The 72,089-nt window shown below is 40.8% G+C and overlaps 2 protein-coding genes, 1 pseudogene and 1 gene segment (V, D, J or C); 2 read left to right on the top strand and 2 right to left on the bottom strand.

Annotated features, from left to right (window-relative positions):
• The window catches only part of ppip5k1a (diphosphoinositol pentakisphosphate kinase 1a), a 46,856-nt gene extending 34,689 nt beyond the window's left edge, over nucleotides 1–12,167 (bottom strand). For 3 of the 7 annotated variants that reach the window (XM_029768027.1, XM_029768028.1, XM_029768030.1), the window contains exons 1-6: nucleotides 12,041–12,166; nucleotides 6,747–7,376; nucleotides 6,019–6,214; nucleotides 5,489–5,579; nucleotides 4,909–4,994; nucleotides 1–140 (exon numbers count right to left, since the gene is read on the bottom strand). The exon at nucleotides 1–140 is cut by the window's left edge and continues 15 nt beyond it. In XM_029768027.1, coding sequence (XP_029623887.1) covers nucleotides 1–140; nucleotides 4,909–4,994; nucleotides 5,489–5,579; nucleotides 6,019–6,214; nucleotides 6,747–6,902 — 669 coding nt within the window. In that variant the 5' untranslated portion in view covers nucleotides 6,903–7,376; nucleotides 12,041–12,166. Of the gene's footprint in view, nucleotides 141–4,908; nucleotides 4,995–5,488; nucleotides 5,580–6,018; nucleotides 6,215–6,746; nucleotides 7,377–10,211; nucleotides 10,262–12,040 lie in introns of all 7 variants that reach the window. The other 4 variants (XM_029768026.1, XM_029768025.1, XM_029768031.1 and 1 more) reach the window with 4 other exon arrangements.
• A 29,025-nt stretch (nucleotides 12,168–41,192) lies between these two features.
• LOC115203377 (Ig kappa chain V-II region 7S34.1-like) lies at nucleotides 41,193–66,678 on the bottom strand. The segment is given in 4 exon segments: nucleotides 41,193–41,490; nucleotides 41,989–42,336; nucleotides 42,487–42,536; nucleotides 66,514–66,678. Coding segments are annotated over 3 exon segments (528 nt in total).
• On the top strand, nucleotides 52,906–65,406 carry LOC115203376 (uncharacterized). 2 transcript variants are annotated; one of them, XR_003880156.1, is made up of 6 exons: nucleotides 52,906–52,964; nucleotides 55,290–55,339; nucleotides 56,736–57,035; nucleotides 58,824–58,883; nucleotides 59,190–59,246; nucleotides 63,734–65,406. XR_003880156.1 is itself a non-coding variant. In XM_029768024.1 (6 exons), the coding sequence occupies exons 1-6, from the start codon at nucleotides 54,546–54,548 to the stop codon at nucleotides 63,919–63,921; spliced, it is 669 nt and encodes a 222-aa protein (XP_029623884.1). In that variant the 5' UTR covers nucleotides 54,314–54,545; the 3' UTR covers nucleotides 63,922–65,406. The 2 variants fall into 2 exon arrangements, 1 of the variants encoding a protein (XP_029623884.1); XM_029768024.1 differs by lacking the exon at nucleotides 52,906–52,964 and adding an exon at nucleotides 54,314–54,559.
• On the top strand, nucleotides 59,716–59,895 carry LOC115204786 (uncharacterized; annotated as a pseudogene).
• Nucleotides 66,679–72,089: the final 5,411 nt, after the last annotated feature.

Below are 72,089 nucleotides of genomic sequence, written 5' to 3'. Positions count from 1 at the left end.
CTGGCTTCCCCCTCCCGCTGAGGTGGGGTAGTAGATGTAGACGTTGTGGTCTTCAGCACAGACGGGTTTCTCCACAAAGGGTTTAGGGAACACCTCCCCATTCACCTCCACATGGTCTTCTCCTTCGACCAGGTTACACTCTGGGGAAGACACACAAATACAAAGTTGTATTCATTAATGCACACCGCAGCTAAATGGTTTGCAACAGAAAACATTATACAAAGAAAATGTGTTTTATTGGACAAGTTCAGGTAGCCCCTCCTAGTTTCGGTCCATTTCTTCCATTCAGTTTGTAGTGAATACGAACCAGGTGCATATTGTCAGTTCATCGTCATATTCAGATGATGGTCAGCCCTTTCAACTGTAAATAGTATGATTCAACCAGTTGAACCTGTACATTACATAGTCCCCGTTTCAAAAACAGACAATTACATGTCTTAGTATACCATTGACAGTCCGTACAACCATGCCCTCATACACTGAAGTGTTGTTTTATCAAAATTCTCAAAGTATCATGGCAAGCAAACAAAACATTAAGCAAACTGAATTCCCTGAGGAAATCTGACTGCTAATGTTAGAAACGTGTTTACTCTTCAAGCTACAGCACACAGTACTTGACATAAAGCAGGTTTTTAAAAGGACCAATGAGTGGAGTCTGCTTCATGTTCTTTTTTTGACATTGAAAATCAACTATCATGATAACACTAACTGACAGCTCTACCTTAACTGAGAAAGGGTTGTAACATTTTAGAAGCATTAGACCAGAACCTTGATAGACTAAGTTTGAACATTAGTCATGAAGATCAGGCTCGTTGTTACATCTACTGGCGTGACATCTAAACTGTAAATTGAGGACGCTATTCTACCGCCATCACACCCATCAGGGATGAGGAAGACATAACCCATCTAGTGAACTCTACCTTGCGGGACTGTGTTCAATCAGAGTATTAAAAGGGAAAATAAATGGCCTCCAAGTCACGTCACCACACTCAGATATAATCACAGTATGCTCACAACCTAAGACACACTCATAACTGCAATATTTACCACAGGAACCAAAGTAAACCAAGTCAGTGTCCCAAATGGCACCCTATTCCCTATATAGTGCACTACCTTTGACCAGGGCCCATAGGGATGAAGGGAATAGGGTGCCATTTGGGACATTGTCCGACATCCCCCCAAGGCAGTGTTGGTCTAAGGCTGGAGAAGTCTGTCTGGTGTTTATACCCAGAAGAGAGAAAAACCGAGACCTCACTGGAAAGTGGTTTTATTCTTTCTCTAACTATAACCAGGTTTCCATCCAACCTTTTTATGCGAGTAAAGTACATTTCGGATAAAAGGTCACGACAGGCCTGAAGGAAACTGCTAATTTGTTGGTACATTTTTCAAATGTCGACAAAACAAGATTCGCTAGACAAAGTGAGATATTTGTACGTCTGTAAAATGTATTATGCGAGAAATGGTGAAGGAAAAACCTTGATGCGCAAACATATAACCATCATATAAAGTCACACAATGTTATGTTGTGTGGTCCTCCCACTACGACATGAGAAAGCATGCAGTGTATTAGGCTACAGATAAAATAAGTTGATGAATTTCACAGGGGGGTGAAAGTGCAGTGATGAGCTTGATGCTCCTTTCCAATAAATATTGAGGGTCTTATTCTGGTGCCATGATGACCGGCTGCTGTTTTCAAAATAAAAAGATGTATCTTGCTCTTTTGTTTATAATAGGAATCTCATCATATAGGTAGCCTACCCGCACTGTATCTGTAAGTTGTTGGCTAGAGCGTACATGTAAAGACCAGTGGGGACATTCGCTATATGAAACAACATTTTTGGTGGCAAAACGATCAGTAGAGTTGTAAATGCAATGGAAACCCATTTACTTGTATTTATATATATATTTTTTAATGGGAATTTAAACAGTTGTTTTATGTGCACTACGTCATAAGGCACAGGTTTATATCCGTAACAAGTAAATTGGTGGGAAAACACGCATATTGTTTTCATGCTGATTTTTTAATTATTCACATGAAAATCTGTCAATTGGATGGAAACCTCGCTTATAATCACGTCTGGCTACGTTGAAAAGGATATTTGGTATTTTATTTGGATGCCCATTAGCTGTTGCAAAAGCAGCAGCTACTCTTCCTGGGGTCCACACAAAACATAATGATATAATAATACAGATCATCAATACACAAGAACAGCTCAAGAACAGAGCTACATACCTTTTTTTTTTTTAAACGCACATGTAGCCTACATATCAATGCATACACACAAACTATCTAGGTCAAATAGGGGAAAGGCGTTCCTTTATCGGTTTTTTAAACCAGGTTTGCTGTTTACTTGAGTAATATGAGATGGAACGGAGTTCCATGCAATAATGGCTCTACATAATACTGTACACTTTCTTGAAAATTTTTTCTCGATTTGGGGACTGTGAAAAGAACCTTGGTGGTATGCCTGGTGGGTAAAGTGTGTGTGTGTGTGTCAGCTGTGTGTAAGTCGACTATGCAAACAATTTGGAATTTAACACAATGTTTCACATAAAAATAAGTAATGCAGTCAGTCTATCCTTAACTCTTAGCCAAGAGAGACTGGCATGCATAGTATTTATATCAGCACTCTGATTACAATGAAGAGCAAGATGTGCCGCTCTGTTCTGGGCCAGCTGCAGCTTAACTAGGTCTTTCCTTGCAGCACTGGACAATAATCAAGATTAGACAAAACTAGAGTCTGCAGAACTGGCTTTTTAGAGTGTGGTGTCAAAAAAGTACAGCATCTCTTTATTACAGACAGACCTCTCCCCATCTTTACAACCATTGAATCTATAGGTTTTGACTATGACAAGTTTACAATCTAAGGTAGCACCAAGTAATTTAGTTTCCTCAACTTGTTCAACAACCACACCATTAATTACCAGATTCAGCTGAGGTCTAGACCTTAGGGAATGAGTTGTACCAAATACAATGCTCTTAGTTTTAGAGATGATCAGGACCAGTTTATTACTGGCCACCCATTCCAAAACAGACCGCAACTCTTTGTTAAGGGTTTCAGTGACTTCATTAGCTGTGGTTGCTGAGGTGTATATGGTTGAATCATCAGCATACATGGACACACATGCTTTGTTTAATGTCAGTGGCAGGTCATTGGAAAAAATAGAAAAGAGGGCCTAGAGAGCTGCCCTGTGGTACACCACACTTTACATGTTTGACGCTGCCATTAAATAAAACCTTTTGAGTTTTATTAGATAGATTGCCATATTGTGGATTCAGAGCTAAGGTTGAAAAGCCATAACACATACGTTTTTTCAACAACAGGTTAGGGTCAATCATATCAAAGGCTGCACTGAAATCTAACAGTATAGCTCCCACAATCTTCTTATTATCAACTTATTTCAACCAATCAGTCATTTGGGGAACGTTGAAGAAATGTGTCAAAAATGGAGCTTACATGATTCCTTATTCCACATGTCAGAGATGTGATGTTTGTTCTATGTGATATACTGTATAAGTTCCTAGGGAGAATACAACACTATGTAAGTAGTGAGAAATACATCCTGCCTAAGACACACAGGGGTAAGTATGGGAGCATCTGAACTGTGAGACAACGAGCCAGCCTCCCTGTGGAACGCTTTAGACACCTTGTAGAGTCCATGGCTCAATGAATTGGGAGGTGTGTGTGTGTGGGGGGGGACTCCGGGATGCTGGCATTCTAGGCAGAGTTCCTCTGTCCAGTGTCTGTTCTTTTGCCCGTCTTAATCTTTTATTTTTATTGGCCAGTCTGAGATATGGCTTTTTCTTTGCAACGCTGCCTAGAAGGCCAGCATCCCAGAGTCACCTCGTCACTGTTGCCATTGACACTGGTGTTTTGTGGGTACTATTTAATGAGGCTGCCAGTTGAGGACTTGTGAGGCGTCTGTTTCTCAAACTAGACACTAATGTACTTGTCCTCTTGCTCAGCTGTGCACCGGGGCCTCCAATCCTCTTTCTATTCTGGTTAGAGCCAGTTTGCGCTGTTCTGTAAAGGGAGTAGTACACAGTATTGTACGAGATCTTCAGTTTCTTGGCAAATTTTCGCATGGAATAGCCTTCATTTCTCAGAACAAAAATAGACTGACGAGTTTCAGAAGAAAGGTCTTTGTTTCTGGCTATTTTGAGCCTGTAATCGAACCCACAAATGCTGATGCTCTAGATACTCTACTAGTCTAAAGAAGGCCAGTTCTCTTGCTTCTTTAAACAGCACAACAGTTTTCAGCTGTGCTAACAATTGCAAAAGGGATTTCTAATGATCAATTAGCCTTTTAAAATGCTAAATTTTGATTAGCTAACACAACGTGCCATTGGAACACAGGAGTGATGGTTGCTGATAATGGGTCTCTGTACGCCCATGTAGATACTCCATAATTTTTTTCTTTTTTACATCTCCAGCTACAATAGTCATTTACAACATTAACAATGTCTACACTGTATTTCTGATCAATTTGGTGTTATTTTGCTTTCCTTTCACAAAACAAGGACATTTCTAAGTGACCCCAAACTTTTGAACGGTAGTGTATGTATTTCTATCAAAACGTTCTACAACATAGTGCCCTGCTGAACACGCCCAGTTATCTTGGAACCCTAATGACTGATTTACACGACAGGGCCGAGAACAAGAACTGTACTGGCTCAGTTATTTTATTTTCACATTGTCCTTTCTAGCACAGTGCCAGCAACTGTGGTGGATGGCTAACCAGGCCAGCCCAACACAGTACAGTACAGTTTGGCTCAGTATTGTGAAAAAGGTACAAGGTTTTAAGAGTGACCAGAAAGGTATAGCACCAGTAGAGGTGACAGGGACAGAATATTGACCATTCCTGATGGGACCGTCAACGCTTGACCTTTGGGGACTGCACACTGACCGTCTGGTTTATCTGGGTCGCGGTTCAGCACAGCGTAGCGTGGTAGATCGATGCCTTCCTGCTGCAGGATACGATACACCTCCCTCCTACAAAACAGACAAAACATAACACTCAACATTCAAGTGAGAGATAGTCAGCCATCTCACTTAACGTGAATGCTGTATATCTAAGATTGCACAAATCACCACGTGACACCACGTGACACCAGTCCAAACAATGCTGGTCACACATCACCACCAGTAATCACCATAATAGAACATCATTATTCCACATAAGACCTCCAGAACAGCACAGTATTAACCATGATGATCTGTGATAGCGTTCTGTATAGAGGGGTGTAGCTAAGGTTGTTCCGATACATGGCAAATATGGTAAATATTGTGTCCTATTGCTTGGATAATAAACACGTGACTCTGGGTGACAAGACAAGGCTGTTTGTTTCCCAACATCAGGACTGTTTTCCTCAAGAAATGAAGTCTGCTTCTTGTTTTATTAGCTTGCCATGATACTTCTGAATCGGAGTATCGTGATAATGTTGTCATGACAACCCTACAGTATGCATCTCTAGTTTTGGTTGTACCTGTCCTGTATGTAGTACTGTGTGTTCAGGTCATTGATGAGCAGTGGGTTTCGGAGATTGGCGTAGCTCACTGCCTTGTCCAGCGGGAATCCTACAAATTCAAATGCAACACCAACTGTTAGCAAATCCTATGTGCAAACTTCGCCAGGGGCAAGAATGGGACACATTAATGAAGACAGACAAGTGAAAGTAATTTAAATGAATGCAGTCCAGTGGGCAAACATTGTTCAACTGGGTTTCTCCAACATTTTGCTAAAATCAATGGTAGCAAATTTAGTCACATTAGTCAAAACAGGCTGTTGTGGTGTCAGACAGAATTACTCAAGCTGGGTTGAAGACGAGTAATGCTGACACAGCGTGGTACGAGAACGGCCGTCTGTGTGTGTGTGTGTGTGTGTGTGTGTGATGTAGTAGCATGTGACTGTGTTTAAATATGTGTAATCACTTTTTGGACTTTAGAATAATGGGTGGGGTAATTAAGTTGAATACAGTGCTTTCATCAGCGAACAGAGTTGGTGTGTGTGTTCCACCTTTGGAGTGGAAGGAGACGAGGCAGTCACACAGGGGCCATTTGTCCACGGGCTCGTTGAGAATGACGTCCTCGGGGAAGATGACCACAGTGATGTACTCAAACCTGCACAGCCGCTCCAGGATCTGGGTCATGGGCTTAGACTTGGACTTCTTCATCATGGAACAGATCCCCACCACGATCTGTCGCTCCGGGGGCTGAGAGGGAGGGAGGGAGATCACTTCAATAAGTTAGGCTACTTTATCTATTGACGACAGTCTTGTGTAGCTTTACAACTAGTCAACCAACTAGTCAATGAAATGGATCAACAGTTGTCACAAAAGTGCTTTACAGTTGAGTAGTCTCATGCAGTCTTCTATAGCCATGACATCATTTTACAAGTTGTTTAAAGGCACAGTCAATCTGTAAACTTCTGACCCACTGGAATTGTGATACAGTGAATTATAAGTGAAATAATCTGTCTGTAAACAATTGTTGGAAAAATGACTTGTGTCATGCACAAAGTAGATGTCCTAACCAACTTGCCAAAACTATAGTTTGTAAACAAGAAATTTGCAGAGTGGTTGAAAATTAGTTTTAAATGACTCCAACCTAAGTTTATGTAAACTTCTGACTTCAACTGTACTAGTAATGGAGGTTACCATATCAGGGCCAGTTGTCTAATGTCCTTTCATGCGGGTGATTCATATGTGACATCATGAGGCCTGATGTAATCTTGTGTTGTCTCACCGAGTCCGCGTCCTCGTCGTCCTCGTACAGCTCCATGTCTGTCCTCATGTTGCAGCCGTCGTAGTCCTCCAGACCCTCGCTCTCATCGTCCTCGCAGCCCACGAAGAATCTGGGAGCGGCGCGCTGGCTCTCGCCTGGGCTGGCGGGCTCTGACATCACAATCCCCGGCAGCAGCCCTCAGCGTCCCGCCGCGCCATCGCACACCAACACACCGCCGGGGAGGGCCGCCGATGAAGGCGCACAGGGCCTACTAGGAGCTGATCGGCTGGTGACTCAAGTCTCGTGGTGGGCTAAACTGCTCAGTGGGGTGTATTGGGGTGGGGTGTATTGGGTTGGGGGTGGTAGGGGGTTGGGTGAGGAAGGGAAGGGGATACAAGAGCTGGTCCTGGGGCAGGGGGCATGTGTTGAGGGTTAAGTTGTAATAGGTGTGTGACAGACTATGTTAGTAGTAGTGGTGATGGTGTTTCTGGGGTGGGGTTGATGAGGCCTCATTCTTTACTCAGCGGTTAAAGATCTCATGTTTCAGGCCTGGGGCTGGGCTCCTTGTGTGGCCTCAGGACTAGTAGGGGAAGATCCAACTATAATGGAACCACAGCCCATTCCTCTATGCTTGTCCAAGATCGACAGAGTCTAGAAATAAAACAGAGATTATAGAGGATATTCAATAGCAGGTACCCCAGGGGTATGCGCAATGCTGTCAGGGGTACACCAAATAAAAATGTGATTCACATGTAAAAAAATACAAAATACAAAAATAAATAAAAAAGTTGAAATAAAAAAACAAATAATAATTCACATTTTCAAACAGTCCATTTAGTAAGGCCTGCATCCATAGAGACACAAACCAGCTTTACTGGTAGTACTGCTACTACTAGCAGTACCACACCTGCACCTGTCGACGACACAAGTTGTTCTGCTTCCACGAGCACATCCAATGCTAACATCAGTAATTCTACATGTGTCAGCCCAGCTAGCATGGACACTGACAGTTGTGAATCTGATGCAGCCGAAGAGCTACTGCCCCCTTACCAGGGAAAGCACCGAACAGACAGGGACGTTGGACGATCGAAGAGGCACAAATATGATGAGAACTACATTGATTGGGGTTCACTTATTTTGAGAGTAGTGCCTTTCCTCAGCCACAGTGTGTTACAGTATATGTGCAAAAGAACTATCTCACAACTCGATGAAACCGTCACTCCTGCGCAGACATTTAGAAACAAAACATGGTGCAAGCAGTTGCTCCCGACGCCACTTGGGTACACTGCAGCATCCACCGAGAGACTCTTGCTGCCAAGGGAATGTCTGACAGCTTGAAAGACGTTTTGGACACTACAGTGAAAATGGTTAACTTTGTTAAAGCAAGGACCCTGAACTCTAGTGTATTTTCTGCATTATGCAATGATATGGGCAGCGACCATGTAACGCTTTTACAACATACAGAAGTGCGCTGGTTTTCAAGGGGCAAAGTATTGACACGTTTTTTTTGAATTGAGAAGTTTTTACTGACCATAAGTTTCACTTGTCTGACAGGTTGCATAATGACGAGTTTCTCACACGACTGGCCTACATGGGTGATGTTTTTTCTCGCCTAAATGATCTGAATCTAGGATTACAGGGACTCTCCACAACTATATTCAATGATTAAGAAGTTGGAGCTCTTCTTTGCCTTGGCAAAACACGCTGTTAAGACACTGATGCCCTTTGCAACCACGTACCTATGTGAGAGTGGATTCTCGGCCCTCACTAGCATGAAAACGAAAAACAGGCACAGACTTTGTGTGGAAAATGATTTAAGACTGAGACTCACCGATAGAACCCAACATTGCAGAGTTATGAGCATCCATTCAAGCACACCCTTCTCATTAACCTGTGGTGAGTTACTAACGATCTTCGATGAACAAATAAGGTTTTATATGTAAGATGGTTAAATAAAGACCAAAATGTATTATTATTATTATTTGTGCCCTGGTCCTATAAGAGCTGTCACTTCCCACGAACCGGGTTGTGACAAAAACTCACTCATTCTTATGTTTAATAAATGTATCGTATAGTGTGCGTGTGGTAGGCTTACAATGATGGCAAAAAACATTTGAGAGTGTGCTGACCCTGGTGCTAGAGGGGGTGCGCAGCTGAAGGTTGAATGTTTGAAGGGGTACGGGACTATAAAAACTTTGGGAACCACTGGCCCATAGGATTCCAATCAGCTTCCATATTACGATGGGGGAGCTAGAGGCCCAGTTCCATACTGATAATTGCTCTGTAAAACTGGACACTGCGTCCGACGCCCCAGAGTGTGACCAAGCTCATCTGTTAAGAGCACACAGCCATGGCATGAGGGAGCATTGAGTCACCCCAAAACACTAAATGTTACACTGCCTGCCCTGACATCAGAAAAACCCTGCAACCAGGGGTTGGAAAACCTCAGGAAGAACATGTCTGTTGTATGTGTTGTGTGGAAGATTTGACATCAGCGCTGAACTGTGGTTGCAGGTTGGTGTCCCATGACAGAGCAGCACTGGCCTACATCGCCGATTACTAAGCTCTCGGTTAGCTGTTACCACTCATTACAACCTGCCATTTCATACAGAACTTTGGAAGACAGTCCTCTCTTGTAGAGACAATATCCAGCCAGTTGATTCCCATCAGGAGATCTGTTATTCACAGACTGTTACTAATATTCTGTGCCTGACTGAGTATTATAGAATAGCCTAGGCAGGCTACTTCAAAAAATGTGTCGCCTAATTACTGCACAAAAGCATCTTACATGCCTGGACATGTAAAAAAAAAAACCTAGGGAAGAAAATGGAGAAGCCTAAAACGTGATTACCTACAATATAGGCACTAGGTAGGGGTAGAGGAGGAACTGAAGGGGAGTGTGTAGGACCAGTCAAGTCTAATTACTCTACCTACTTGAACAATGCTGCATTAAAATCACATCATAGAGAGGCAGAAATGTCAACACAAAATCCTGTACTTGCCAGCACTGACTAAATGAAAGCTAGGCACAAACAGAACACTGCTGTTTGATATCTGCCCCCAACTCCCATACAAAGCTCAATTCTGCTGACTGTGGGAAAGTAGCAAAGTCCATGGTACATTGGCCATCATTACTAATGGTAGGCTAGATGCCGTTACAGTGACTATTAGCCTAGACACTGTAGGGCTGTCATGAAAAAGCTCAAAGGACAATGTTAACTATCCATGTGAGTAATGGCACAGTTTGGCATACAGCGGCAGGGCACTTATAGACCACAATACATCTCACATCCAATTCTAACCACCCACCACATATATGTTTTAGTTTAGGCTACGTTCTCCAACAGAGCTCATTCAAAAATTGCCTAATCATATAGGCTAGAATCTAACTGAAAAATCATAATGAGAGTTGATTCATCTTCACAAATGTTCAATCTGCACAACAAAGTAAGCCCGTTAAGCCCTACAAGCTGAGAGGTGACGTACCGTTAGAATGATTTCTTTCTATTAACGATCTCTCACACACCAGTCTTGATCTGTCAACAATGGAGGACAGTCAGTAAAACATGGCATCAAATAGTATTATATTAAAACCCAGGTAAACATAAGGAAAATCCCTTTTGCGTCTTGGCATGCAGTTTATTTAAAGTAAACTCTTTCCCTGGTTAACTTAAGGGGATTACCCAGGGCTTTGGAGCTGGGGTTTAAACTCCTCTATTACACCTGTTCCCTCAGGGCTGCAAGGGTTGCATAGGGTGAGAGCTATTAGTTTCTCTTGAGCCATTAGGCTACACTGGCTAACAGTAAGACTCATATCAGACAAACTTACAAATAGGTTTTATGTACCTGTGCGGTGCATCCAATGAATGGACAGGTAGATGCTGTCCAATACAGTTGACATTTTAAAACAAAATAATCTTTGCTAATTTAGATTTAGGTTGTTCCATATCAATGTCAGGTATCCAAAGAATGTACCAATTCACTAGCTAAATATAAAAACAATCTGATGTTGCTGACTTGATGGCTGCACAGAACACTAGTCCTATAAACAGTATGCCAAATTCTAACCCATGATGTACTCTTAAGGAGCCTATCGTTACCCCTAGAGGTCCAAGGACCTTATATGTTATTTTCAGAGATAGGCTGTTTTGGCTGTCAGAGCCAGTCTATCACTCCATCTAAACTTGAATCAATTGTCACTTGCGATACAGTTCTAGAAACATAAAGCCCTCTACGTTCATATCAGATCAATTATTTCACAAATGCAAAATACACTCACTGTTTCAATCGGCTTTATCATTTGCAGCTAATAGTATTTTTCAGTACGTTTCTGGCTGCCTTCGTTACACACAGGTGTTCTGAGCATTCTAAATGTTAATTATCACAGGTGGTCCCTCTGTCTTCCATATTCACCCAGTGTAACATGGAGATATGGCCGTGTGGGAACACTACCTCCCCCCCAAAAATCTTACGTTTTATTATAAATATATATTTTTTAAATTTACTCCCCCATACAGAAGACACCTTCGTCCAATGACTTATGTGCAATGGAACTGAGAGTCATGATCAAATTCATGATACAAAAACATTTACATATTGTCTTTTTTGTGTGTAATGAATGTCTATTGAAGCATAACATAAATAAACAATTACATCCAGATGTAAATATTTGTTATTAATATAATGAATTCCGCATACTATTTATAGGGCTAAGTGAACACTCACAATTCCATCCTACATTGACGAGAGAGTTGTAAACAGATGCACGCAGCGGTCTTTCATCAAACCAATGTTATATCTTGCGAGATGTTGATTGTCCTACTCTTTTAAAGCCCTGATATGTCGTTGTGTCAACATGAGGGTTGAACCTCGGCCCTCTTATCCACAGAGCAGGGAGAGAAGACTTAATTTGTTGTCGGCTTCAAAACCATGATCAAATCTAGCTAGTGTGAAGAAATCAGCAAGCTAGGTTAGATTAGCTAGCTACGTTAGCTATTTTATCCGAACACCTCTTATAATACTAGCTATAGTTAACTACCTAGGCTATCTTAAATAACAGAGCAATCAATAATAATAAATAACATTATTGGCATCATAGCTAGATAGCTAAACACATAACAGTAACGTTAGCTAGCTACGTTTGCAAACCAGGCTGTACTAGCTAGTACTGGTAACGCTGGCTAGCTATGTAATCAAGTCTGTATTCGTGCCATTTTTGTATGTAATCAATGCACCCCATGATTCAGCTAGCTAGTACTGTAGTCATTATACCATAAATATAACTGTCGATGATAATTAAGCGACCAGTTACTTACAAAGTGGCTAGATCGTTTTGTTGACGTCTTTTCGCTTCTTTCCCCCTTGACAGCTTTCAAGCGATATCTCACTTCTTCTTCGGTGAGGTTAACAGCGGTTGGCATCCAATAAATGTTTTATTATCGCCACCTACTACTACTACTTCTTCTTCGGTGGAGATTATCGGCGGTTGGCATCCAACGTTGTGGTGCATTACAGCCACCTACTGTACTGGAGTGTGAGCCAGAGAGAAACTAAATCCTACCTGCCAGCCCCGTTGCTCCTAGAAAATAGAAAATATTTGAGACTATATCTAATAATGTTCTACTCAATATACTCTTTAAACTAATTTCCTGTATCCCCTTCTCCCTCATATTAGATATCAGCCTCTCTCTTTCCCTCTGATACTGCCCACAATGTAGCAATACATGCTTCACGGTCTCTGTTTTCTGGCAATAATCACACTTTCCTGTTGGATGCTTTCCCATCACATTTACGTCTTATTTAACATTTACGTCCCACCCTTAATCTTGTAAAAATAGCCTCCTCTCTTCTGTCCCTTCCTGCCGTCCTCCCCTCCCCTTTCCTCTGTACTTGAAATGCCTGCCCTTAGTATCTCTATTCCACTGCTCCTGCCATCTCTGCACCATCACTGTCCATATCAGTCTTTTTGCCTCTGCCTTGCTCATTGAAACTACAACATCCCCACTTCTTAGTGCTTGTTTAGCCAGTACATCAACTGCCTCGTTCCCCTCCACCCCACATGGGCTGGGACCCAAGTAAATCTTATCTGTATACGCATCTGTCTAATCCTGCAATGGGTTTGTAGCACCTCATAAAGCAGGTCTTGCCTGCTGCGTGGTCTAAAGGACTGGAGACTCATTAACACTGCACATGAATCAGAGCAAATAACTACTCTTTCTGGCTTGACTTCCTCCACCCACTGCAAGACCAACAGTATGGCCATCAATATTGCCGTATATACAGCCATAGGATCTGTAATACGTTTCCTGACTTCTTCTTCTTACACTTTCCCACCACTCTCTCAATGTGTTCTGCCCAGGTGTCAAAGTATACCCCAAGGAACCTGAAGGCCCCCACCCTCTCCAAGTTTCTCCCATACAACCTCAAGCAGCTGCCACCACCACCTCAATTCTCTGACTTACATTCCATCCCTGCAATACAGTTGATAACCATCACTACAGATGCTAAAAATCCAATCTTACTGGAACATATATCACTTGTTGGCCTATCCCTCTGTACTGGTACAGATCTACTACTCACACCACTCCTCTCAGGATCCCTCCCCTTGACTCGTCTTCCTCTACTTTCTTCACTGCCTCAGCATACTACAACTTCTGCACTACTCTAACGCTGGAAAACTCAACCTGCCTCTCTCACACGGGACATTTCTGAACCCCAGCCCCATGGGCACCCCTACAATTAACACATACCACTACTTTTCCCAATGCTTCACATTCCTTTGTCTCATGCCCTTCTGCACACTCCTTACACCTAGGAACCTCCCTCCTACACACTGCTGCCACATGCCCATAAGCTTGACACCTGTAACAACGTAATATATTCGGCACAAAAGCTTGTACGGGATAACATATATCCATCCTAAAATCACTTTGTCGGGCAAAGACGGAACATTAAAACTCAAAAAGGACAGACAACGACTCTTCTGTTTCACTACTCACGCCACTGTCTGCGTCACACCAAACGACGAGCATCACAAACACCTGGAATCTTCCCCTTCAGTTGGTCTACTTTCAAATTTACCCCTAGCCCAGTAATCACTCCTCTCAATGGCACCCTTTCCTTGAGAGCAAAACAATTCTTGTCCCCATTTGTTTAACGGGGAGCGCCTGCTCCCTCTAACCAGCAGAAACTAACAATTACCACAAAACCACTTCTGGATACCTTCACCAATTCCACAGCAATCAACTGTTTTCATCCACTCTGAAACCACAAATGGGTCAGACAAAAGGTCCACTTTTTCAGAAAAATGTCACTCCTACTGTCACAGACTCGTCTTTATCCTGACCCTCGGTGCAAGCCTCGGGCTCCGAGAAATGAACCACACCTACCACCTCTGATACTTTGCCCTCATTCACTTCCATTTCTCCTCCTGTCTTCGATCCGGTGTACAGCTGACTTTGCTTCTACCATTCTTCTTTAACAAATCATTTAAATTTTATGGGCAATTTTTAACCAACTCAAGCTCACCCTCTTCCTACCTCTCTCTCTTTGACCTCCTCTGCCTCTCTTTTTCCTTCCGCCACCTACTGTGCTGGAATGTACTATCAATCATGATCTGCCCAATTCTGTACTATCATGAAAATAAAATTCAAAACCAAATAAATCCCTAACTTCTACCACACCCACACCCTCCCCCTCCCCCAAAAAACCCTCCCCAACCCCATTAAACTTGATCTATATCATCCTGAAACACTCCAACCTTAGGATTGTTCAGAATGTCAACAGTAACATCTGTTACCCACATTATCTCTTTTGCCTTCTCCACAATAACCTTCAACCTAGCATTTGTGCTTTCCACAACCCGAGGCGTATTGACAACTTTAACAATAAAAGCTATGAAGTTAACTTTATTCATTATCAATGTCCTTTGACACCACACATTCATGAGCACAAGATTTCTAAACAGGCCTCAAAACCATGCCAGGACCACTAGATGCACCAGCCCCAACAATAGGTCAATTTACTACAGGTACATCCATGTAAGCTCCATCAGTCCGCACTGTAGTTTTACCAATCTGTTTTACGGCCTCTGCATATGATACATCACAACTGATCCTAGATCAAATCTAATTTTATTTGTCACATGCGCCGACAACAGGTGTAGACCTTACAGTGAAATGCTTACTTACAAGCCCTTAACCAATGATGCAGTTTTGAGAAAATACCTAAAAATAAAAAAAATAAAAAAGAGAGGTAAGAATAACAAATAATTAAAGAGCAACAGTAAATAACAATAGTGGGGCTATATACAGGGGGTACAGGTACCGAGTCAATGTGTCAATGTGCGGGGGCACCGGTGCCGAGATAATTGAGATAATTATGTACATGCAGGTAGGGTTGTTAAAGTGGCTATGCATAGATAATAACAGAGTAATAGCAGCGTGGGGGGGGGGGTGCAAATAGTCAGGGTAGCCATTTGATTAGCTGTTCAGGAGTCTTATGGCTTGGGGGTAGAAGCTGTTTAGAAGCCTCTTGGACCAAGACTTGGCGCTCCGGTACCGCTTGCCATGCGGTAGTAGAGAGAACAGTCTATGACTAGGGTGGCTGGAGTCTTTGACAATTTTAGGGCCTTCCTCTGACACCGCCTGGTATAGAGGTCCTGGATGGCAGGAAGCTTGGCCCCGGTGACGTACTGGGCCGTACGCACTACCCTCTGTAGTGCCTTGCGGTCGGAGGCCGAGCAGTTGCCATACCAGGCAGTGATGCAACCCCGCAGGATGCTCTCGATGGTGCAGCTGTAAAATCTTTTTCAGGATCTGAGAACCCGCGCCAAAGGGGGATTAGGTTTTGTCGTGCCCTCTTCACGACTGTCTTGGTGTGCTTGGACCATGTTAGTTTGTTGTTGATGTGGACGCCAAGAAACTTGAAGCTCTCAAACTGCTCACTACAGCCCCGTCGATGAGAATTGGGGTGTGCTCGGTCCTCTTTTTCCTGTAGTCCACAAGCATCTCCTTTGTCTTGATCACATTGAGGGAGAGGTTGTTGTCCTTGCACCACATGGTCAGGTCTCTGACCTCCTCCCTATAATCTGTATCATCGTTGTTGGTGATCAGGCCTACCACTGTTGTGTCATCAACCTGGCCGTGCAGTCATGAGTGAACAGGGAGTACAGGAGGGGACTGAGCACACACCTGTGAGGGGCCCCCGTGTTGATGATCAATGTGTCGGATTTGTTGTTACCTACACTTACCACTTGGGGGCGGCCCGTCAGGAAGTCCAGGATCCAGTTGCAGAGGGAGGTGTTTAGTCCCAGGGTCCTTAGCTTAGTGATGAGCTTTGAGGGCACTATGGTGTTGAACGCTGAGCTGTAGTCAAGGAATAGCATTCTCACATAGGTGTTCCTTTTGTCCAGGTGGGAAAGGGCAGTGTGGAGTGCAATAGAGATGGCATCATCTGTGGATCTGTTGGTGCGGTATGCAAATTGGAGTGGGTCTAGGGTTTCTGGGATAATGGTGTTGATGTGAGCCATGACCAGCCTTTCAAAGCACTTCATGGCTACAGACGTGAATGCTACGGGTCGGTAGTCATTTAGGCAGATAACCTTAGTGTTCTTGGGCACAGGGACTATGGTGGTTTCATTGAAACATGTTGGTATTACAGACACAGACAGGGAGAGGTTGAAAATGTCAGTGAAGACACTTGCCAGTTGGTCAGCGCATGCTCGGAGTACACGTCCTGGTAATCCGTCTGGCCCAGCGGCCTTGTGAATGTTTACCTGTTTAAAGGTCTTACTCACATCGGCTGCAGAGAGCATGATTACACAGTCATTCGGAACAGCTGATGTTCTCATGCATGTTTCAGCATTACTTGCCTCGAAGCGAGCATAGAAGTTATTTAGCTCGTCTGTTAGGCTCATGTCACTGGGCAGATCTCTGACCTCTCTAGCCTCTCTCTGTATTTGGCATTCACCCAATGCTGCATTGTGTTCTTCCCCACAATTACAGCACTTAAGCTTCACATTGCTTCTACATTCACCGTAATCATGTGCCCCTCCACACTTGGCAATATTTTCTTTCCTTTATACTGAGCAGCTACATGTCCCATTCTTTGGCATTTAAAACACATCAGTGCATATGGGACAAATTCTCTAACATTGAAACCAAGGAATCCTATCTGTAATTTTCCCGGCAAGACTTTCTCAAACCTCGCCATCACTGATAAAGTTTCACTTATTTTACCCTCTTTCCTACTGATCAACCTTTTGGTCTCAATCACTCTGCCCCCCTTCACATTTTCTTTAATATCATCTGTGGACATAGAAATTGAGACCCCAGTTATGGCTCCCCTAAATCTAGCATAAGCACCAAGGACATTGCATTTAATCTTCTTCCCATTGAGATTTTCCATTTTCAAAATCTTCGCTTGTTGAGCCTGGCTACCACACAATATTAACAATCTACCATTTCCAATAAATCAAGCTAATTTCACTTCACCTACCTCTTTCTCTACGGCATTAGTTAGTCGGATAGGGTGTAAGTGAGGCCCTGTGGTCTCATCAAACACTATCAGCACTTTCCACTCCAACACATTACTCTTGCTTCCTACCTTGTCCCTCTTTATGCTTTCTTTACTAAAAGCTCCACTGCTTTTTGTATTATGATCTCTCTTCTTCCTATGTCTTTCCACTACCGACAATTCCGGTCCTTGACCCTCATGCCCCCGCTCCATACTAGAGATAGACCGATTATGATTTTTCAACGCCGATACCAATACCGATTATTGGAGGACCAGAAAAGCCGATACCGATTAATCGGCCAATTTTTTTATTTGTAATAATGACAATTACAACAATACTGAATGAACACTTATTTTAACTTAATATAATACATCAATAAAATCAATTTAGCCTAAAATAAATAATGAAATATGTTCAATTTGGTTTAAATAATGCAGAAACAAAGTGTTGGAGAAGAAAGTAAAAGTGCAATATGTGCCATGTAAAAAAGCTAACGTTTAAGTTTGTTGCTTTGTCAACGGTGGCTCAAGGAAGCAGGAGAGGCAGAGTCAAGCGCAGGAGACAGAAAATCTGTGAACACACTTTTAATAAGTATTCACAAAGTCCAAACACGGTAGGGCAGGGCGCAATACAAACACATGCTCCAAAACCCCCAGCTTAATACTAAGCAGGGATGCAGCCCACAAAAACCTATGCGGTAAACAGAAAACACAGGCAGAGGGAAAACACTCGTTCCTCTAACTACCACAGTCCTGACATAGAACAATCACACACAAAACACAAACCTACCTAGCTAGACTAAATACCCCCCCACTAAAAACTAAAACAAAACAGGTGCATGCCTAACCTAGACCTAACCCACAGAAAGTGAAACAGGATCGATGGCAGCTAGTAGGCTGGCGATGACGACCGCCGAGCGCCGCCCGGGCGAGGAGGGGCGCCACCAACATGCTCAGAACATGAGAACATATGAAAGCTGGTGGTTCCTTTTAACATGAGTCTTCAATATTCCCAGATAAGAAGTTTTAGGTTGTAGTTATTATAGGAATTATAGGACTATTTCTCTCTATACGATTTGTATTTTATATACTTTTGACTATTGGATGTTCTTATAGGCACTTTAGTATTGCCAGTGTAACAGTATAGCTTCCGTCCCTCTCCTCGCTCCTACCTGGGCTCGAACCAGGAACACATCGACAACAGCCACCCAGCAGCGTTACCCATGTAGAGCAAGGGGAAAAACTACTCCAAGTCTCAGAGCGAGTGACGTTTGAAATACTATTAGCGCGCACCCGGCTAACTAGCTAGCCATTTCACATCGGTTACACCAGCCTAATCTTGGGAGTTGACAGGCTTGAAGTCATAAACAGCGCAATGCATTGCGAAGGGCTGCTGGAAAACGCACGAAGGTGCTGTTTGAATGAACGTTTACGAGCCTGCTGCTGCCTACCATCGCTCAGTCAGACTGCTCTATCAAATCATAGACTTAATTATAACATAATAACACACAGAAATATGAGCCTTAGGTCATTAATATGGTCGAATCCGGAAACTATCATCTCAAAAACAAAACGTTTTTCCTGTCAGTGAAATACGGAACCGTTACGTATTTTATCTAACGGGTGGCATCCCTAAGTCTAAATATTCCTGTTACATTGCACAACCTTCAATGTTATGTCATAAGTACGTAAAATTCTGGCAAATTAGTTCGCAACGAGCCAGGCGGTCCAAACTGTTGCATAAACCCAGACTCTGCATACAATGAACGCAAGAGAAATGACACAATTTCACCTGGTTAATATTGCCTGCTAACCTGGATTTCTTTTAGCTAAATATGCTGGTTTAAAAATATATACTTCTGTGTATTGATTTTAAGAAAGGCATTGATGTTTATGGTTAGGTACAGTCGTGCAACGATTGTGCTTTTTTCGCAAATGCGCTTTTGTTAAATCATCCCCCGTTTGGCGAAGTCGGCTGTCTTTGTTAGGAAGAAATAGTCTTCACAGTTCGCAACGAGCCAGGCGGCCCAAACTGCTGCATATACCCTGACTCTGTTTGCAATAGAAGTGACACATTTTCCCTAGTTATAAGAAATTCATGTTAGCAGGCAATATTAACTAAATATGCAGGTTTAAAAATATATACTTGTGTATTGATTTTAAGAAAGGCATTGATGTTTATGGTTGGAGCAATGTGTACCTAAGCGATTATATGCAATGCAGGACAGGCTAGATAAACTAGTAATATCATCAACCATGTGTAGTTAACTAGTGATTATGATTGATTGATTGTTTTTTATAAGATAAGTTTAATGCTAGCTAGCAACTTACCTTGGCTTCTTACTGCATTCGCGTAACAGACAGGCTCCTCGTGGAGTGCAATGTAAAGCAGGTGGTTAGAGCGTTGGACTAGTTAACCGTAAGGTTGCAAGATTGAATCCCCGAGCTGACAAGGTAAAAATCTATCGTTCTGCCCCTGAACAAGGCAGTTAACCCACCGTTCCTAGGCCGTCATTGAAAATAAGAATGTGTTCTTAACTGACTTGCCTAGTTAAATAAAGGTCCCAAAAAATCTTTTTTTAAATCGCCGTCCAAATTGGCGTCCGAAAATACTGATTTCCGATTGTTATGAAAACTTGAAATCGGCCATAATTAATCGGCCATTCCGATTAATCGGTCGACCTCTGCTCCATACCATCAGAACTGACACCCATAATTGTTCGAATTCCAGCACAGCTGAGCTTCACCAACTTTTTTCCTCCATTTTGTACGCACTACTCGCCACCATTTCCGACCTCCAACCCTCTCACACTCCCCTTCTTCCTTGTTCTTCTTCTTCTGTGGCGGTTGGCAACCAAATTTAATAGAGATAGGGTCTATTTTCCTGAATTTCCGCCTGACTGATGTGCCCAAAGTAAACTGCCTGTTACTCAGGCCCAGAAGCCAGGATATGCATATAATTGGTAGCATTGGATAGAAAACACTTTGAAGTTTCTAGAAATGTTAAAATAATGTCTGAGACTATACACAATTGATATGGCAGGCGAAATTCCAAAGAAAAACCAACCAGAATTATTTTGCGGGGGGAGGTCCCAGGCTCTTATAATGTAAAGCTATGGGTCCTATGTAATTCCAGCTCCCAGATTGCAATTCCCATGGCTTCCACTAGATGTCAACAGACTTTGTTCATTGTTTCAGGCTTGTTTCTTCAAAAACGAGCAAGAATTTGAAGTTTTTGTAGGAAGAGTCCCGGTTCAATATCCGTCTGTTTGCCGCCACGAAGAGGACGTGCGCTTACTAATTTTACTTTTCTATTGAACATACTTCTTTCTGTATGAAATATTATAGTTTATTTACATTTTAGGACACCTGAGTATTAAATAGAAACGTAGTTTGACTTGTTTGAACAAAGTTTAGCGGTAGCTTTTTGGACTCCTTTGTCTGCATGTTGAACAAGTGGATTAACGTAAACTAACTCACTACATCGCGCTGGTCTGTACAATTGACCTTATTTTAGTGCCCAAAAAACGTAATACTTCCAGATCAACTGTAATATCAATACCATTGTAAAGCACAATTTCTTCCCTTTCTGACAAAATCAATGACGAGACCTTCATGATGCCCATCTCTGCATGATTCAGGAAGGCAATGAGCTCATGTCACGATGTAACGTACAGCGTCGGAGGGGTCAGTTTTTTCAACTTTTCTCCAATACTATAGAGCCATTACCATGTCAATCAATGCTTGAATAGAAACTTAGTTCACACCCTAGATTTTGATGTCAACACAGTCGCCACAGTCCCATTAGTTTTCTTTGCAGCATCGTTTGAATATCGCGGTTGTGCATATTTGTACGGAATGGGGTTAGCGTACGTTACTGAAATCGATGGCACCAACTAAACAGACTTTTTGGGGTATAAAGAAAGATTTTATCTAACAAAACGACCATTCATGTTGTAGCTGGGACCCTTGGGATTGCAAACAGAGGAAGATTTTCAAAAGTAAGTGATTGATTTAATCGCTATTTGTGATTTTGTGAAGCCTGTGCTGGTTGAAAAATATGTTGATGTGGGGCGCCACCCTCAGACAATCGCATGGTATGCGTTCGCTGTAAAGCCTATTGTAAATCAGACAACACAGTTAGATTAACATGAATTTAAGCTTTTAAATGATATAAGATACTTGTATGTTCATGAATGTTTAATATTACGATTATTTATTTGAATTGCGCGCCCTCCAATTTCACCGGATGTTGTCGACTGGTGTCCCCCTAAGAAGTCTTCTTCTTCTGTGTATTTTATATGGCGGTTGGCAACCAACTTTAAGGTGCATTACCGCCACCAACTGGACTGGAGTACAGAGCAGAGACAGTGAAGAATCCTACACAATATTATTGTCTCCCTAAGGAAACGAAATAGATAATTAAATACTACATCCCCTGAAGATTTCCCCAGCAGTTCACTTAATCCCAGCAGTTCACTTCAATCCCATTACTCCTCAAATCTAATAACAATCGCTCCCTTTCTCTACCATATTTCTACCACTGAAATAGAACGTGTTCCACTGTTTCCATCTCCTCCTGACAATGATCACACCTCCCAGTCGGATGTTTCCCCATCAATTTCAATGTACTATTGAGCCTTGTGCGTCCCAGTCTCATCCTTGTGATTACACTTTCTTCCCTTCTCTCTCGGCCTGAGGACCTCCTTGCCCCCACCTTTTCCTGGATCTTATATGGATGTCTTCCCTTTTTCTCCCTGTTCCACAACTCTGTTTTTAACCACTGTTCTTATTCACCCCTTGCTTTACTGATTGACAGTTTCATCTCAACATTAGGATGTTTAAGAGCCTTCTAGGTGATAACATACACCTCCTTATTCCCCTCTACTCCCACGTAGAGGGGAATATCACAAATACCCCATCTGTTTCAACCTATACAAACACTGCTAAACCGCATACAATAAATCTGGTCTGCTCTGAAACACAAATTAATTTAAGCTCATCAATGCTGCACAGGAGTCAGAGCAGATGACTACTCTGTCTGGCCTCACCTCCTCCACCCACTCTGCAGCCAATAGTATGACCACAACCCTATTGTGTAAACAGATAAATGATTCATTGCTCTTTCTGTCACTGCCACCTTAAATTCAGGAGCACTAAAAGCTGCACCTGTCCTCCCTGTTTTAGGGTCCTTAGGTTTAGGGTTTCGTTACCAAAGCCCCATATACTACCCACCAATGCGACCTGTATGCTCTCGTTGGCTGGCCCTCGCTTCATACTCGTCGCCAAACCCACTGGCTCCAGGTCATCTACAAGTCTCTGTTAGATAAAGCCCCGCCTTATCTCAGCTCACTGGTCACCATTGCAGCACCCACCCGTAGCACGCGCTCCAGCAGGTATATCTCACTGGTCACCCCCAAAGCCAATTCTTCCTTTGGCCGCCTCTCCTTCCAGTTCTCTACTGCCAATGACTGGAACGAACTGCAAAAATCTCTGAAGCTGGAGACTTACCTCCCTCACTAGCTTTAAGCACCAGCTGTCAGAGCAGCTCATAGATCACTGCACCTGTACATAGCTCATCTGTAAATAGCCCATCCAATCTACCTCATCCTCATACTGTATTTATTTATCTTGCTCCTTTGCACCCCAGTATCTCTACTTGCACATTCATACTCTGCACATCCTACCATTCCAGTGTTTAATTGCTATATTGTAATTACTTCGCCACCATGGCCTATGTATTGCCTTACCTCTCTTATCTTACCTCATTTGCACATGCTGTATATAGATTTTCCTACTGTATTTTTGATTGCATGTTTGTTTATTCCATGTGTAACTCTGTGTTGTTGTATGTGTCAAACTACTTTGCTTTATCTTGGCCAGGTCGCAGTTGCAAATGAGAACTTGTTCTCAACTAGCCTACCTGGTTAATTAAAGGTGAAAAAATATATAAAAATACAATTAAATTCTAGACGATTCGGCGCTTCCAACTTTTTGGGGAAGGCACTTTCCTGTTTCAGCATGACAATTCCCCCATGCACAAAGCGAGGTCCATACAGAAATGGTTTGTCGAGATCGGTGTGGAAGAACTTGACTGGCCTGCACAGCTCCCTTACCTCAACCCCATTGAACCCCTTTGGGATGAATTGGAAGCCAGGCCTAATAGCCCAACATCAGTGCCCTACTTCACTAATGCTCTTGTGGCTGAATGGAAACAAATCCCTGTAGCAATGTTCCAACATCTAGAGTAGAGGCTGTTATAGCAGCAAAGGGGGGACCAACTCCATATTAAAGCCCATGATTTTGGAATGAGATGTTTGATGAGCAGGTGTCTGCATACTTTTGGTCACGTAGTGTATAAGAATACAAACAAAGTAATTGGCTCAGTAGAATAGAATAAACATGTTAGCATCAGTATAACACAGGAAGGCACCATTTTTGGGAAGGGGGGGTTTGGGGGTCCAGTGTTTAAATTGTGCAGCAGGCTAGGCTACTTAGCAATCATAATAAGAGACTGGTAGCAGCAGCTGTGATGTGTGTGCAGCATTAAGCTAAGGATCCTGAGACTAAACACCTCCCTCTGCAACTGGATCCTGGACTTACTGATGGGCTGCCCCCAGGTGGTGAGAATAGGAAGCAACACATCTGCCACGCTGATCCTCAACACTGGAGCCCCTCAGGGGTGCGTGCTCAGTCCCCTCCTGTACTCCCTGTTCACCCACGACTGGGTGGCCAGACACGACTCCAACACCATAATTAAGTTTGCAGACGACAGGCCTGATCACCGACAACAACGAGACAGCCTATAGGGAGGAGGTCAGAAACCTAGCCGGGTGATGCCAGAATAACAACCTATCCCTCAATGTAAGCAAGACTAAGGAGATGATTGTGGACTACAGGAAAAGGAGGACCGAGCACGCCCCCAATCTCATCGACGGGCTGTAGTGGTACAGGTTGTGAGCTTCAAGTTCCTTGGTGTCCACATCACCAACAAACTAGAATGGTTCAAACACACCAAGACAGTCGTGAAGAGGGCACGACAAAGCATATTCCCCCTTAGGAAACTAAAAGATTTGCAATGGGTCCTCAGATCCTCAAAAGGTTCTACAGCTGCAACATCGAGAGCATTCTGACTGGTTGCATCACTGCCTGGTACGACAACTGCTCGGCCTCCGACCGCAAGGCACAACAGAGGGTAGTGCGTATGGCCCAGTACATCACTGGGGCTAAGCTGCCTGCCATCCAGGACCTCTACATCAGGCGGTGTCTGTCAAAGGCCCTAAAAATTGTCAAAAACTCCAGCCACCCCAGTCATAGACTATTCTCTCTACCGAAGCGCTAAGTCTAGGACCAAAAGGCTTCTCAACAGTTTTTACCCAAGCCATAAGACTCCTGAACAGGTAACGCTACTGTTATTTTTCACTGTTGTTTTTATTTCTTTCCTTATCTATTGTTCACCTAAAATATATTTTTTTTACTTGGAAATTACACTGTTGTTTAGGGCCTGTAAGTAAGCATTTCACTGTAAGGTCTACTACACCTGTTGTATTCGGCGCACGTGACAAATAAACTTTGATTTGATTTAATGTGTGTGTTTGTGGATGTCTGTGTGGGTGTGTGTTAAGGTGCAGAGAATCAGAGCAGATCCAGTTCAAGTGTTCAGCAGTCTGACGGCTTGTAGACAGAAATTGTCTAAACCTGTTGGTATCGGACCCCTTGTTCCGATACAGTCTGCCAGACAGTAGTAGCCTAACACGGAACCCAAACCGGCTGCGTGCGTGCGCCATCGTGCATTTTGTCCCCCCCACACCAAACGAGTAATTTTCCCCCAGTGATGCGTTGTGCAGACCGCACCGCCCTCTGGAGAGCCCTGCGGTTGTGGGCGGTGCTGTTGCCATACCAGGCGGTGATACAGTCCGACAGCATTCTCTCAATTATGCATCTGTAAAAGTTTGAGGGTTTTAGGTGACAAGCCAGATTTCTTCATCCTCCTGAGGTTGAAGAGGCGCTGTTGCGCCTTCTTCACCACACTGTCTGTGTGGATGGACCATTTGTTTGTCCGTGATGTTAACGCCAAGAACTTAAAACTTTCCACCTTCTCCACTGCTGTCCCGTCGATGTGGATAGGGGGGTGCTCCCTCTGCTGTTTTCTGAAGTCCACGATCATCTCCTTTTCTTTTGTTGACATTGAGTGAGAGGTTGTTTTCCTGACACCACACTCCGAGAGCTCTCACCACCTCCCTATAGGCTGTCTTGTCGTTCTTGGTGACCAAGCCTACTACTGTTGTGTCGTCTGCAAACTTGATGATCGAGTTGGAGGCGTGCATGGCCACGCAGTCATGGGTGAACAGGGAATACAGGAGGGGGCTGAGCATTCACCCTTGTGGAGTGGGTGGGGTTATATCCTTCCTGTTTGGCCCTGTCCGGGGGTATCGTCGGATGGGGCCACAGTGTCTCCTGACCCCTCCTGTCTCAGCCTCCAGTATTTATGCTGCAGCAGTTTATGTGTCGGGGGGCTAGGGTCAGTCTGTTATATCTGGAGTATTTCTCCTGTCTTATCCGGTGTCCTGTGTGAATTTAAGTATGCTCTCTCTAATTCTCTCTTTCTTTCTCTCTTTCTTTCTTTCTCTGTCTCGGAGGACCTGAGCCCTAGGACCATGCCTCAGGACTACCTGACATGATGACTCCTTGCTGTCCCCAGTCCACCTGGCCGTGCTGCTGCTCCAGTTTCAACTGTTCTGCCTGCGTCTATGGAACCCTGACCTGTTCACCAGACGTGCTATCTGTCCCAGACCTGCTGTTTTCAACTCTCTAGAGACAGCAGGAGCGGTAGAGATACTCTCAATGATCGGCTATGAAAAGCCAACTGACATTTACTCTTGAAGTGCTGACTTGTTGCACCCTCGACAACTGTGATTATTATTATTTGACCATGCTGGTCATTTATGAACATTTGAACATCTTGGCCATGTTCTGTTATAATCTCCACCCGGCATAGCCAGAAGAGGACTGGCCACCCCTCATAGCCTGGTTCCTCTCTAGGTTTCTTCCTAGGTTTTGGCCTTTCTAGGGAGTTTTTCCAAGCCATCGTGCTTCTACACCTGCATTGCTTGCTGTTTGGGGTTTTAGGCTGGGTTTCTGTACAGCACTTTGAGATATCAGCTGATGTAAGAAGGGCTATATAAATAAATTTGCTTTGATTTGATTTGATTCTTACATAGGTATTCCTCTTGTCTAGATGGTATAGGGCAGTGTGATGTCGATTGCATCGTCTGTGGACCTATTGGGGCAGTATGTAAATTGCATTGGGTCTAAGGTGACAGGTAAGATTGAGGTGATATGATCCTTGACTAGTCTCTCAAAGCACTTCATGATGACGGAAGTGAGTGCTAAGGAGCGATAGTCATTTAGTTCAGTTACTTTTGCCCAGGAACAATGTCAGCCATCTTGAAGCATTTGGGGACAACAGACTGGGATAGGGATTGTTTGAATATGTCCGTAAACACACCAGCCAGTTGGTCTGCACATGCTCTGAGGACACGGCTAGGGATGCCGTCTGGGCCGGCGGCCTTGCGAGGGTTAACATGTTTAAATGTGTTACTCACATTGGCCACGGAGAAGGAGAGCCCACAGTGCTTGGTAGCGGGCCTTGTCGGTGGCACTGTATTATCCTCAAAGCGGGCAAAGAAGGTGTTTAGTTTGTCTGGAAGCAAGACGTCGGTGTCAGTGACATGGGTGGTTTTCTTTTTGTAGTCTGTGATTGTCTATAGACCCTGCCACATACGTCTCGTGTCTGAGCAGTTGAATTGCGACTCCTCTGTCCCTATACTCACATTTGGCTTGTTCGATTGCCTTGCGGAGGGAATAACTACTCTGTTTATATTCGGCCATATTCCCAGTCTTCTTTCCATAGTTAAATGAGGTGGTTGGCGCTTTCAGTTTTGCGTGAATGCCTCCATCTATCCACGGTTTCTGGTTAGTGTAGGTTTTAAATCGTCACAGTGGGTACAACATCTCCTATGCACTTCCTTATAAACTCACTCACCGAATCAGCATATAAATTGATATTATCCTCTAAGGCTACCCGGAACATGTCCCAGTCCATGTGATCAAAACAATCTTGCAGCGGGAATTCTTATTGGTCAGACCAGCGTTGAATAGTCCTTGTCACAGGTACATCCTGTTTGAGCTTCTGCCTATAGGAGGGGAGAAGCAAAATAGAGTTGTGGTTAGATTTGCCCAAAGGAGGGCGAGGGAGGGCCTTGTATGCATCACGGAAGTTAGTGGCAGTGATCCAGTGTTTTGCCAGCCCGGGTATTACAATCAATATGCTGATAGAATTTAGGTAGCCTTGTTCTCAAATTCGCTCTGTTATAATCCCCAGCTACAATAAATGCAGCCTCAGGATATATGGTTTCCAGTTTGCATAGAGTCCAGTGAAGTTCCTTGAGGGCCGTTGTGGTATCGGGTTGAGGGGGGATATACATGGCTGTGACAATAACCAACGACAATTCTCTTGGGAGATGATACGGTCGGCATTTCATTATGTGAAAAATTCTAGGTCAGGTGAACATAAGGACTTGAGTTTCTGTATGTTACAATTACACCATGAGTCGTTAATCATGAAGCATACACCCCCACCCTTCCATGAGATGTTTTTTTTTTCTGTCAGCACGGCGCACAAAGAATCCCGGTGGCTGTATCGACTCCGACAGCTTATATCCAGAGAGCCATGTTTCCGTGAAATAGAGTATGTTACAATCCCTGATGTCTCTGGAAAGCAGGAGGGCAACCCTTGTACCTTGTTATCTAGAGACTGGACATTAGCAAGTAATATACTCGGAAGTGGTGGGTGCTGTGCGCGCCTTCGAAGTCTGACCAGAAGGCCGCTCCGTCTACCTCTTCTGCGGCGACGTTGTTTTGGGTCAGCCTCTGGAATCAGTTCAAATGCCTTGGGTGGTTTGAACAAAGGATCTGCTTTGGGAAAATCGTATTCCTGGTCGTAGTGCTGGTAAGTTGCCTGTCGCTCTGATATCCAATAGTTCTTCCTGGCTGTATGTAATAACACAACATTTTCTTGGCTAAGATGATGCACCATCTTGCCAGGGTCTGTAGTGACTCCTCTAGCACTGAGATGCAGTACCTTAGACTGCTGCGCCACTCGGGAACCCAGGCAAGGGTACCAAAATAATTCTGCAGCGTTTAAGGTCCCCAAAACCACAATGGCCTCCATCATATTTAAATGGAAGAAGAGCTGGCCACCTGGCCAAACTGAGGAATCGGGGGAGAAGGGCCTTGGTCAGGGAGGTGACCAAGAACCTGATGGTCACACTGACAGAGCTCTCTAGTTCCTCTGTGGAGATGGGAGAACCTTCCATAAGGACAATCATCTCGGCAACACTCCAACAATCAGGCCTTTATGGTAGAGTGGCCAGACGGAAGCCACTCTACATTGAAAGGCACATGACAGCTCGCTTGGAGTTTGCCAAAAGGCAACTAAAGACTCTCAGACCATGAGAAACTAAATTCTCTGGTCTGATGAAACCAAGATTGAACTCCTTGGCCTGAATGCCAAGCATCACGTCTGGCGGAAACCTGGCACCATTCCTACGGTGAAGCATGGGGGTGGCCGCATCATGGGGTGGGGATGTTTTTCAGTGGCAGAGATTGGGAGACAAGCCAGGATCGAGGGAAAGATGAACGGAGAAAAGTACAGAGATTCTTGATGAAAACCTTCTCCAGAGCGCTCAGGACCTCAGACTAGGGCGTACGTTCATCTTCCAAAAGGACAACGACCCTAAGCACACAGCCAAGACAAAGCAGGAGTGGCTTCGGGACAAGTCTCTGAATATCCTTGAGTGGCCCAGCCAGAGCCTGGACATGAACCCGATCGAACATCTCTGGAGAGACCTGAAAATAGCTGTGCAGCGATGCTCCCCATCCAACCTTACAGAGCTTGAGAGGATTTGCACTGAAGAATGGGAGAAACTCCCCAAACACAGGTGTGCCAAGCTTGTACTGATTTAAAGGGTCTGAGTACTTATGTAAATGTGATTTTTTTTCTTCGTTTTTTTTTCGTTTTTGTTTTTGATATATTAGCAAACATTTTCAAAAAAACTGTTTTTGCTTTGGCATTATGGGGTATTGTGTGTGGATTGATGGGGGGACGATTTAATCAATTTAAAAATAAAGCTGTAACAACAAAATGTGGAAAAAGTCAAGGGGTCTGAATACTTTCCGAATGCACTGTATAGCCTTTAAAATTTGGTAGAGAACAAGCTAATGACTAGGTAGCCAATTCAAAACATACCTTGTACGCTGTAGTTGAATGTTTGTCATGTCCTGTGGGAGATAATGTTATATAAATAGGTATAGTTGCTATGCTGAAGTAGCCAGGACATAAGTACATTGGCCATAGGAAGAGAACATGAAACCCAGTGCCATTGCTATTCTGAAAAGGGTAACATGCCAAAGTATACCTTGAGCAGACCAAATGAGCAGGAATAGCCAAGGCCATGAGTAACTATACAACAGCTGACATTCCAATATCAGAACGACATAGGAAGGAGGATGGTGGCAAAAAGACCTACAGCGGCTGAAACCTGAACATGCAATGTATGCATTTCTTTTTGTGTAACATGAGGGGGTCCTGCCACCATTATAACCTAAAAAGGAATCAGAGATGGCCGTTATTGGGCGTGAACAAGCAAAGAACTAGGGATGACAGATAATGGTGGCAGAAGGACTGAGGGAAGTAACTTCATTTACATATGGAATGTACTCCCATACTGTATGTGTATAAAAGCAGAGTTGATGCTCAGGAAAGGCAGTTGCTCCATGGACCGGCTCGGCTTTGCTACTCTGTATTAAAGTCTATATTGAATTCACAAGTTCTTGCAAGAGTATTATATTCTTAAGACAATTTTCCACAACAGTCCCCAAAAACTTCCCACTGACACTTGTGAGTACAGCCATATAAAGTTGATACATTTAAACTGTTCTTTTTGACAAAACGAACGATTCTCTTCGCCAATGTATTTGTTAGGATTCGGTTCAATCGTGATGAATCTAATGAATCAAAATATCGAATGTGAATCAAAATAATAATTAGTGAATCGTGAACAGTGATTTTAGGAAAAACATTTTATGCCTTTTGAAATAATTCACTAATTTAAAATATATATATATTTTTTTAAATGAGTGAATTATTTCAAAAGGCATAAAACGTATTTGGTTACAATGTTATACGTCAGTGGTGGTCAACCATCCTCCAGGAGAGCTAATGGGTTTGCAGGCTTTTATTCCAGAGCCTCTCTAACAAACCACATTTTAGAAATGTGCTGTTTAACCGGACCTTGATAAACTGGCTCTGATGTGTTTTGAGCAGGGCTTGAGCAAAAGCTTGCACACCTAGTAGCTCTCCTGGCTGAGAGTTGACCATGTGTTTTATACCGTTGCCTAACGGGTATTCTACTTTGTGGGGGGGTTATGTGCCTTCACGACGACAGGAGATGCTATATGGGATCAGAGCAAAGCCTCTCAGTTTCACGACCACATTACGCATACTTTTCTTCATACATAAAGTACCAGTCAAAAGTTTGGACACCTACTCAGTCCAGGGGTTTTCTTTTCTTTTGACTATTTTCAACATTGAGTAATAATAGTGAAGACATCAAAACTATGAAATAACACATGGAATCATGTAGTAACCAAAAAGTGTTAAACCAATCAAAATATATTTTATATTTGAGTTTCTTCAAAGTAGCCACCCTTTGCCTTGAAGACAGCTTTGCACACTCTTGGCATTCTCTCAACCAGTTTATTGAGGTAGTCACCTGGAATGCTTTTCCAGCAGTCTTGAAGGAGTTCCCACATGCCTAGCACTTGTTGGATGCTTTTCCTACACTCTGCGGTCCAACTCATGCCAAACCATCTCAATTGGGTTGAGGTCGGATGATTGTGGAGGCCAGGTCATCTGATGCAGCACTCCATCACTCTCCTTGGTCAAATAGCCCTTACACAGCCTGGAGGTTTGTTTTGAGTCATTGTCCTGTTGAAAAACAAATTGTCCCACTAAGCGCAAACCAGATGGGATGGCATATCACAGCAGAATGCTGTGGTAGCCTTAAATTCTAAATAAATCAGTGTCACCAGCAAAGCAAACCCTCACCATCACACCTCCTCCATGCTTCATGGTGGGAACCGCACATGTGAAGATCATCCGTTCACTTACTCTGCATCTCACAAAGATACGCCGGTTGGAACCAAAAATTTCACATTTGGACTCATCAGACCAAAGGACAGATTTCCACTGGTCTAATGTCCATTGCTCGGGTTTTTTTGCAGAATCAAGTCTTCTTATTGGTGTCCTTTTAATAGTGGTTTCTATGCAGTAATTCAACCATGAAGACCTGATTTCACGCAGTCTCTTCTGAACAGTTGATGTTGAGATGTGTAGGTTACTTGAACTCTGCAGCCCAAATAAATGCTTCAATCTGAGGTGCAGTTAATTGCCGATTTCTCTAATGAACTTATCCTCTGCGGCAGAGGTAACTCTGGGTCTTCCTTTCCTGTGGTGGTCCTCATGAGAGCCAGTTTTAACATAGCGCTTGATGGTTTTTGTGACTGCACTTGAAGAAACTTTTCCGGATTGACTGACCTTCATGTCTTAAAGTAATGATGGACTGTCGTTTCTCTTTACTTGTTTGAGCTGTTCTTGCCATAATGTGGACTTGGTCTTTTACCAAATAGGGTTATCTTCTGTATATCCCCCTACCTTGTCACAACACAACTGATTGGCTCAAACACATTAAGAAGGAAAGAAATTCCACAAATTCACTTTGAACAAGGCACACCTGTTAATTGAAATGCATTCCAGGTGACTGCCTCATGAAGCAGGTTGAGAGTCAAGGAAGTTCCATCTGTCAAAATGTATATGAACTCTGAACACAGTTAGGCTAGTTGAACACCATCTGCTCTAAAATTCACTCACAGTACATAATTCAAGGTCTAAATGCATATTCCCATGAAACTGAATGAGATCAAATGGTTGGCATGCAAATATTTTGCTGTGTTATTGTTAGAAGTATCATATTGAGTTCAAAATATTGGTGTTGTGACATCTTCTGTAGGAAAGTCATTGTTATAAAGTCATTTTCTGTCATGAGAAATTATTACAAACCCTATAAATCATTTAACATGGATTCAGTTGTAATGGCAATTTGTGATCGTTTATGTTTTAATGCTAAAAGCTGGAAATAGTGTACTATAACGGTTCTTTTTTTCTGTCTCTACAGCTCCAGCTGTGCTACGTAGTTCTACTGATTTGCTAGTATTAGTAATTCTGGTAAAAGTTGTGGTACTGGTAACAGTTGTGGTACTACTAGTTGTGATACTACTAGTTGTGGTACTACTAGTTGTGGTACTACGATGTGTCAAGAATCATAAAAACAGTGAAACAAAACACCTGGCTCTAGAAGCAAAACAGCAGAATGTTGAAAATGAGCGCTGTCTATATCACTATGTGCCTGGCAGACATCTCGGCTTGGATGTCGGCCCTCAACAAGATGGAGCTGCTCTTCCCGGTGAAGGCCTGCCCGCTCCAAGACCTCTCCATCAGTTGACTACTCCACGGTGTCCCCCTCACATGTAAATTAATAAGCTTTTTGCCCTGTCACCATCAGAGCCTCTTTTGCTTACATTGATTGTTAGCTTTTGTTGGCTAAAGTTAGATTATTTTTTTTTGTGGTTTTAAAGAACTGAACAATGGATTACAATTTCTGATGGCTCATAGACTACTTTCAGGGTGAGAGACCCATCTAACAATACACTGTAAATTCCTGAATTTCCCATTTAAACCCTCAGCATTACTGTACAACTATTGTACATATAATTTATTTTTCAACCTTGCAAAGCCTTTATAACTATCATTGTCAGCATTACATCCATTTGGGGACAGATACTGTACTTTAATTGTGCTCTATCAAACGGCTGATACCAGAACCGTTCTGTTCTATTGTGTGATTATGTCAATTATGATAATGGAATTGGAGCTGATATCCGTTTCTTGGCGAGACTAGTTCATTTAAAAAAAATTTTTTTTTACATATATGAACATGGGCACTCAATTACATGCTCGCTTACACATACGGACTTGATCTCTTCTCTCCCCTCTATTGTCGAACTTTCTGTAATTTAATGTTTTTGGTTTGTCTATTTTATGTCTTTGTCTACATGCTTATCTGTGTTTACAACAAGCAAGGGGGAGATTTCAGAACAGTGACTTTGGGGAATAACATTGTACGGGATACATTTGTACTGTAGTGAAGCTGTCTATAGTAATACCAAGGTCTCTTTCTTGATCATGTGAAACGTCAATTGCTGTGGAAATGCTGGGATGTGTTTTTCTATGAAAAATTGTTAAAGGTAATTATGATGCAACTATGATGGTGATACAATATGGATTACAATGATCATGCTGAATATTAAGGCTATACTGACTTCATCTTACACACAGACACTCAACCATGCAAATTGGCTGGGTTATTATTTATTTGGACATCACACATTATAGTCTTACTCTGATCCAGACATCATACACAATCTCACTAAATCACATCCAATATCATACACATCAACCTACTCAGATTTACTACATGCATATCTTGACTCAAGTTTCTAACATCTGGATCATTGGCTCACAGGCAAACGGGCAAGGGAATAAAACAAATACTGCTTGAACCTGTTTCTTGAATTCTACATTTCAGACATTTGAAATCTTTAATTTTGACTGTCATGATACCTCTTATGGCAGTAACTTTACAAGCATTAATTATGATCAATTTAGACTGAGAATAGTATCTAGTTATGGTAAGGGGTGAAATAAGTATAGCCAGTTATAATTGTAATGGTTTAGCAGATTATAAAAAAAGATCTGTCTTTACTTGGCTGAAAGAAAAGGAATATAACATATACTGTTTACAGGAAACTCACTCTACATCCTTAGATGAAGTTGTGTGGAAAAATTAATGGGGTAATAATTCTCTGTCATGGACAAAGGAACTGAAAATATGTGATATTAATTAACAAAAATGTTGATCTGATTGTGCATATAGTCAAGAATGATTTACAAGGAAGGTGGATCTTTTTTATATGAAAGTGGATGAAAGAGATTTGGCTCATTAATCTATATGCTCCAAATCAGGATGATCCATACTTCTTCGAAAATATTTGTACCAATTTATTGAACGTACAGGCAACAAATGATCATCATTATGGTGGGAGACTATAACACAGTGTTAAGTCCCTCAATGGATCGTAAAGGAAATCACTCAACCAACCATCATCACCGTGCCCTTAAGGAAATCACAAATATTATGGACACATTAGAAATAGTGAATATCTAGAGACTAAGAAAACCTGACCTAGTGAAATACCAACTCAGCAAAAGAAAAACGTCCTCTCACTGTCAACTGCGTTTATTTTCAGCAAACTTAACGTGTAAATATTTGTATGAACATAAGATTCAACAACTGAGACATAAACTGAACAAGTTCCACAGATGTGACTAACAGAAATTGAATAATGTGTCCCTGAGCAAGGGGGGGGGGGTCAAAAGTAACAGTCAGTATCTGGTGTGGCCACCAGCTGCATTAAGTACTGCAGTGCATCTCCTCCTCATGGACTGCACCAGATTTGCCAGTTCTTGCTGTGAGATGTTACCCCACTCTTCCACCAAGGCACCTGCAAGTTCCTGGACATTTCTGGGGGGAATGGCCCTAGCCTTCACCCTCCGATCTAACAGGTCCCAGACGTGTTCAATGGGATTGAGATCCGGGCTCTTTGCTGGCCATGGCAGGACACTGACATTCCTGTCTTGCAGGAAATCACGCACAGAACAAGCAATATGGCTGGTGGCATGTCAGGATGAGAAGGGAAGGGTACCACATGAGGGAGGAGGATGTCTTCCCTGTAACGCACAGCATTGAGATTGCCTGCAATGACAACAAGCTCAGTCCGATGATGCTGTGACACACCGTCCCAGACCATGACAGACCCTCCACCTCCAATCGATCCTGCCCCAGAGTACAGGCCTCGGTGTAACACTCTTTACAATGAAGATCTTTGATCTGTGTAAACCCTTTACAATGAAGATCTGTGAAGTTATTTTGATTTTTACGAATTATCTTTGAAAGACAGGGTCCTGCAAAAGGGACGTTTCTTTTTTTGCTGAGTTTACATGAAGGAGACTTAATCAAGCTAGTCGTATTGACTACTTTCTTGTCTCTCGCTCTTGCATCAAAGGTTAAAAAAGTTTTAATAGGAGACAGAATGCGATCGGATCATCATCTAATTCGCCTTCACATAACTCGTATAGAATTTCCACGGGGATATTGGAAATTGCATCAAAGTTTACTGGAGGATAATTTATAACTGAATTTTCCCAGTACAATATAGGTTCAGCAAATCCCCTTATTGTTTGGGATACCGTTAAATGTACCTTCAGAGGTCATTCAATTTAATATTCATAAATAATAAAAACAGTTTCTGGCTAAAGAGACAAGACTAACAAGGGAAATAAATGAACTAATAGTACAGGTAGATAGCAATAAAAACTATACTACAGAGATGCAAAATAAGTTAGAGAAAAAAAAAATTGGAGGAACTTATTCAAGAACTATCTAATGTAATCTATTACAAAAATAAAACAAACTGGATGGAATATGGAGAAAAATTTCCCAAATAATTCCTGAATCTCCAACACAGGAACGCTAAAAAAATATTTTGAAAGAGGAATCTAAATATTTTAAGCAACATTTTCTTTTCCGTCTTATGCTCACCCACTGAATGACGATTACTGTAAGGAATTCTTTCCAAGTAATAAAAAAAATAGAAAATTAACAAATATACAGAAAGATCAGTGTGAAGGCCAAATTATAGAGGAATAACTTTTTGAGGCAATTAAATCCTTTCAGTCTGGAAAAACCCCAGGGCTTGATGGCATACCGGTAGAGGTATATCAAGCCTTTTTTGATATACTCAAAGCTAAATTGTTAGCATGTTTTAACTACTCCTATAGAAATGGTAGTCTGTCAGGTACTCAGCAGGAAGGTCTGATTTCACTATTATTAAAACAAGACCCAGATGGCAAATTTAAAGGTCCAGTCTATCTTAAAAACTGGAGGCCTCTTACACTTCAATGTTGTGATGCAAAAATACTAGCAAAATGCATAGCACTGAGAATTAAATAGGTTTTATCAGGTATTGTTCATCCTGATCAGACAGGTTTTTTACATGGACGATACATTGGAGATAATATACGAAATAATAGAACATCATGAAACATCTCAGAAGTCAGGCCTGGTATTTATAGCAGATTTTGAAAAGGCCTTTGATAAATTAAGACTGGATTTTATTTATAAATGCCTGCATTGTTTCATTTTCGGTGATTCTCTTATAAAATGGATTATAGTAATGTATAGCAACCCCAGGTGTAAAATAGTAAATAGTGTCTACTTCTCAGAGAATTTTGAATTGTCAAGAGGAGTTAAACAAGGGTGTCCGCTGTCACCATATATATTAGTTATGGCCATCGAAATGCTAGCTATTAAAATCAGATCAAATAACAACATAAGAGGATTAGAAATCCAAGGTTTAAAAATAAAGGTGTCCATGTATGCCGATCACTCAAGTTTGATATTATGTCTGCAAGCTAGTTCCCTGCAATGTCTCATTGAAGATCTAGATAACCTTTCTGGACTCTCTGGACTAAAACCTAATTATGTGTACAATATTATGTTTACCTATAAAATGGGCTGACAGTGAAGTAGACGTACTTGGTATTCATATCACAAAATATATAAATGAGCTTCCACAATGAATTTCAACAGAAAAATTGCATTGATTAACTCCTTAGTCATATCTGTTTACTCACTTATTTCGCTGCCTACTCCTGATGATTCGTTTTTCAAATCATATGAGCAAAAAATATTTCACTATCTGGGACGCTAAACCAGACAAGATAAAGCGTGCCTATCTATATAATGAATATGAATTGGGTGGGTTGAGATGATTAAATATAAAATAACTTAACCTCTCTAAAAGCTTCACTTATTCAAATGTTTTACTTGAACCCTAAATGGTTCTCAAGTAGATTACTAAGAAAAGCTCATCCATTGTTAAGAAATTGCTTTTTTGCCTTTGTGCAGATTGCCATGTCTCATTTTTGATTAATTGAAAATGACACTTTTTTCTAAGTATCTCTCTTTTACAAACAAGCATTGCAGAGCTGGCTACAGTTTCAATTTCATCGCCCTGAAAAAATAGAACAAATATTGCAACAGATATTATGGCTGAACTGAAATGTGCTGGTTGATAAAAATACCTGTATTTATGGGAAAGATGTTTGAAAAGGGTATTTTGTTTTTAAATGATATTGTAAATTGGAATGGTAGAGATATGTCTTTCAGGGAGTTATCAGAATTGTACGGGAAGGTGTCACGTCCTGACCAGCAGAGGGAGTAGTTGTTTAGTATTTTGGTCAGGACGTGGCAGAGGGATGTTTGTTTTGTATGGTGGGGGTTTTGTGTGTGTTAGAGAGGGGTGTTTGATTTATGTGTTCCTGGGTTTTGGGTGTATGTTCTAGGTTAGTTGTTCTAGGTTGTATTTCTGCATGTTGTCTAGTTTAGGTTTTCTATGTTTAGGTTTGGGTGCTGGACTCTCAATTGGAGGCAGGTGTTTCGCGTTGCCTCTGATTGAGAGTCCTATATATGGGTAATTGTTTGGTTTAGTGTTTGTGGGAGATTGTTTTGCCTGTGTGAGCCTTACAAGACTGTTTTGTTGTTCACTTTGATTTCAAATAAATATCAAGATGAGAATCCACATTCCTGCTGCGTTTTGGTCCTCCATTCCAGACGACAACCGTGACAGAAGGTCTGCTCAATCCAAGATTACAACCAATTGATTACAGCATTACCCCAAAAATGGAGGAGGCAGGTGGCAGCGGGAGGAGGTAGTGAACTGGTCTGTCTGCCCAATATAAAGGATCAAACCTGGCGCAGTAATATAAATAGGAAAGTATACCAGTTTCATTTGAGGACCAGGATGTTGACAGCTGTGCCACACAGATTGCAAAATAGTTGGGAAAAGATTTTTGATGTACCGATTCCATGGTACAGGTTGTATGAGTTGATATATAAAATGATTCAAGACTTTGTGCTTTTCAGCTACAAATATTATATATCATTCTTGCCACCAACAAAATGTTGAATATTTGGGGCATACAATCATCGAAGCCCTGCAGATTCTGCAGAGATTGTAAGGATACAGAATCAATAGACCATTTATTTTGGTATTGCCCTCAGGTAGCCTGTTTCTGGTCTCAGGTTCAGGAATGGCTGAAAATGCATGATCTAAAATTGACCCTAGAAATGGTACTGTTGGGAGATCAGGAGAGACCGGGTCAGTCAATTACTAATACTCTTAGTAAAAGTATTTATCTTCAACTCGCAATCTGTGGATTCGATTAGATAGAAATTTTATATTAAAAATCACAGCATAGTTGAAAGATATATGGTGCGTAGAAATCTGAAGAGGGTGGACAGCAGAAATAGGTGGGCTGGTCTGATGGAAGCTGAGGGTTGTAATGTGGAATTGGAGACAAGTGGGAGTGGAGTTGCTGGTAGAATGATGGTCAAAGATAAAAGTAAAAATATATAAATTCAAAATAAAACATAACAAAAAGTAAGTCTGAATGACACTACAGCTGTCATTACAGCTAATGCTGGTTTGTCTGAGGCTGACGCCGTGCAGGTGTTTGTACACATGCATATACACACACTCTTATTCAAATGCACACGTAGACATAATGTACTTGGGGACACACATGTAAATAGTGCCATACATGCACTTAAACATATTCAGTTGGCCTTGCTGTTATGATTTTTGTTGTCATTGATGTCTTTTGTTTTTTGCATTGTTTTCTTTCTCTTTTTTCTCTTTTGTTCATTTTGTTGGTTGTTGGTGCATGGGGGGGCTTTATTGTTTTATTAACATTTTTCTCTGGGGGTCTCGGATGGTTGAGGGGCAGCTCTTGAGGAACTGTGGGGGAGATCTTGGAGGGCTGGTGGCCTGGCGGTTGGGAGCTTGGGCCGGTGGCTGATGGATCGCTGGTTCGGCTCCCCGTTTTTGACCTTGTGGGAGATCTGTCAACGTGCCCTTGAGCAGGGCGTTGACCCTGGTTGCTTCTGTGTGTTGCTCTGGATGGGAGTCTGTTAGATGACTAATGTGATGTAGTTGTTGAGCGGCTTCACTGCAAGTATGGCGCACAATTGGCTCAGCGTCGTCTGGGTTTGGCCAGGGTAGGCCGTCATTGTAAATAAGAATTTGTTCTTAACTGACTTGACTAGTTAAATAAAGGTAAAAAATATATAATAATTGTATGTTTTAAATATTAAATAAAAAAAAAGGCTAATACATTTTTTATTATTTACATTCAGATTTTTCACCATATTATTCCAGGGACCTGTTTCAGGACAGAGTTTTAAGCAATATTCGTCACACTATTTGGATAGTCCAGATATAAATACTTAATGAGCTTTGTTCAACTGTCTGAACCCAAAATATAAGCTTTCTTTATTCAATGTTTGTAAACAACAAATGTAAACAAACACTATATAGCCTCAAAACATGGTTAAAACTATAATGTTGATATCATGGATGGTCAGTCCTTGCATACGTAGCTCTGTCTATGAATTTGAATGGTTACATTTCTCCAGCCCGATATCCTTCATATTTTTACCGAACCAGGGGCGGGAAACCGCTTTGTTATTGTTTCTACTGCTGATTGACGCTTTAAGGTTAGGGTTAGTAGCTCATTAGTTGAAATGTCACTAATAGTCTGTAGTAGAGCATCTACAGATGGACTAACCAAATAAAATGTCACTGCAATATTTTGTATGATCTCCCAAATACATTCCTAGACTACTAGACAATCCTCACTTTCCTCAGTATCTCAGTCAGTAGCCTTTGTAGAATGTCAGTTAAGAGGTGTTCAACTACTTACTGTATGTACTATTGTATCTCACCCCTGGTAATATCTCACCCTCCTTGATCTTCTAATAGATTTGTAGCTGTAAAACATTTTGATGTATACTGTACAAATAATTAATTCATGACTCAATGAACGTTTTCACATTTCTTAAGATCAAATATTAACATTTTAACATAGATGTGATCAAATGTTTATTTAAACGTTTTATTGAAGGTAATTTTTATAAATTCTTGCTATTTTCTGATTTGGTTCCAGAGTCTCTGTTATTATATACAGTATAACATAGTAGGTTGTGTTACATTTTTGAAATTAAGATTTATGGTTACAGATTTATGGTTAAGCCACTGCTGTTTTGACAGTTGGTCCTTGGATAGAATTGTAAATATGTGTAGTACATATCATATGGCTAAAATGTATGGAGGGAGGCAGATGTTTGGCCCAGTGTATTGCAGGAGACTTCATAAAACACCAGAAATGTTACTTTTACTGTCAGTATATTCACATTTTATTCCTGTTGGTCCTCCTCTATAATATATGCTCTCCTTTAGTCCTGTAGCGGGCGTCGTATAGAGGGGTCCAAGGCGCAGCGTGTTGAGTGCTCATATTGTATTTTAATGAAATCTAACACTTAGACAAATAAACAAAACGACAGCCAACAGTTCTGTCAGGTTACACAAACGAAACAGAAAACAACTACCCACGAAAACCAAGTGGGAAAAAGGCTACCTAAGTATGGCTTCCAATCAGAGACAACAATAGACAGCTGCCTCTGATTGGAAACCACACCCGGCCAAAACATAGAACCAAAACACATAGAATGCCCACCCCCTATCACACCCTGACCTAACTAAACAGAGAAAAAAACAGCTCTCCTAGGTCAGAGCGTGACAGGTCCACTATTCTCATTTTGGCTGGATCTATGAGGACCTTTTTGTTTTATTATCATCAAGAAATGCAGAATTAACACCAATAGCTCTTTGACAAACGGTGAGTTGCACCACATAAGTATTAAACAAATACATTTCAGAAAGTTGTTTGTATGTGAAATTGAGAATTATTCTGGTGCAAAGGATTTCTCAGCAGGTCTGGGGAACAGGCAGAAGACGCAGACAGCGGACCCCAGTACGGAGAACATGGGAGCTATGATCAAGATGATAAACCATGACAACTTCATCCCAACAACAGTAGTAGAGAGCTGATCTGAAATGACAGAACATTCATAACAGTTCAGCTGTTATTTACAGTCTTCTTGGTGTGTGAATATAAAGATTTAATTTGATCACATACATTTGTCAGAACCAATAAAACAATCTTAAACATGCTGTATTGAAAACAATCAAGAAATTAATCAAATGCATATAACAGTTTGTGACAAATACATCCATATAACATTTTGTAGATAAAATAAGGAATGGAAACGCTGCGAAGGTACACAATAGTAGGTTTTGGTAGACATCTTTGTACTACCTGATCTTTGTTTCCATTGAACATGCCATACATTCTCTTTGATTACATTTTGTATAATGATTATGAATATAAATATGTGTATAATTACTTCATATTTTTCTACCATTTGTTTCTTTCAGACTGTTTTGGTATAAATTATCATTTAAATAACTTTATTGACCAGGTGGACATTTTTAGAATGCTCCCAATGCAAAACCACAGTTATGCAGTGATAATGCAGAGTTTACTCACCACCACTGATAAGGGAGAGCTTGGTCCCTCTTCCGATTTGAAATATGTTAGCCCTCTGCTCAGCACAGTAGTACAGACCCACGTCGCTCTCTGAGATGTTCAGGATGCTCAGATTGCTTCTGTACAGGGCTGTGTCATACACTGACTCGAAACGGCCATCAAACCTTTTGAGGCTTAGGGGTATATTTGTCTTTATAGTGATGGCCACTGAAAGAGTGGCGTCAGGACGAAGAAAAAACCACATGATCTCGTACTCCAGGGTAATGTCACAGCCAAGGGTGACTGTGTCCCCTGGTTTCACTAGAATCTCATTTTGACCCGCTCCAAAAGCCTCCCAGAGCATGGAACCTTTCATAAAAACATAGACCATATTATTGACTAAGGCTATTTAAATAAAATGTTCATAAAACAGTTACATTTTTTAAACCAAATTAACAGAGAGTACTTAAACCTAATGATATATAAATCATGTATCTTCCAAGTGACTAAAATACTCACAGCATAGAATTGTTAGAGCTATTCTCCTCTTCATTGTTTCCTGTCAGTTACTGAAAGAACAGTGCATAGGATGTGAATGCAATAAGTTATTTTTTGTTCTGCGGGTAGCAAGTCCACCTACCACAGGTACAGGAAACAGAGAGGGCCACCGAGAGCCAGTCAAGCAAAGGTTTGAACTATATCAGAATGCTTTTTTTAAACTGCTCTCAAGTTGGCAAGATAACTCCATTAAATGTTATTTTTTTGCAAGTATACTGTGATAGTGAAGGTTTAACTAACTATCATTTCAATTTGAGTCAAAACATGTGTTGGAACAGTAAATCTAAGTCCTGTTCTGAGAAATACATTCTAAATGTGCTTTTCTGATTGGCTGACATGTCTGGGGGTAAACATTTTAGGAAATGGTTATTGTGCTCCACCACACCCCCACCACACTTTCATTTCATGTTTAAGTCAGACTAGAAGCTTTTCTGTAAGTGAGGACTGGGAGGCTGTTCCTGTTACAATGCATGATGAGGACCATGATGATTCTCATCATGAAAAGTGAGTGTTTTCTATGAAAATCAAATAATAAAGATGTGAGACAAATAGTTTGACCATTTAGAATTAAAGCACTTTATGTACTTTACATTACAATGCACTTACTACTGTGTAATTATACCTGTACGTGCAGATTAACAAGTACTGTCATTTCTCATTGTTACACTGTACTTACACTAATTTACAGCAGTAACCTACCCTAAGTACAGTGTAATGAGTGTAATGAGTAGTTGCAATGCTTAAATTGTACTTACAGGACTAATTACGCAATAATAAGAGCACTGTAAAGCGTTATCAAAAAATAATTTGTTAACAAAGACCTACATACAGCAGTACAGAGAGGAAGCTAGCCCAACATGGTGGAATATGATGGTAAAAACTCTTCTCTCTATCTTTCTCTCTCTCATTAGTGCCTTCGAAAAGTATTCAGACCGCTTTACTTTTTCCACATTTTGTTACATTACAGCACTATTCTAAAATGGATTAAATAAAAAAAATCCTCAGCAATCTACACACAATACCCCATAATGACAAAGTGAAAACAGGTTTTTAGAAATGTTTGCAAATGTATTAAAAATAAAAAACAGAAATACCTTATTTAAATAAGTATTCAGACCCTTTGCTATGAGACTCGAAATTGAACTCAGCTTCATCCTGTTTCCATTGATCATCCTTGAGATGTTTCTACAACTTAATTGGAGTCCACCTGTGGTAAATTCAATTGATTGGACATGATTTGGAAAGGCACACAGCTGTCTATATAAGGTCCCACCGTTGACAGTGCATGCCAGAGCAAAAACCAAGCCATGAAGTCGAAGGAATTGTCCATAGAGATCCAAGACAGGATTGTGTCGAGGTACAGATCTGGGGAAGGGTCCACCATTGAAGGTCCAACAGGAACACAGTGACCCCCATCATTCATAAATGGAAGAAGTTTGGAACCACCAAGACTCTTTGTGAGCTGGCCCACTGCCAAACTGAGCAATCGGGGGAGAAGGGGAGGTGACCAAGAACCCGACGGTCACTCTGACAGAGCTCTAGAGTTTCTCTGTGGAGATGTGAGAATCTTCCAGACGGACAACCATCTCTGCAGCACTCCACCAATCAGGCCTTTATGGTAGAGTGGCCAGACGGAAGCCACATCTCAATAAAAGCACATGACAGCCCGCTTGGCGCTTACCAAAAGGCACCTAAAGACTCTCAGACCATGAGAAACAAGATTCTCTGGTCTGATGAAACCAAGATTGAACTCTTTGGCCTGAATGCCAAGTGTCACGTCTGGAGGAAATCTGGCACCATCCCTACGGTGAAGAATGGTGGTGGCAGCAACATGCTGTGGGGATGTTTTTCAGCGTCAGGGACTGGGAGACTAGTCAAGATTGAGTCAAAGATGAACGGAGCAAAGTACAGAGAGATCCTTGATGAAAACCTGCTCCAGAGTTCTCAGGACCACAGACCGGGGTGAAGGTTCACCATCCAACAGGACAACGACCCTAAGCACACAGACAAGACAATGCAGGAGTCTCTGAATGTCCTTGAATGGCCCAGTCAGAGCCCGGACTTGAACATGATCGAACATCTCTGGCGAGACCTGAAAATAGCTGTGCAGCAATGCTCCCCATCCAACCTGACAGAGCTTAAGAGGATCTGCAGAGAAGAATGGGAGAAACTCTCCAAATACAGGTGTGCCAAATGTGTAGCATCATACCCAAGAAGACTCAAGGCTGTAATTGCTGCCAAAGGTGCTTCAACAAAGTACTGAGTAAAGGGTCTGAATACTTATGTAAATGTAATATTTCAGTAGTTTAAAAAAAATAAAAAATAAAAATATTGAAAAACCTGTTTTTGCTTTGTCATTATTGGGTATTGTGTGTCAATTTTAGAATAAGGCTGTAACGTACATTTTTTGGGAAAAAGTCAAGGGGTCTGAATACTTTCCGAATGCACTGTAAATATATATATATATGGATGTCATGCTCGTCGTAAAGATGGGACCAAGGCGCAGCGGGAATGTGTAAACTCATCTTCTTATTTATTGAGAAGAAAACGTGAACACCGAAAAACAAAATAACAAACAATGACGAAGACGCTAACAGTCCTGTAAGGCACAACACTATACCAGGAACAACTACCCACAAAAACCCATGAAAAAACACCCCTACTAAATAGGACCTTCAATTAGAGGCAACGAGGAACAGCTGCCTCTAATTGAAGGTCAACCCAATAAACCAAACATAGAAAGACTAGGACGAACATAGAAATATACTAACATAGAACATTAACCAAAACCCCCGAAACACATAAAACAAACACCCCCTGCCACGTCCTGACCAAACTACAATAACAAATAACCCCTTTTACTGGTCAGGACGTGACAATCGATGTATGTTTTCATCACTCAAATCCAAATAGCTGGGGTATAGAGCCACATGATTTTTCTTTTCAGTGTTTGGTCAATTATGTAATAACATTCCCTATAAAGCAGACACACGCCCCATGCTAACACATGCTCTTCCTTTTCCAGGTGCTTTGCTCTGGGTGCTGGTCACAGCTGGTGTGACTGTCAAACAGGTGACACTTGGGGGCACCATCAGTCTAGAATGTGATATCAAGGTGAAATACAACATCAAATGGTTTGTTCTGCGTCCCAATACCACACTGTTGCAGGCCACCGTTACCTTTGTAAAACAGGATAAGAGTCTAAAATCCATATCCCAATTTGGCAGCCGCTTTGTGCCTGTATATAACAAAGCTGTGCCAACTGTTGACCTGACCATATGGAACCTAACAGACAGTGACCCGGGCCTGTATTACTGTGGCATGTGGAGAGATAATGTCTTTGAGACTGGGAATGGGACTCAGCTCACCTTTACAGGTGAGTAGTTTCCACATCACTATCTGGTTCTTTACCATGTAAAATGTATGAAATGTTAGAATAGTGTTTGTTTTAGTGTGATCTGATAAGAGTTCCCATGATTATGTGATTTATTTTGTCCAACGTTGTGATTCACAGTAGGGAGCTGGTAAGGACCTACAGTGCCTTCAGAAAGGATTCATCCCCCTAGACTTATTCCACATTTTGTTGTGTTCCAGCCTGAATTCAACATTTATTAAAAAAAAAAAATTCTCACCCATCTACACACAATACCCCATAATGACAAAGTGAAAATGAAAGTGAAAGAAATATCTAATTTACATGAGTCAATACATGTAGAATCCACTTTGGAAGCGATTACAGCTGTTAGTCTTTCTGGCTAAGTCTCTAAGAGATTTCCACACCTGGATTGTGCAACGTTTGCCTATAATTATTTTCAAAATTCTTTAAGCTCTTTCAAATTGGTTGTTTCAAACATTTTCAGATCTTAACATAGATTTTCAAGTAGATTTAAGTCAAAACTGTAACTTGCAGACTCAGACAGGGAGAGGTTGAAAATGTCAGTGAAGACACTTGCCAGTTGGTCAGCGCATGCTTGGAGTACTGGTCCTGGTAATCCATCTGAATGTTGACCTGTTTGAAGGTCTTACTCACATCGGCTGCGGAGAGTGCGATCACACAGTCATCCGGAACAGATGAAGCTCTCATGCATGTTTCAGTGTTACTTGCCTCGAAGCGAGCAAAGAAGTTATTTAGCTCGTCTGGTAGGCTCGTGTCACTGGGCAGCTCTCGGCTGTGCTTCCCTTTGTAGTCTGTAATAGTTTGCAAGCCCTGCCACATCCGACGAGCGTCGGAACCGGTGTAATACTATTCGAACATAGTCCTGTATTGAAGCTTTGCGTGTTTGATGGTTCGTTGGAGGGCATAGCGGGATGTTCGTTGGAGGGCATAACCCGGATGTCTTCCGGGTTAGAGTCCCGCTCCTTGAAAGCTGCAGCCCTACCCTTTAGCTCAGTGTGAATTAGAGGTCGACCGATTATGCTTTTTCAACGCCGATACCGATACCGATTATTGGGGGACCAAAAACCCGCCGAAACCGATTAATCTGACAATTTTTTTATTTATTTATTTGTAATAATGACAATTACAACAATACTGAATGAACACTTATTTTAACTTAATATAATACATAAATACTATCAATTTAGCCTCAAATAAATAATGAAACATGTTCAATTTGGTTTAAATAATGGAAAAACAAAGTGTTGGAGAAGAAAGTAAAAGTGCAATATGTGCCATGTAAAAAAGCTTACCTTTAAGTTCCTTGCTCAGAACATGAGAACATATGAAAGCTGGTGGTTCCTTTTAACATGAGTCTTCAATATTCCCAGGTAAGAAGTTTTAGGTTGTAGTTATTATAGGAATTATAGGACTATTTCTCTCTATACCTTTGACTATTGAATGTTCTTATAGGCACTTTAGTATTGCCAGTGTAACAGTATAGCTTCCGTCCCTCTCCTCGCTCCAACCTGGGCTCGAACCAGGAACACATCGACAACAGCCACCCTCGAAGCAGGCCCCTTGCTCTACCCATGTAGAGCAAGGGGAACAACCACTCCCAAGTCTCAGAGCGAGTGACGTTTGAAACGCTATTAGCGCGCACCCGCTCACTAGCTAGCCATTTCACATCGGTTACACCAGCCTAATCTCGGGGGTTGATAGGCTTGAAGTCATAAACAGCGCAATGCTTGAAGAATTGCGAAGAGCTGCTGGCAAATGCACGAAGGTGCTGTTTGAATGAATGCTTACGAGCCTGCTGCTGCCTACCATCGCTCAGTCTGACTGCTCTATCAAATATCAAATCATAGACTTAATTATAACATAATAACACACAGAAATATGAGCCTTTGGTCATTAATATGGTCGAATCCGGAAACTATCATTTCGAAAATGAAACGTTTATTATTTCAGTGAAATACGGAACCATTCCGTATTTTATCTAACGGGTGGCATCCCTAAGTCTAAATATTCCTGTTACATTGCACAACCTTCAATGTTATGTCATAATTACGTAAAATTCTGGCAAATTAATTACGGCCTTTGTTAGGAATAAATGGACTTCACACAGTTCGCAATGAGCCAGGCGGCCCAAAATGCTTTATATACCCTGACTGCTTGCACGGAACGCAAGAGAAGTGACACAAACTCATGTTAGCAGGCAATATTAACTAAATATACAGGTTTAAAAATATATACTTGTGTATTGATTTTAAAGAAAGGCATTGATGTTTATGGTTAGGTACATTGGTGCAGCTACAGTGCTTTTTTCACAAATGCGCTTGTTAAATCATCACCCGTTTGTCGAAGTAGGCTGTGATTTGATGAGAAATTAACAGGCACCGCATCGATTATATGCAACGCAGGACACGTTAGATAAACTAGTAATATCATCAACCATGTGTAGTTAACTAGTGATTAAGGTTAAGATTGATAGTTTTTTATAAGATAAGTTTAATGCTAGCTAGCAACTTACCTTGGCTTCTTGCTGCCCTCGCATAACAGGTAGTCAGCCTGCCATGCAGGCTCCTCGTGGAGTGCAATGTAAGGCAGGTGGTTAGAGCGTTGGACTAGTAACCGGAAGGTTGCAAAAACGAATCCCCGAATCCCCCCTGAACAAGGCAGTTAACCCCCGTTCCTAGGCCGTCATTGAAAATAAGAATGTGTTCTTAATCTGACTTGCCTAGTTAAATAAAGGTGTAAAATATATATATATATATATATATATATTTTTTTTTATTCTTCTTTTAAATAAAAATAAAATAAAAAAATGCGGCAAATCGGTGGCCAAAAATACCGATTACCGATTGTTATGAAAACTTGAAATCGGCCCTAATTAATCGGCCATTCCGATTAATCGGTCGACCTCTAGTGTGAATGTTGCCTGTAATCCATGGCTTTTGGTTGGGGTATGTACGTACAGTCATTGTGGGGATGACATCCTTGATGCACTTATTGATAAAGCCAGTGACTGATGTGATGTACTCCTCAATGCCATCGGGAAGAATCCCGGAACATATTCCAGTCTGTGCTAGCAAAGCAGTCCTGTAGTATAGCATCTGCTTCATCTGACCACTTTTTTATAGACCGAGTCACTAGTGACTTTTATTTGAATATTTATGTTCTGTACAGGCTTTCTTCTTTTCATTCTATCATTTAGGTTAGTATTGTGAAGTAACTACAATGTTGTTGATCCATCCTCAGTTTTCTCCTATCACAGCCATTAAACTCTGTAACTGTTTTAAAGTCACTATTGGCCCCACGGTGAAATCTCTGAGAGGTTTCCTTCCTCTCCAGCAACTGATTTAGGAAGAACTCCTGTATCTTTGTAGTGACTGGGTGTACTGATACACCATCCAAAGTGTAATTAATAACTTCACCCTGCTCAAAGCGATATTTAATGTCTGCTTTTTTTTTACCCACCTACCAATAGGTGTCCTTCTTTGTGAAGCATTGGAAAACCTCCCTGGTCTTAATGGTTGAATCTGTGTTTGAAATTCACTGCTCGACTGAGGGACCTTACAAATAATTGTATGTGTGGGTTACAGAGATGAAGTAATCATTCAATAATCATATTAAACACTTTTAGAAAAAAGGGTTGCAAAAGGGTTATTCGACTGTCCCCATAGGAGAATCCTTTTTGGTTCCAGGTAGAACTCTATTTGGTCGCATGTAGAACCCTCTGTGGAAAGGGTTCTATGTGAAACTCAAAAGGGTTCTACCTGGAACCAAAAAGGGTTCTCCTACGGGGACAGCCGAAGAACCCTTTTAGGTTCTAGCTAGCACCTTTCTTTATAAGAGTGTATTATTGCACACAAAGTTTTATCTAACTAGGCAAGTCAGTTATGAACAAATTCTTATTTTCAATGACAGCCTAGGAACAGTGGGTTTAACTGCCTTGTTCAGGGGCAGAACGACAGGGTTTTACCTTGTCAGCTCAGGGATTCGATCTTGCAACCGTTTAGTTACTGGTCCAAAGCTCTAACCACTAGGCTACCTGCCACCCCAGTGAGTCCAGAGTGAGTCCCTGCAATTTATTATGTGACTTGTTCAGCACATTTTTACTCCTGAACTTATTTAGTCTTTCCATAACAAAGGAGATACATACTTATTGACTCGTGACATTTCAGCTTTTCATTTTAGTTATTTGGTAAAAATTTCGAAAACATAATTCTACTTTGACATTATGGGGTATTGTGTGTAGGCCAGTGACAAAAAAACTTGAATTAATCAATTTTAAATTCAGCTGTAACTCAATAAAATGATGGGAAAATTCAAGGTGTGTGAATACTTTCTGAAGGCACTGTAGATGTTGTGGTCCACTTACTGTTGTTTTAGTGTGATCTGATAAGAGTTCCCATGATTTCGTGATTTATTTTGTCCATGTTTTCATCCACAGCTGGTAAGGACCTAGATGTTGTGGTCCACTAACTGACTCTGTCTCCTACGTGGTTTGTGTTTTCAGATCAGGCTTCTACTGTGGTTGGTGTAGATCTACCATGGCTCATCACTCTGATCTTCACCCCCATAATCTCAGTGTTTGGATCCTCTCTCTGTATCCGATACATGCTTTAAAGGCAGCTGATAAACTGTCCGTCTGTATGTTTTCCCACCCACCTACCTTCTGTTTAATTTTTTTCTCCAGAATTGGTTCAATTTACCAAAGCCTGTGCTCTTTTACCTCCAGTGGAAAAACACTGTGGTTTAGTAGTCAGTCTCTGTGTAGTCCACCTCTCTGTTTCCAAATAATTCAGCTCATTCAAGTGGTGTAAAGACTAAGACACATGTAAAAGGTGTGAATCTGACTCAAATCTGTTGTAGGTGGTATGCTCTACTCTCCTTTACTTTATTATGTACTTTACCTGTCAAACAAATGCACTTCTATTGGCTGGAGACAGAGACTTTCACTTTGTCATTTGCCAGGCCCTTTTGACCAGAATCCCCATATACTGTTCCTTCAGAAAGTATTTATACCCCTTGATTTATTCAAAAATATTTTGTTTTAAAGCCTGAATTCAAAATGCATTAAATGTATTTGTTTTTTCACCCATCTACACACTATACCCCATAATGACAAAGTGAAAACATATTTTTTTATATTTTTGCAGATTTATTGAAAATGAAATACAGAAATATCTCATTTACATGAGTATTCACACCGCTGCGTCAATACATGTTCAAATCATCTTTGGCAGCGATTACAACTGTGAGTCTTTCTTGGTAAGTCTCTAAGAGCTTTCCACACCTGGATTGTACAATCGTTTCCCATTAATATTTTCTAAATTCTAAAAGCTCTGTCAAATTGGTTGTTGATCATTGTGTTACAGGTTTTGGTTTTTCCATTAATCTTTTGAAGTTGGACATTAGAACGTATAGCTCATTAGCATGTAGGGTGTCATCTCGTTAGTCAGTATGTGTTACACCTGTGCTGGTTGCTGTCTCGTCAGTGGGAATGTGTTTCACCTGTGCTGACCCAGGTGCTATTTAAGAGTGGCTGGCCCAGTGCTGCAGTTGTTTTCAGAGATGTGGAGGGTCAACACCTATAATTGGTGTGTCCTATTTGAGTTATAGACAAATATTTCTTTGTCTGATTTTGTTTTTCTTCCGGTCTTTAAGTTCCAGTTGCTGTTGCTAGGTAATGTTCAGTGGACACTCCCATGAGTGTCTTTCAGAATCTCTCCTTAAACCCCACCTGTTTTGTTTTGGTTGTCAGTGATGCTTTGTTAGTACTCCTTCTGAGTGACAGTATATCTTCACCATGCCCCCCCCCCCAAAAAAAAAACTCAGTGAGTCCATGCAACTTATTTGGTCTTTTAAGCACATGTTTATTCCTGAACTTATTTAGGTTTGCCATAACAATGGGGTTGAATACTTATTGACTCAAGACATTAAAGCTTTTCCTTTTTTATTAATTTGTAAAAATGTCAAAAAACAACTCCACATGGGGTAATATGTGTAGGCCAGTAACCCAAAAAATATACATTTTTATACATGTTCAATTCAGGCTGTAAGAGAATAAAATGTGAAAAAAAGTCAAGTGGTATCAATACTTTCTGAAGGCACTGTATGCATCAGTCTACCTACCTGACTTTTAACTGATATCTGCCTACCACCTAGTGGACATATGTGGTGACAGAGGCTGGAGTGATACCTGTTTTTGTTGCTTCTTGTGACATTCTGTAGGCCTACCACATATTGTCCCTGTTCGAGAGCATCAAAACGACTGCAGGCGACTGCCGACTGAGTGGCCTACAAATCACTTTGCATCATAACGAGTCATTCATTATCAGTCAGTTACAATTTACCAATGATACATTGCAGTTTTGACCCTCTCGAACATATCCATTGGTTTCTCATAAGTGCACGTTTCTTGTCATAAAAAGCAGAACTGTAATTTTAGCATACCTGTTAAAAAAAACGTGAACTTAGACAAATAATGGGGTGACTTCAATTGAACTCCTTTGTAAAGTTGACTGATAATGAAACAATCACGATTAAAGTGGACATGGACGCAACATTTAAAAAAAGTACTTGTCTTCATTACAACGTAAACATTACATTTTTATAAAAATATGCAATGTTTTCAATTATAGTTGTATTACGCAATAAAACTCTAGGTTCGATTAGACTGAACCGGGGTGCACAGTCAACAAAACCGGTGAGGGTGGAGCGCCAACCTGGCCATGCTCAAATCGAACGGTAATCTTCACCACCCCCGGGTCATTGTCGTCAAGGCAACGTGATGGATTGTTCAAAAACATTCAACCAAATGTCTTCCAGAAAAAAACATGTTCGAATGTTCAAAGTAATGTTTAGTGACTAAACGAATGCAATCACTGTTGGAATGGGTGCGCTGATTTGTGAACCGGGGCACAAAACGAATGCTGTCTTTAACTCCGCCTACCACTGGACAACTACTGACAGTTTCCCGCCCAAAACCTTTTTGTGCACAACATACACCAGTTCAGAAACGGTAAAGAAGTGTGGTGGTCTGACAATGGTGTTGGTAAGTAGCTAGTCTTACTTTCACTAAGCAAAAAATGTTAATCATACCATGTTTCTTTAAAGAGTTTGCTTAGTTACATCACGATGCTTTAGTGTGCTGAGCCATTATAGGTATTACAAATAATATGCACGAGTTTACCTCTTTGTCGACGTTAACGTTATAGATAGCTAAGATTAACGCTTCATATTTTCTATGGCTAAAACCTGCTATGCTATACTGAGATTTGTATCTGTTTGGGCTACAATGGAGAGTGGGTGTGCTCATGTAAACAGGAATTTTCCCGCGCGGTAGAAACACGTATGTTAGACCCAATGAATACTGTACCAGTGTTTTAACCAACAGCTAGTTAGTGTTTGCTATAATTAAAATGTAAGATGGCTAGAAACTCAAACTCTTGAAGCGTTCGGCGACAAGAGTTTCTTTGCTTCGGCTGTAGATGTATAGTAAATGAATGCAATGTTGATATGGACCCGCCTACATTGATCAGCGCTGCTTCGCTAGTGGTGGAAAATGATGGGCTGGCTATTTTCCCGCGAGCAAATGGCAACTTTAGCGCGAACATTAAAATTCACGGAAGTGCCACATGTGGATTGCTGACAGATTCGTCATTGCAAAGATCCTACGATTTTTGGTCGCCGAATTCACCAAGCATATAGTTCAAGCTATATAGTTTCAAGCTTACTAGTTAACGTTGGCTATTTAAAAAGTATGGCTATATCAGGCAAGCTTCAATGCAAGCTAGTTACCCTTTCGGCTTGTAGCTAACTAGCTAACTAGCTTATTTTACGTCCCACTTTTTATTGACGGGTGTATGGTATAATATAGTTGTTAGTAACTACAACGCTAAAGACACACTGATCTGTGTAACGTTAGGTAACGTCTAGGTTGATGATACCTTTAGGCTAACTTTACTTACCGATTGACGTAGATAAATTCGAAGGCAGGGACAAATGGGCTAGCCAGCTAGCTAACGTTAGCTATGTTTTAAACTGGTGTGATTACCATATAGTTGAGACATTACTCCATTAACGTCTGTGTAAACTGAGGCCAATGATTTAACATCTGTAAACCGTAAGGACTGTCGCATTTTTATTTTGAATTGGCTAATTGAGTTATCAGAAGTAGAAAAATGCACATCATGGAACACGATGATCAGTTGGCTAAGAATTTAACTTCAATGTTGATTGTCAACAACGTGGCAGTTCAATTATTAGCTAATGATCAGTAGGCTAAACAGTAATAAAACATGCGAATATATACATTTATGTTAATACTATTAGGTTTATTATACAAAGAGTTTGCTTTGTTTCATCGCGATGCCTCAGTTTATTTAGCCAGGTCGGGTGTGTTATTACAAATAATATGAATGAGTTTACCTCTGGAGATCTTAACATTATACTTAAAGGTTTCGACTTTTATCTGCTAAAACCTGCCAGGAGTAGGCACTGGGTGTGTAGCTCCATTGGCTAGAAAAGCGGATGTACTCGTGAACAATCCTTTACCAAGCTAACTAACACCATTTCTCACACTGTTCTCATAACAACCCACTGTAGCTGGCGGGTAACTTGCTAGTTAATCAAGATGGATTTTCGCTGGTGAGTCATCTGCTAGTTCGTCGACGTGTTAGCTTGGTTTAGTAGCCAAGTCACATATTGCTTTACAAGTTATTAGCTATCTCAGGCAAGCTATTTAAGAAAAGTCCATGCTAAATAACGTTAGCTACCTTGGCTTCTCGGCTTGTAAAGTTAGCTAAACTTGGCAAGCTTACGACGTCGAACATTTAGATACTTGTTTTCATTGACCGGCGTCTGGTATAAAAGTTCTGGCTAAATTCTAGCTAAATTAAGTCCGGGAGTAAATGGGTTAGCTAGGTTACGTATGTTTCAAACAAGTTATTGCCTTGTACTTATATCTAGTGATTCGTCAATTCACGTTACATCGATTCGGAACACATGATCAGTTTGATAAGATTGACGACAACAATCATAGGAGTTAAATTCTTAGCTAAGGATATCATTAGCTAATACGGGGCGGCAGGTAGCCTAGTGGTTAGAGTGATGGGCCAGTAACTAAATAGATTGCTAGATCAAATCCCCGAGCTGACAAGGTACAAATCTGTCGTTCTGCCCCTGAACAAGGCAGTTAACCCACTGTTCCTAGGAAAATAAGAATTTGTTCTTAACTGACTTGCCTTGTTAAATAAAGGTTACATTACACATTTTTTTCATTCTCCTAATGGGCACTTGGTTATAAAGTTACTATGAAAGTGTGATTATTGCTTACCTCAATTGCAAATGGGTTTACAAATTGTCAATTTCTCTTTAGGTGTCTGCGTGTTGTTGTAATCTGGTTATTGTCCAGCCAGCTGAAAGCAGGTTAGTTTTAATTAATTATACCATTGGCATTTAGCGTTATTATAACATGCATGAAAATGTACTACAACACCAAAAAATAGTCGAAATGACTGAGTGCAAAACAGTAGACCCATGAGAAATGCTCACTAACAGGGATGTTAACAAATGTGTGCACAATTTTGGAGGAATAAGCTTTTTGTGCATATGGAACATTTCTGGGATATTCTATTTTAGCTCATGAAACATGGACCAACACTACATGTTGTGTTGCCATTCTTATTCAATATTAATAAGATGACTAAAGACAGAACAGTATGGGGAGTACAGAGATAATGTTTGGCTGTTACTGCCTGAGCAGAGATGAGATAATGACTTTAAGGAATGGAAAAAACAAGTAATCAAATACAAATTAAGTAATATAATGACTGAAATATTAGGTTTAGAAAATATTCATTTAAAAAAGATATATATATTGTATTGTTAAAAGTTTGCCCTTCTGAAACTTCCTTTTGATTAGTTGAGGGAAATTGATGAAAGCATGAAACACTATCTAAAAACAATTGATCCTTGATTGCAATACGGGTTTGGAAATCTTGAACACAACTTAATTATCATGCAAAATAACTTTACAGATACACTTACTGTTAGCTGTTTTACCACATTTCCACTGATGTTTTTTATTGAACACCATCCAGAGTTTTTATTAGCTTAGGATTCCCCTCTGTGGGAATCTGTTAAAATGGGGTGATATGGAAGTAGAGTTTTGTGTATTGCACACAATAATTATTAACAGTTAGACAGAGCGTCCAGGTGTTAACAACAGAGCAGAAAATGTGTACAACGGTTCGAATGAGAACCCAATGGCTGTATGGCCCCTCGAGTTCTTGAGAGCTAGTAAAACGTCTGAGTAACTGGTGAAATGTTTTAACCCACCAGACACTGGCTGGTTCACCAAAAGGTACATTTCATGCCCTGGTTACAATGGTCAGCTATTGCATGGTCAGCTGTTATATCAATGGCTCTTCTACAACATGTAACATTGCTGCTCTACAACAGAGGTTCCACCAGCATTTGAGTCAGTTAACATGACTGACACGATTGAAGAAAATCTGCCATTGTCCAATTTTATTGGTTGTTTAGACTACATTTTTGACAGTATCCTTAGCATGTTTTTTGTATTTTTAAAAATTAATTATTCAAAAGAATCCTGTCAGACACTCACACCTTTTATTAGACAATTCATAACAATACCGCTTTACTGTTATGTAATTACTCGTCTTGTTGGCTTAGGGAGAGTGTATGTAAATAGCACTAGCATCTTGAAAGTGAGCCTTGGGAGCAACATTATAATGTTAAATCATTTTTGCTGTGGTTGTAAAAAGAATATGCTAATGGTGTCTTTCTCTCATTTTTACAGCGCCACACTCTGGTATACGTTATCTTCGTGTAACCAAAGGGGGGTCCGTAGCTATACCAATAACTGATGGCCAGTGTCCTGAGTCGGACTTCGGATTAAACACAGAGAGAAAAGGCCCAGTGGTCACGTATGAGAACAACGTGCCCACTGAGGGGCCAAATTATCTGGGCAGGATCAGGCTGAACAACTCCAACGGCTGTGCTGTTGTAATTAGCAATGTAACCAAAGAAGATACAGAGACAGTTTATTATCCAGACGGTGTTCTTCCAGGTCAACCGAGAATTGTACTTAAAATGACAAGTAAGAAGCCTCCTGTCCATTTAAAAAAATATATATATTTAACATTTTTTTTGCATTAAAAAGATGAGTGGAAGTACAGTTGAAGTCGGAAGTTTACACTTAAGTTGGAGTCATTAACTCGTTTTTCAACCACTCCACAAATTTCTTGTTAACAAACTATAGTTTTGGCAAGTTGGTTAGGACATTTACTTTGTGCATGACACAAGTCATTTTTCCAACAATTGTTTACGGACAGATTATTTCACTTATAATTCACTGTATCACAATTCCAGGTGGTCAAAAGTTTACATACACTAAATTGACTGTGCATTTAAACAGCTTGGAAAATTCCAGAAAATTATGTAATGTCTTTTAGAAGCTTCTGATAGGCTAATTGACATCATTTGAGTCAATTGGAGGTGTACATGTGGATGTATTTCAAGGCTTACCTTCAAACTCAGTGCCTCTTTGCTTGACATCATGGAAAAATCAAAAGAAATCAGCCAAGACCTCAGAAAAAAAATTGTAGACCTCCACAAATCTGGTTCATCCTTGGGAGCAATTTCCAAACGCATGAAGGTACCACGTTCATTTGTACAAGCAATAGTACGCAAGTATAAACACCATGGGACCACGCAGCTGTCATACCGCTCAGGAAGGAGACGCGTTCTGTCTCCTAGAGATGAATGTACTTTGGTGCGAAAGTACAAATCAATCCCAGATGCTGGAGGAAACGGGTACAAAAGTATCTATATCCACAGTAAAACGAGTCCTATGTTGACAACCTGAAAGGCTGTTCAGCAAGGAAGAAGCCACTGCTCCAAAACCGCCATAAAAAGCCAGACTACGGTTTGCAACTGCACATGGGGACAAAGATTGTACTTTTTGGAGAAATGTCCTCCCGTTTGATGAAACAAAAATATAACTGTTTGGCCATAATGACCATCGTTATGTTTGGAGGAAAAAGGGGGAGGCTTGCAAGCCGAACACCACCATCCCAACTGTGAAGCACAGGGGTGGCAGCATCATGTTGTTGGGGGTGATTTGCTGCAGGAGGGACTGGTGCACTTCACAAAATAGGTGGCATCACGAGGAAGGGAAATGATGTGGATATATTGAAGCAACATCTCAATACACCAGTCAGTAAGTTAAAGCTTGGTTGCAAATGGGTCTTCCAAATGGACAATGACCCCAAGCATACTTCCAAAGTTGTGGCAAAATAGCTTAAGGACAACAAGGACAACAAAGTCAAGGTATTGGAGTGGCCATCACAAAGCCCTGACCTCAACCCTATAGAACATTTGTGGGCAGAACTGAAAAAGCGTGTGTGAGCAAGGATGCCTACAAACCTGACTCGGTTACACCAGCTCTGTCAGGAGGAATGGGCCAAAATTCACCCAACTTATTGTGGGAAGCTTGTAGAAGGCTACCCAAAACGTTTGACCCAAGTTAAACAATTTAAAGGCAATGCTACCAAATACTAATTGAGCGTATGTAAACTTCTGACCCACTGGGAATGTGATGAAAGAAATAAAAGCTGAAATAAATAAATCATTCTCTACTATTATTCTGACATTTCACATTCTTAAAATAAAGTGGTGATCCTAACTGACCTAAGACAGGGAATTTTTACTCGGATTAAATGTCAGGAATTGTGAAACTGAGTTTAAATGTATTTGGCTAAGGTGTATGTAAACTTCCAACTTCAACTGTATATTTTACGGTTTCTGAAGTTCCACTGTTGCTTAGCTGTACTGAAGGGATAAAACATATTTTGCTCATTTTATTTTGCTTATGATATATTTCCAGGTAGCACTGAGAGTTCAACCACCATAGCAGGCCCGCAACAATCTTCAACCACACCAGGAGGTATTATTGACATCTGATCTTTAACCTGGAAGTAGATCATGCAGGGTTTCTCAAACTCAAACCTAGGGTCCCCATTTGTTCATTTTTTTTCCCCCCCTAGCACTACACAGCTGATTAAAATAATGACCTCATCAATCTTTGATTATTTGAATCAGCTGTGTCGTGCTAAGGCAAAAAACTAAATGTGCACCCGTAGGGGTCCCCAGGACCAAGTTTGGGAAACACTGAGATAAAGAACTGTTTTTGTTGTGCAGAAATGTTATTCAAGCATGACAACAGTGTATTTTGCTTATAATGTATTTTCAGGGAGTATTGAGAGTAAAACCACCACAGCAGCCCCCCAACCATCTACATCCACAACAGGTATAATCGTCTTCTGATCTTTAAGTTGAAGTAGATTATGAGCTGTGTAGTGCCAGACATGGGTTCAAATAGTATAAACAATCTACCAAGCACTTAATGAGCTTGTTTGTCGCAGTAGAACCAACAGAATTGTACCTAAAGTGAAAACCCTGCCAATCATTGAAAGGCCACATTTTAACATCACAAAGAAAGCTGTCCTGTGAACTGGCACACAGCAACATTCTAAATAATGGAAGCTCTGTTTGTATTTGAAATAAAATACATTCCAAGTCATTTTTGGGGCTCTGTCACGTAGAACTAGAAAGTAAAGTTGTGCAAAACTCAATGTAATTTATTATGCAATCTCGATGATCAGGAGCTAGAAGTGGGTCAGATCTGGTGTATGTGCCAATATGTTTTGGAATGTGTATGTGGCTCCTCTGGACATATTTAGTTTGACAGTCCAGATACTTAAACTTTTTTGCCTTCTCTACCTTTTGTAGTATTTGTTTAAAAATCTGTTAATAATCTGTTAATATCTGATGCGTCTCCTATCTGGGGACCATATATGAAATTGTATTTTGGGACGGCGAGATGGGATAGGGGCTTGCTCTCTCCTCTGCATGCATCGACCTAGTAATGCAGTATCTCCAGGAAGGGTGCACCTCTCTGGCTGCAGGTAGCCTAGTGGTTAGAGAGGCGAGCCAACAACAAGAGGTTGCCAGTTTGAATCCTGAGTCTTGCCCGAGAATTGCCTGCATGCCCTTGAGCAAGGCACGTAACACACACACAACTGCTCCTTGGGCACCAGTGTGACAGGATCCTACCTGACCAACCTGTATATGTATCTGTGTCTTTTGGAGGGGTTGGGTTAAAGTGGTCAAATTTCCATTGGATTGCAGGGTAGGGTTGCATGTATATTGCTTTTCCCCATGGTAGTAGTGCGCAATACCATAATAATAAAATAAATCCAATATGAAGATTGTCCTGTACTGGTTCTAGCAAACGTCTCTCAACGCTTGACATTTTTTATACAAATCAGTGGGAAATATCCTTTCAGTGACTGTACCATGAGTTCCGTTTGTGTCTCTTTGGTGTTGGTCAACGTTTGTATCGTGCGTTCTGTTCAAGTGTGGCTGACCGGAGCGGGAGAGTACAGCGTAATCATAGTCCAGACGCTGAGACATAGTCCTGCGTCCCATTGTGACATAGCTACGCAGTTTCTGAGACAACCATCTTCGGCGACGCACAGTCCGACCGCGAACCTCCCCACAATTCCCAACAACGCATCTCCCAGTATGCGTCCTCTATTCATCTGAATGTTTAGACAGTTATAGAAATTGCTTGAATTCGATCCCAATGCTCCAATATTTTAGAACCATGCTATGCGTACACGTTTGATACTCTGATAGACCCTTAAGTGCTGAAGCAGGCTCAGTGCAGCAGAATGGTATTACATGTTGATAGACTATAAATTAGTGGTTGGATGTAAAATTCTGAACATTAGGCCTATCTAGTAGCCTAGCTAGATAGATCCAAAGTTAACTCGCTAGTTAACTATGTATTAATTAATAATCATTTATTACATTAACGCTTTCTATAGAATTTCAAAGCGCTTAAAGAGCAAAAAAACAAAGAAGCAAAGGTCAAGTCTTTCAAAGCTGCATCCTCCGAAGATGGAGGGTCAGTTCATGACTTGAGCGATGGGAGCTAGACAGAGGACGATGGGAGCTAGACAGAGGACGTTAGCAGACTCCATCATCGTCATCTGTCTGCTGATGATCTTGTAGAGGGCACGTCTGGGAACCAGCCTGAGTCGTATAGCCACTGGACTTCTCCTCTTCCACTCTGTAGCACCCACATGGGTGATGCCTCAGCAGCTCTGAGCGCCAGAAATCTCACCACACTAAGTTCAGAATAGTAGCCAGTCGTCCACTCTACGAGCCCTCTGCCTCAGCACTGCTGGGTTCCACTATGTCTCATTCCTCTCACACTTCAGCCGCCAACTCAAATTACAGTGAGGGGGGGAAAAGTATTTGATCCCCTGCTGATTTTGTACATTTGCCCACTGACAAAGAAATGATCAGTCTATACTTTTAATGGTAGGTTTATTTGAACAGTGAGAGACAGAAGAACAACAAAAAAATCCAGAAAAACGCATGTGAAAAATGTTATAAAATGATTTGCATTTTAATGAGGGAAATAAGTATTTGACCCCTCTGCAAAACATGACTTAGTACTTGGTGGCAAAACCCTTGTTGGCAATCACAGAGGTCAGACGTTTCTTGTAGTTGGCCACCAGGTTTGCACACATCTCAGGAGGGATTTTGTCCCTATCCTCTTTGCAGATCTTCTCCAAGTCATTAAGGGTTCGAGGCTGACGTTTGGCAACTCAAACCTTCAGCTCCCTCCACAGATTTTCTATGGGATTAAGGTCTGGAGACTGGCTAGGCCACTCCAGGACCTTAATGCGCTTCTTCTTGAGCCACTCCTTTGTTGCCTTGGCCGTGTGTTTTGGGTCATTGTCATGCTGGAATACCCATCCACGACCCATTTTCAATGCCCTGGCTGAGGGAAGGAGGTTCTCACCCAAGATTTGACGGTACATGGCCCCGTCCATTGTCCCTTTGATGCGGTGAAGTTGTCCTGTCCCCTTAGCAGAAAAACACCCCCAAAGCATAATGTTTCCACCTCCATGTTTGATGGTGTTCTTGGGGTCATAGGCAGCATTCCTCCTCCTCCAAACACGGCGAGTTGATTTGATGCCAAAGAGCTCCATTTTGGTCTCATCTGACCACAACACTTTCACCCAGTTGCCATCTGAATCATTCAGATGTTCATTGGCAAACTTCAGACGGGCATGTATATGTGCTTTCTTGAGCAGGGGGATCTTGCGGGCGCTGCAGGTTTTCAGTCCTTCACGGCGTAGTGTGTTACCAATTGTTTTCTTGGTGACTATGGTCCCAGCTGCCTTGAGATCATTGACAAGATCCTCCCGTGTAGTTCTGGGTTGATTCCTCACCGTTCTCATGATCATTGCAACTCCACGAGGTGAGATCTTGCATGGAGCCCCAGGCCGAGGGATATTGACAGTTCTTTTGTGTTTCATCCATTTGCGAATAATCGCACCAACTGTTGTCACCTTCTCACCAAGTTGCTTGGCGATGGTCTTGTAGCCCATTCCAGCCTTGTGTAGGTCTACAATCTTGTCCCTGACATCCTTAGAGAGCTCTTTGGTCTTGGCCATGGTGGAGAGTTTGGAATCTGATTGATTGCTTCTGTGGACAGGTGTCTTTTATACAGGTAACAAGCTGAGATTAGGAGCACTCCCTTTAAGAGTGTGCTCCTAATCTCAGTTTGTTACCTGTATAAAAGACACCTGGGAGCCAGAAATCTTTCTGATTGAGAGGGGGTGAAATACTTATTTCCCTCATTAAAAGGCAAATCAATTTATAACATTTTTGACATGCGTTTTTCTGGATTTTTTTGTTGTTGTTATTCTGTCTCTCACTGTTCAAATAAACCTACCATTAAAATTATAGACTGATCATTTCTTTGTCAGTGGGCAAACGTACAAAATCAGCAGGGGATCAAATATTTTTTTCCCTCACTGTATGTTCTCAAAAGAAACAAAAAAGATGGTACTGTGTCCAGAGGCATTTTTTCAAACAGAAACACTAGCCAGCTAAGCCAAAGTGTTAACCTATCAGTCAATTTGCAAATCCGTGGCTCAAACCCCCCCCCCAGATATATGCAATAAAAACACAATGCTATCAAAAATGAATAGTTCAAAACAACTATGTACAAATTTACAGGAGCTCTGTTCTGAGGCCGCTAGTAGGACACCATGGCAACTATAGAACCTGTCCTAAACAACTTTCCAGCGCTGCGGGTGCATTACGTTTGTAAAAGTATAATTCTGTCAATTTTGGTGTAATTTGCTCAAATTTTGGACCACATGAAAGCTGCTGAGATTGCTTTCTTTCCTACAATGATTCAGAGAACATTAGCGATATAGAACGCATGGAAATGTGTACATTTTAAGTGGGAATTAGGCCTTTTCATTAATACATTTTTTACTTTGAGATTTTGTAAACGTTTTTTGTAATTGTTTCTATTTTATATCAATACTTTAGCACACCAGATTCTACTGCTCAATAGGACCTTGAAAAGCAGAATTGGGTGTTTTGAGCAGAGCTGTCACAAAAGCCTGCATACCCATTAGCTCTTCAGATGGAATGTTAGCCACATGTTTTATACAGTACATTGACTTAGGCATTTTTTCACCATGTTGCGTATCTAATACCACAAGTATTATATCAAAGTCAATGTTAGTTTTGCGACAACAATAACTTCCCTGTAGTAGTGCTATCAAGTCATCTTCTGTCATGAGAAATCATTACATAACATGGGTTTACTTGTATGGCAATTTGTGTTCATTTATATGTTAGTATTAGAACCAGGAAATAATCTAGTACTATAACAGTTCTTTTTTTCTGTCTCTGCAGGTCTACATGTGGACCATCTTGCTGTGCTGGTACCAGTAGGGGTAGGGGGGGTGGTGGTGGTGGTGGTAGTAGGGGGGGTAGTAGTATGCATCAGGAAATGTAAAAACAAAAAGTTGAACGAAGACCCTCCCTTGGCCGAGCTCCAAGTTCTTAATCAAAACAAATCAATGGACACAGCAGAACAATGAAAATGATATCTTTGTTACAAATCAAACTCTGGAATGTTTTTTGCTGGTCTGCTCCGGTGGAATCCTTTTGAAAGTGCTTTCTAAATGCAATGTCCCATTCACTTTTATTGAGTATTAGCTAGTGGTGGCTGTTTAAAGGGAACTGAACCATGCATTACCGTTTCTCCTGGCCCAAAGACTACTGGCAGAGTGAAAAACCTAGCAATAAGTTGTGTCAATTCATAAACTTTCCCTTTAAACCCTCTGCCTTACTGTACAACTACTGTACTTATGATTTTCTTCAACCTTTATAATGGTTGATCATTGTCAGCATTACATTGTGTTCCCTATTCAGGGAGACATTTATACAGATGTGCACAATTTACTGTACTGTCATTATACTGTATCCCATGTCTGATACCAGAACCATTTTGTTTTATTGTATGATTACACCACTTATGATAATGGGATTGGCAAGTTAAAATGCTTTGTATAATGAAATACTGACATATATATAATTGTGCACGTGATTTGTTCCAGTGACCTGTTTCAGGACAGTGTTTTAAGTTATATTTTGTATAACCTCCCAAATGAGTTTTTAAACAACTAGACAATCCTCACCTTCTTCAGTATCTCAAGGTCAGTAGCCTTTGTAGAAAGTAAGTTAAGAGGTGTTCAACTATGAAACTGTTACTCACCCCAGGTAATATTCCACACTCATTGATCTTCAAAAAGACTACCAGCTGTAAAACATTTTGATATACGCTGTACAAATCATTTATCATAGATCAACACTTTTTTTTAATGAATCTCATTTGAAAGTTAACAAATTGCACACATACTGCCTTTTTAAAATGCTCTTTTGAAACAACTTTACGTAGTTCAGTTTTATCTAATCAATATCGATGCTCTTTTGAGACAGAACGTTAGGTAGTTCAGTTTTATCTAATCTATAGAGATGCTCTTTTTCAGAATGTAGATGTGAAGTGGCCCCTCTTGCTATTCAGACTGGTCGATATACAAACACTACCTTAGATAGACGCGTCTTCTTTTTGTAACGATGGTCCCACTCAAACAGAAGCTCATGCCTTGTTTTACTGTGGGTTATACAAGGACGTTAGGGATGACCTCTCTTGCCAACTGTTCAGCTATAATGAAATGCTACATTTGATCAGGTAACAATAATGTAAATGTATTTTCAAAGCTTGCTGCATCCTCCTCCATCTGAGACCTTTAGAAGTGCCTGAATTATCTTTTATGTACTGTACTTTGTTTTTGTTTCTGCATATGTGTATAGATGTATGATAACTGATAGCAATAATATTTAGATGATTTAATATATTATAGAGGACGGCAAAGGAAATACTGTGCAATGTTTGACTTACTTTCTCAGCTCTGTGCACCACATTGTTTTTTTAAATCCTATTTTATATTTTCAACCAGTTGTGAAGTGACTTACACATTTTCTATCTCTAACCTTTTGAATAAAATGTTCCTATAATCTGATTTGGTTGAAGAGTGTTATATACAGCATAACATAGCAGGTTGTTCAGATAATTTAACAAATTTATAGTTAGATGTATGTTTAAGCCACTGCTGTTTTGACAATTGGTCCTTGGATGGATTGGTAGATGTGTGGCACATGATTTTTAAGATCATATGTCTAAAATAATATTGTTCTATTCAATACATTTCTATCTCAAACGCCCTGAACATTTTGCTCTTGCAATCAACACTGGAGTCAGACACAAGGTGTGCAACAAATGTGTAAACATCTGTAGTCCCATCGACCACCTACTTAGATGTCAGGAGTGACAGAAGTTTGGCCCAGTGTATCATGGGACACCTCAAACACCAGAAATGTTATTTTTGTAATCTTTCAATTTTATTATGTTTGGTCCTCTACCCTAATTTATACGCTTTCCTGTTTCTGGATATTGGTCCGCTAGATGGCAGGCTTCAACCAAGTTGTTCCAGAATCCTCATTTGCCAGGATCTATAACAGAGGACAAATGTTTTTTTTATCCATCCTCATAAACAGCTGGATGACAGTGAGGTGCATTATGTAAATATTAAGACATTCTGATTATGTGAAAATGTTAGAATTATTGGGTGCAAATGATTTCTCAGCAGGTCTGGGGAACAGGCAGAAGACGCAGACAGCGGACCCCAGTACGGAGAACATGGGAGCTATGATCAAGATGATAAACCATGACAACTTCATCCCAACAACAGTAGTAGAGAGCTGATCTGAAATGACAGAACATTCATAACAGTTCAGCTGTTATTTACAGCCTTCTTGGTGTGTGAATATAAAGATTATCAGATTTGATCAAATGTATCACTATCAGATTTGATCAAATGTATCACAATCAAAAAACAATCTTAAACATTCTGTATTGAAAACTAAGAAATGTATATAGTGCATATAGCAGCTTGTGACAAATACATATATTACATTTGTTTCATCCAACTGTGTTTTGGTATAGATTTATAATTGAAATCCATATCCTGAATTGACTGAGATTAAACTTTATTGAACCAGGTGGATATTTTTAGAACACTCCCAATGCAAAACCACAGTTATGCAGTGATAATGCAGAGTTTACTCACCACCACTGATAAGGGAGAGCTTGGTCCCTCTTCTGATTTCAAATATGTTAGCCCTCTGCTCAGCACAGTAGTACAGACCCACGTCGCTCTCTGAGATGTTCAGGATGCTCAGATTGCTTCTGTACAGGGCTGTGTCATACACTGACTCGAAATGGCCATCAAACCTTTTGAGGCTCGGGTATATTCGTCATTATAGTGATGGCCACTGAAAGAGTGGCGCCAGGACGGAAAAAAAACCCACATGATCTCGTACTCCAGGGTAATGTCACAGCCAAGGGTGACTGTGTCCCCTGGTTTCACTAGAATCTCATTTTGACCCGCTCCAAAAGCCTCCCAGAGCATGGAACTTTTCATAAAAACATAGACCATATTATTGACTAAGGCTATTTAAATAAAATGTTCCTATAATATTTAAATGTTTTAAACCACATGAACGGAGAGTACTTAAACCTAATGATATATAAATCATGTATCTTCCAAGTGACTAAAATACTCACAGCATAGAATTGTTAGAGCTATTCTCTTCATTGATTCCTGTCAGCTACTGAAAGAACAGTGCATAGGATGTGAATGCATTAATTAACAAGTAATTTTTTTCTGTGGGTAACAACTCCACCTACCACAGGTACTGGAAACAGGGACGCCAAGAGCCCGTCAATCAAAGTTTTGAACTGTACCAGAAGCCTTTTTTTTAACAGCTCTAAAGTTTGCAACTTTCCTCCATCTTATTTTCTGTATTTGCACAAAGAACAGCCAATAGCACAATTATATTGAATAGATAGTGGGAATTAACAGCCCCATGCAGTGCAGAGGTCAGGGACCTCTTAACACTGTGGAATAAAACACCATGTTCTTTAAAAAAATTGCAAGTACACTGTGACAGTGAAAGTTTGACCAACTATAATTAGAATTGGAGTCAAAACAGTAAATCTAAGCCCTCTTCTGAGAAATATGTTCTAATTGTGTTTTTCTGATTGGCTGACATGTCTGGGGGTAAACATTGTAGGAAATGGTTATTGTCCTCCTCCACCACCCCAACACTTCCATTTTAAGTTGAAGTTTTCTGTAAGTGAGGACTGGGAGGCTGTTCCTGTTACAACGCATGATGAGGACTGTGATGATTATCATAATAAAAAGTGAGTGTTTTCTATGAAAATCAAATAATGAATATATGAGACAAAGTTTGTTTGTACATTTTTTAACCATATAGAATAAAAGCACTTTATGTATTTAGTTCCACCATTTGTAAAAATTGGTGATACTTTACATTACAGTGCCCTTATTACTGTGTAATTATACCTGCATGTGCAGATTAACAAGCATTGTCATTTCTCATTGTTACACTGTACTTACATTTACTTGCAGCAGTAACCTACCCTAAGTACAGTGTACTGAGTATAATGAGTATAGTTTGTTAACAAGAAATTTGTGGAGTGGTTGAAAAACGAGTTTTAATGACAGTCATTAAAACTCGTTTTTCAACCACTTCACAAATTTCTTGTTAACAAACTATAGTTTTGTCAAGTCGGTTAGGAAATCTACTTTGTGCATGACACAAGTAATTTTTCCAACAATTGTTTACAGACAGATTATTTCACTTTATCACAATTCCACTGTATCACAATTCCAGTGGGTCTGAAGTTTACATACACTAAGTTGACTGTGCCTTTAAACAGCTTGGAAAATTCCAGAAAATTATGTAATGGCTTTAGATGCTTCTGATAGGCTAAATGACATCATTTGAGTCAATTGGAGGTATCTATATCCACAGTAAAACAAGTCCTATATCGACATAACCTGAAAGGCCGCTCAGCAAGGAAGAAGCCACTGCTCCAAAACCGCCGGAAAAAAGCCAGACTACGGTTAGCAACTGCACATGGGGACAAAGATTGTACTTTTTGGAGAAATGTCCTCTGGTTTGATGAAACAAAAATGGAACTGTTTGGCCATAATGACCATTGTTATGTTTGGAGGAAAAAGAGGGAGCCTTGCAAGCCGAAGAACACCATCCCAACCGTGAAGCACAGGGGTGGCAGCATCATGTTGTGGGGATGCTTTGCTGCTGCTGGTGCACTTCACAAAATAGATTGCATCATGAGGCAGGAAAATTATGTGGTCTTTCTGGGTAAGTCTCTACGAGCTTTCCACACCTGGATTGTGCAGCATTTGCCCATTATTATTTTATTGCTAGACAAACATTTTCAGGTCTTGCCATAGATTTTCAAGTAGATTTAAGTCAAAAAATGAACTTGGCCACTCAAGAACATTCACTGTCTTCTTGGTAAGAAACTCCCATGTAGATGTGGCCTTGTGTTTTAGGTTATTGTCCTGCTGATAGGTGAATTAATCTCCCAGTGTCTGCTTGAAAGACTGAACCAAGTTTTTCTCTAGGATTTTTCCTGTGCTTAGCTCCATTCTGTTTATTTTTTATCCTGAATAACTCTCCAATCCTTAAAGATTACAAGCATACTCATAACATGATGCAGCCACCCTTATACTTGAAAATATGAAGAGTGGCACTCAGTAATGTGTTGTATAGGATTTGCCGCAAACTTAACACTTTGTATTCAGGACAAAAAGTTAATTGCTTTGCCACATTTTTTGCAGTATTACTTTAGTAACTTGTTGCGAACAAGATGCGTGTTTTGGAATACTTTTATTCTGTACAGTCTTCCTTCTTTTCTTTTCACTCGGTCAATCAGGTTAATATTGTGAAGTAACTACAATGTTGTTGATCCATCCTCAGTTTTCTCCTATCACAGCCATTAAACTCTGTAACTGTTTTAAAACTTCTTATGGCTGGAATCCCATTAGCGGGATCGATATGACAACAGCCAGTGAAAGTGCAGGGCGCCAAATTTAAAACAACAAAAATCTCAAAATTAAAATTCCTCAAACATACAAGTATTATACACCATTTTAAAGCTTTACTTCTTGTTAATCCAGCCACAGTGTCTGATTTCAAAAAGGCTTTATGGTGAAAGCAAACCATATGGTTGTTAGGTCAGTGCCTATACACAAAAAACAGCCATTTTCCAGCCAAAGAGAGGAGTCACAAAAAGCAGAAATAGAGATAAAATGAATCACTAACCTTTGATGATCTTCATCAGATGACACTCATAGGACTTCATGTTACACAATACATGTACGTTTTGTTCGATAAAGTTCATATTTATATCCAAAAATCTCAGTTTACATTGGCGCGTTATGTTCAGTAATGTTTTGCCTCCAAAACACTCTGGTGATTTTGCATAGAGCCACATCAATTTACAGAAATACTCATCATAAATGTTGATGAAAATACAAGTGTTATGCATGGAACTTTAGATAAACTTCTCCTTAATGCAACCGCTGTGTCAGATTTCAAAAAAGCTTTACTGAAAAAGCACACCATGCAATAATCTGAGTATGGCGCTCAGACACAAAAACATGCCATACAATATATACGCCTTGTTAGAGTCAACAATAGTCAGAAATAGCATTATAAATATTCACTTACCTTTGATGATCTTCATCAGAATGCACTCCCAGAAATCCCAGTTCCACAATAAATGTTTGTTTTGTTCGATAAAGTCCATCCTTTATGTCCAAATACCTCCTTTTTGTTTGCGCCTATAGTTCACAAATCCAAATTCACGACGCGCAGGTCAGACGAAAACTCAAAACATTCCATTACAGTTCGTAGAAACATGTCAAACGATGTGTAGAATCAATCTTTAGGATGTTTTTATCATAAATCTGCAATAAAGTTTCAACTGGAGAAATCCTTTGTCTTCAGAAATGCAATGGAACTGAGCTACCTCTCATGTGAGTGCGCATGGCTGAGGCTCATGCCCTGCTGGCAGTCCTCTCACTCAATGAGCTCTTATTCTCCCCCACTTCACAGTAGAAGCATCAAACAAGGTTCTAAAGACTGTTGACATCTAGTGGAAGCCGTAGGAAGTGCAAAACACTGTAGTTTGGATAGGCAATCACTTAAAAAACTACAACCACTTCCTGTTTGGATTTTTTCTCAGGTTTTTGCCTGCCATATGAGTTCTGTTATACTCACAGACATCATTCAAACAGTTTTAGAAACTTCAGTGTGTTTTCTATCCAAAACTACTAATAATATGCATATCTTAGCTTCTGGGCGTGAGTAGCAGGCAGTTTACTCTGGGCACGTCAATCATCCAAGCTACTCAATACTGCCACCATCCATAAGAAGTTATTAATTAAAGTCACTATTGGCCTCATGGTGAAATCTCTGAGTGGTTTCCTTCCTCTCCAGCAACTGAGTTAGGAAGAATGCCTGTATCTTTATAATGACTGGGTGTACTGACACACCATCCAAATAGTAATGAATAACTTGACCATGTTCAAAGGGATATTCAATGTCTGCTTATTTTTTTTTATATCTACCAATAGGTGCCCTTCTCTTTGAGGCATTGGAAAACCTCCCTGGTCTTTGTGGTTGAATCTGTGTTTGAAATTCCCTGCTCGACTGAGGGACCTTACAAATAATTGTATGTGTGGGGTACAGAGATGAAGTCATTCAATAATCATGTTAAACAGTACACTTTTATTTTAAAAAAGGGTTCCAAAACGGTTCTTTGGCTGTCCCCATAGGAGATCCCTTTTGGATACAGGTAGAACCCTTTTTGGTTCCAGGTAGAACTCTTGAGTTCCATGTAGAACACTCTGTGGAAAGGGTTCTACCTAGAACCAAAAGGGTTCTACCTGGAACCAAAAAGGTTTCTTCTTAGGGTTCTCCTATGGGGACAGCCAAAGAACCATTTTAGGTTCTAGATAGCACCTTTTTTTTCAAAAGAGTGTATTATTGCACACAGAGTGAGTCCCTGCCACGTTATGTGACTTGTTCAGCAAATTTTTACTCCTGAACTTATTTAGGCTTTCCATAACAAAGGGGTTGAATACTTATTGATTCAAGACATTTCAGCTTTTCATTTTTAGTTAATTTATAAATATTTAGAAAAACATAATTCCACTTTTACATTATGGGGTATTGTGTGTAACTGTATAACAACAAAATGTGGGAAAAGTCAAGGTGTGTGAATACTTTCTGAAGGCATTGTAGATGTTGTGGTCCACTATCTGCTGATAAGAGTTCCCATGATTTCGTGATTTATTTTGTCCATGTTGTCATCCACAGCTGGTAAGGACCTAGATGTTGTGGTCCACTAACTGACTCTGTCTCCTACGTGGTTTGTGTTTTCAGATCAGGCTTCTACTGTGGTTGGTGTAGATCTACCATGGCTCATCACTCTGATCTTCACCCCCATAATCTCAGTGTTTGTGTCCTTTCTCTGTATTCGATACATGCTTTAAAGGCAGCTGATAAACTGTCCGTCCATCTGTCTGTCTGTTTTTCCACCCACCTACCTTCTGTATGATTTTTGCTCTTTAAACTTCAGTGGGAAAAAAAACGTTTGAATCTGACTCAAATCTGTGGTAGGTGGTATGCTCTACTCTCCTTTACTTTATTATGTACTTTACCTGTCAACCAAATGCACTTCTATTGGCCAGGCCCTTTGACCAGAATCACCAGATACTGTATGCGTCAGTTTGCTTACCTG

The sequence above is a fragment of the Salmo trutta genome, chromosome 12, assembly GCF_901001165.1.
Source record: "Salmo trutta chromosome 12, fSalTru1.1, whole genome shotgun sequence".
Classification (NCBI taxonomy): Eukaryota; Metazoa; Chordata; class Actinopteri; order Salmoniformes; family Salmonidae; genus Salmo; species Salmo trutta.
Note: the sequence above shows the minus strand (reverse complement) of the source record. Positions and strands in the feature narration are given on the sequence as shown.

Excerpts from the sequence above, each read along its gene's own strand:
- LOC115203376 (XM_029768024.1), top strand. Across the intron at positions 55,340-56,735 it reads GTCCAGCCAGCTGAAAGCAG|CGCCACACTCTGGTATACGT; the intron begins GTTAGTTTTAAT and ends TCATTTTTACAG. Across the intron at positions 57,036-58,823 it reads AATTGTACTTAAAATGACAA|GTAGCACTGAGAGTTCAACC; the intron begins GTAAGAAGCCTC and ends ATATATTTCCAG.